Below are 72,089 nucleotides of genomic sequence, written 5' to 3'. Positions count from 1 at the left end.
AGACAAATCTATGTCCAATCTTCTCCTGAAAACGTCCAGAGATGGAGTACTCACAACTTCAGGAAATAGGCTATTCCACTACTTCATAGTTCTTCCAGGCAAGAAATTCTTCCATACAGGAATAAAACTTGCATCTCTTGATTCTTGTCTTATACTCAGAATACTACAGAAAATAAATTCCATTGTCCTGTGTCACCTCTTCATGTATGGGTTAGTCTTCTCTTCTTTAGGCTAAGTTCCTTTAGTTATGCTTCATACTTTTCATAGGATTTAGCTTCCAAGGCTATCACCATCTTTCTTGCTCTTCACTGTACTCTTTCCAATTCCTCAGCATACTTTTTCTATATATTGTGTTAGCCAGAATAAGACACAGAATTCTAGATCTGCTCAGTGTAGCATACTGCACTACTATCATTTCCTGTGATCTTTAGCCTGTTGATATAGCACAAAACATCATGGCAGTCCTGCATATTACTGACTCACACTTCTATAATATTTAAAATAAATATACTTTTTAAAAAATCAAACATGAAAAGTCTTTGGTCTATGGGCCAGATGCTATCTATGGAGATCTCCATTTACCAATTGAATTTACTGTAGGGTATAGGTAAGATGTTTTTCCAGTTCAGAAAACCTTATACTGCTAATCAGGATTTGATCAAAGATATGTTGGCACTTTTTCTTCATTAGAAAAAGAGAGCAAACAGATAGAAGTAAGTTAGTCAGGATTGGCTAAGTGCTATTTCCTGTGGTGGAGGCTTTCCCTCTGACCAGCTTCAGCTGCATGCCTTCTCCACCCTGTGCTTCCAACAGGACCTCTGAGCTCTCCAGCTGCAGCTGTGTCTCACCTTTTTCTGTTCCAGGTAGTATTTGTCTGGTCACTCCTCCAGTGACCTTTCCAATGTACCTGGCCTCTCCACTCCTGGCTCAGAGCCCTCAACAACTTCCTGGAGCTCCTTCTCACCTCCACCTGAAGTCCCTGGAGCTGCGTTGGCTCTTCCTCATCATCCAAACTGTCATCCAGGGAAGCCATCACAATCGCTTCCCATATGAATGAATAAATACAGCAAAGTAAGAACCGTTTCAGAATTTCGCTAACCAAGCAAGTAGTAATGAACCTAATTAGGCAATTATCAACAAAAGAACTGGGTGAAATATCTTACTCAGCAGAAATGTGAATGAAATGTTTAGTTCCATTGCTGTAGTAGCACTACAAAACAGTTATTTTAGCCTTCTCCAAACTACTTTTATTTAGACTTAATTTCAAAAATCCCTAATGAAATCCAAATATTGGATATTGAATTAAAAACAAAGTCAGATATATATATATATATATATATATATATATATATATATATATATATATATATATATGTATGTATGTATGTATGTATGTATGTATGTATGTATGTAGCGTATATACTTGAGTATAAGCCGGATTTTTCAGCCCACTTTTTGGGCTGAAAAATTCCACTTCGCCTTATACTCCAGTCAACAAAAAAAACTTACCGAGGACTTGTGCGTGGCCGAGGCTTTGGTGCTTCCGGGATCGTGCGCACCTCTCCCAAGCCACCGCCGTCCGGAGACCTGCCGAAGTTTGGGGAGGTTTGGGGAGGTGCGCGCGCACCTCCCCAAACCTCCCCAAACGTCGGCAGGTCTCCGGACCTCCACGCCCTGCCTGCCTGCTTCTTTCCGCTGCGGAAAGAAGCAGGCAGGCAGGGCGCGGAGGTCCGGAGACCTGCCGACGTTTGGGGAGGTTTGGGCCGGCGGCGGAGGCTTGCAGAACGGCGGATCGGCTTATACTCGAGTCAATAACTTTTTCCAGTTTTTGGGGGTGAAATTGGGGGTCTCGGCTTACACTCGAGTTGGCTTATACTCAAGTATATACGGGTATGTATGTATATATGTATATATGTATATATACTGTGTGTGTATATATATATATATATATATATATATATATATATATATATATATATATATATATGTAGATCTAGAGTCTCGGGTTTCTTCCCGCGTTCCTTTCATCTTCAGAAAGTTGTGGCGACGTTTCGACGAAATCCCATCCGTCATCATCAGGCCGGAGTGTTCCTCCTGCTGCTTCCAGGAGCAATGCGTGGTCTGGCTGTTCCTTTCCTTCCAACTGCCGGTGGGGCTGTGTTCTGACTGGGTAGAGGCGTGGCTGCTTTCTGATTGGGTGGGGGTGTCCTCCGACTGGGTGGAGGCGTGGTTGTCTTCTGATTGCCTCCACCCAGTCGGAGGACACCCCCACCCAATCAGAAAGCAGCCACGCCTCTACCCAGTCAGAACACAGCCCCACCGGCAGTTGGAAGGAAAGGAACAGCCACACCACGCATTGCTCCTGGAAGCAGCAGGAGGAACACTCCGGCCTGATGATGACGGATGGGATTTCGTCAAAACGTCGCCACAACTTTCTGGAGATGAAAGGAACGCGGGAATAAACCCGAGACTCTAGATCTACACATACAGACACCCGCGAGAATCTACGAAAACATATATATATATATATATATATATATATATATATATATATATATATATATATATATATATACACTGTATATATATATATATATACACTGTATATATATATATATATACACTGTATATATATATATATATACACTGTATATATATATATATACACTGTATATATATATATATATACACTGTATATATATATATATACAATATATATATATATATATATATATATATATATATATATATATATATATATATATATATATATATGTTTCATGAAGCTACAGAAATAATACTCAAGGATCTATTTATTAATCTTTCTGCACTGCACAAATAACACATTTGTCATAAATTGTTTGATTCAGCCTACATGGACTTTTAGTGTCAAAAAAAAACAACAAATCAAGATGGAGGAAAGCTATATTTTATCATTCTTTAGGGTCCAATCAAATCCCAATAAAATTGCCTGATTTTCTGGTTCCCTATGCCATGGGAGCTTATGTTTAATGATTTTCAAGGCTTTATATCATGTTTCCAGGCAGACATAGAGCATGTTATTGGACTAACTCTGTCAACTGGCTCTTTACTGTATACTCTTAATTGGCTGTAAAAGTGACGAATATTAACCAATGTGATAGAACAAAGTTTTAAGGAACAGAAAGAACAAAAAAATCCCTGTTGCTATTTTTTAAGTATTAATAATTCAAAGTCTGGGATGTTTAGCTGCAGTTTTCTAATTTGAATAAGCTAGCTTTTATTGCATTGAAGTATTGCTTTAATGATTTATTTAATAACTATATTATCTAATCAGTACCTTCTGAATTAAGCTAAAATCCTACGCACAGTTATTTGAAGTATGATTCTATTATTAGGATTAGGATACTATTTTATATTCTAAGTATTCCATTAAATCTTGCATATTATAACAATTCCTTATATTATTTAAAACAAAAGTTCATATGGAAAGATTACTGGTAATTAAATAGATCTTAGAATAATACAAAGACATAATAGTTTTATATAGCTCGGAAGTAGCTTAAATAATTAAGGAAAAAAATAATGATATATTTAAACTAAATATCTACAGTGAAGATTAATGACATGGTCAGAGATGTAATGTCTGTTAAATATGATGATATGTACAAATGAAGCAAATGGGTAGAAATAAATGAATTTTACTTGAAAACAATTTCTTAAGTAATCTGTTAAAATGTAACATTGGACTATACTTTATTTCTAACACTTAACACAGAATATATTCATTCATATAGCATCTACTATACAAAATACAACATCTCCTAACTATCAAGGGTAATATATTTTGCATATTATTTCTGGGAATTCTTCCAATCCCAAACCATTTTTAGTGTGCAATTCTGTATAATTTATTAGACATGGTTGGGCAGAATTTGCTGTATAGCCAAAAATCTTCAATTTTGCATCTTCCATCCCCCATTATCTCTGCATATAAAAAGTCAAAAAGCTTGAGGCTAAAATTACTCAAGATTGGCTATTATATTTGTTAGAGCATTTAGGAGCAATCCCAGTTGACTCTGGAGTATATAATAATAAATAATTTCATCTAATTTATCTATCTCATTTTAAAAAAATAAACCTTTGCCTTAAGGATATTTTGAAGCTGATGATGAAATACTAACAATATTTAGTTTCTGAAGTAGCTAGCCACCCCTGATATCTATTCTACCTTGGGCAAAGTCATTTAAAGATAGAAAGTTTGCAAGTTAAATGCCTTTAAAATATAAGCATCAGTTTTTATAAATGCCCTCAAGAAACATATTTCCCTACTTTCCTTGGTTGATGAAGCTAGACTTAGCTGAAAGCCTTAAACTACTTCTCTTTGGCAGGAACCATTTATTTCAGTGCAAACACAATATAGGGAAGATTGTGCAAATCTTGCTCACACAAATAATGCTGCCTTTTAAATGTATGTTTTAGGACTATATCTTCATATAGTTAGATGAAAGGTTATGTCAAGTACATTTCATAGCTTACTGTTTTTCTTCACTATAAATATTAAATGAGACATATATTAAAGTTTGTATGCATAGAGAATGAAGGTAGTTTATAAAGAACATAAAAATAAACAACTTGTCTTCTGGTACATTTGTCTTGCCAACAACATTGTAAGCTCCTGCAGAAAATCAAGAAAGAATAATTGTTTTGGATATCATTTATTGTTTAAAATATTCTCATAGGATCCAAGACAAAAACCTTACCTATTTTTTTTTACCATTTCTAAAAAAGATTCTAGTAAGATTGTAGTAAGAAGTGTAAAAATATATATATATTTGCTTCCATGCCTGTTAAAAAGGAAAAATATTGATTTAGATCTCCTATGAGTTTCTGGTATACAATTCAGAAATATTTTTAATGTGTTTGTTTTGTTTCCACATATCTATCCCAGTATAAGATTGTCGGAGTCCCATGGCAAACATGAAAAAAGTAAAATGCCTCCAGCAGTTATTGTTATCAAGATGGACATGTATGACCAAAGTAAAATGCTTTTCCCATTTTTTCTACCACCGTCCTCTCCCAAAGTCCTGTGAATTGCATTATGTATTTTTTAAGGATACATTTATTGTTATTTGTCTTTCAGAATTTATCTCACATATAAAAGAATTGTGAATAAGGTTAATCCTTCAAAGCCCAAAGCAGACCTTGCATAATTACATCTTTTTGTTATATAACAACAAATTAGTATCTGGAAGGAAAGTTTAATCTCCCCTTCATCATACTTTCAAGGGAAACCTTCCCTTTGTTACCAGAGAATTAGCCTGCACTTTCAAACAATCCATGGTTCCAGAATGTTAAAAAAAAATCTCAATTCTTATCCTATATGTACAATAAAAAATATGCAAGTTAGTTACATTCAATTAACATTATGTAGAGTAATCAAGAGTCTACCAGGAGTTCAGGGACATGAAAACTGCACTTCTGGTTTTCCAAAATAACATGTTACGTTCAATCAACCAAAGTTTAACCTTTCCATTGACCAAAGAAAAAACTGTTAGGAGGTAACAAAAAAAATCATTACATTCCAACCTATCTCCAACTTATCTTTACCTGTCTCCTCCACAATTGATCAGGCTCATGCTGCAGTCTGATCATTAGAAGAGGGATCAAGAACTACTTAATTGTATGCAAAAAACACCATGTTGCCAATTGTTTTTATGTTGCTTTGTTTGTATTTATTTTCATCTTTGCTTCAAAGAAGAACTATTTCAAAGGGAAAAAACATTTAGTCATTAGCATACATTATCAGCATCACTATTATATCAAATGACTGGAAAACATTAAAAATATACGAACAATTTAAGACATAGGCATGTATAACTCCTCCATTCTATTATGGGGTGATAACAAATTGAACAAAGAAAAATGAAATAATTTAAAATCTGATTCCTCTGTCTTATAAAACTTACCCTATTCCCATTCCTTTTATAGTAAACATTAAACCTCCCTCTACACTCTAAATGGTAAAAGAAGAAGAAAAAGAAGAAACATTAAATCAGTTAGTAGCTGAATGCACCTCCACTGAATTAATTACATACTGCACTAATTGGCTGGCACAGAAAATTTAGCCTATAAACCATCAATCAGCTAAACACTGAGAATATATTTGGTATCATCTATCACAATTTAGCATATTTCAAATAACCAACTTGAGAAAAAATTGTATTCAGGATAAAATGGTCATTACAAACTTTTTAAATTCCCCTTTGCAACATAAGAGCAAGGCAATGCTCATATTAAGTTTTCAAGTATTTATCTATTAAAATTTCAATGGGATAGGTATTAAGAAGCCAAAATAAAAGTTTAACATTGTTTTAATTTGAACACATGGGACAAATAAATAAATACTATGAAGTTGTTCTTAACTCCAATCATTTTGCTTGCAACAACATTTTTTAGTTAAATTCTCTTGATCATTATAAGACCAAGAAGCCTAAAATATTAAGAATATTTGCAATGGTAATTTTCAGATGCAATGGATAATGAATAATAGACATGATTTTTTTTACTTAGACACTTAGTGCATTTTAATATGTTTCTTTACAGATCATGAGCCAAGAACAAAGTATGCCAGCAAACTTTGCAATGTTTTCATTGCCAAACCCTATTTGCCTCATTAATGAGACTGGCAACTGGTTCTCTCATTACAATTTAATATGGCACAAGCTAAGGAAAGGGGTTGTCACAATGAAGAGGGAGTCAAATCTATTCTCCAGATCCCCTGAAGGCAGGACAAGAAGCAATGGATGGAAACTAATCAAGGAAAGAAGCAACCTAGGATTAAGGAGAAATTTAGAACAGTTAGAACAATTAACCAGTGGAACAACCTGCCTCCAGAAACAGTGAATGCTCCAACACTGGAAGTTTTTAAGAAGAGACTGGACAACCATTTGCCTGAAATGGTATAGGGTTTCCTGCCTGAGCAGGGGGTTGTACCTTCCAACTCTGCTGCTGTTGTTGTTGTTGTTGTTGTTGTTATGCTGGATTTCTGGCCTTGCTTCCCTTCTCTCAAAGCATCTTGTGCCAGGCTTCACTCTTCTGCTTTATTGGGAAGCACCTCAGCATTAGTTTGCAGCTGACTTGCAGGATGGTGAAATCTTCCTAGAAAAGCAAGAGAGCTCTCACCAAACTAGAGGAGTGAGAGATGAAAAGTGGAGAGCACTCTGTACCTATGACCTGTGATTTTGAGGATTCCTGACCATTTGTCTAACACTCTTGGGGCCGTAAACCAATATACAAAATAATTTCAGTGAGATGAAAGCTCTCTACAAAGAGTCCAGGGATTCTCTTTCAGAAAATGCTAGATTCATGTTCAGAAATAGCACCAGTGATAGGTCACAGAAGTTAGCATGACGGCTTTGAAGAATGGTTTGGAGATATTTGGGGGATTTCTTTGCTGCTTTATCTCATACTCCTCCTCCCAAGGCCAGATGAGAGGCACAGGGTAAAAAAAAGGTAGTATTCAATAAACAGTGCAATTCTGAGGAAACAGGCTTCCTGAAGGTGTAAAGAAAATCAATTAATATGTAATGTTAATATGGAATATTAATAATTTTACATACTCATTTCAAGTTCAAGTTTCAAGTTTTATTTAATTTGTATACCGCCCTTCTCCTTGGTAAGGACTCAGGGCGGTTCACAAGGCATATATAAAAAAGACAATACAAAAATTAAAAAAGATTAAACCCATGCCCAGTTAAAACAGTAATACAAATCTAAAACGATGAATTAAAACCCATAATCCCCTATCAGGCCAGACCAGCCATTTCAAATAGGTGGGTCTTCAGGCCCCGACGGAAAGTTCGGAGGTCTGATGCCGTCCGGAGCTCCACCGGCAGTTGGTTCCATAATGCCTTCAACCTTCAGGGCAGTTTACAAAGAGTTAAAACAAGGTAAAAACAACTAACAATATAGCAATGTACAGAATACAGGTAGTCCTCGACTTACAACCATAACTGAGCCCAAAGTTGCTAAGCAAGACATTTGTTAAGTGAATTTTACCTTATTTTATGACTTTTCTTGCCACAGTTGTTACGTGAATCACTGATTTTTTAAGTTAGTAACACGGTTGTTAAGTGAATCTGGCTTCCCCATTGACTTTACTTAATCAGAAGGTCACAGAAGGGGGTTACATGACCCTGGGACACTGCAACCATCATAAATATTACTCAACTGCCAAGCGTCTGAATTTTGAACATGTGACTGTGGGATGCCTCAATGGTTTTAAGTGTGAAAAACAGTCATAAGTCACTTTTTTCAGTGCTGTTGTAAATTTGAATGCTTACTAAATCAACTGATGCAATTTGAGGACTACCTGTAAAAGACAATACATAAAAATCATAATAAAAAACTCATAAAATCATAATAAACATCATTAAAAAACCCTCATAAAATTCCCAGCAAAGGTAGTCACACCTACTAATACTATTCAATAAAGCCATTGTGTCAACTCTGCCACATTCCCAAATATTTGTGCCTGTTGGCAGAAACCAGATGGGATAAATAGTTAAACAGTTTAAATTGTGTGAATCTGACTAGAATTTCTAAACATAGATGTGCTTCAGTAACTTTGTTCATTTTACACAGAGCATTCCTGAAGAGATGGCAAACATTTCCCGTCTCTATTTACAATACTGAGAATTTGCTATAATAATAGCATTGTGAATCTCTTATCAACTGGTCTGCCTTTTGAAGACACTTCATTCTAATTTTGCTAATGTGATTTACAAAGATCATTATTTTTCAGTGACCATTTGATATTTTTTTCTGTATGCTTGCCTGATATAAACCTACCAGGCAAGTGAATTCACCATAAGCCCTCATGACAACTTTGTAAAATAAAAATTGCAGGATTTAGTTAAAGGTAAAGGTAAAGGTTCCCCCGCACATGTGTGCTAGTTGTTTCCGACTCTAGGGGCCGGTGCTCATCTCCGTTTCAAAGCCGAAGAGCCAGTGCTTGTCCGAGGACGTCTCCGTGGTCATGTGGCCGGCATGACTAGACGCCAAAGGCGCACGGAACGCTGTTACCTTCCCACCGGAGTGGTCCCTATTTATCTACTTGCATTTTTATGTGCTTTCGAACTGCTAGGTTGGCAGAAGCTGGGACGAGTAACAGGCGCTCACTCTGTTACGCGGCACTCGGGATTCGACCCACCAAACTGCCGACCTTCTGATCGACAAGCTCAGCGTCCTAACCCACTGAGCCACCGCGTCCCTAGGATTTAGTTAGATTTGTGAGGATTTAGTTAGATTTTCACAAATTGCCACAAAAAACATATTTATGGTTTTCTCAAGCCACATTAAAAATATATATTTCAACGAGGTTTGAATTTCATTATACTTCTTAAGAGTTTCATTAAATAGGAAATGGTTATTATAAATCCTGTAATTTATACTATCACAAGTTCCATATTAGATTATTTTTAAAAAACTTATCAGAGAGGAAAAGAAGGGAAAAAACGTTAATGGAAATATATTTCACCTAAATGTTTTTCCTAATAGCTACATAATGTAATTCTAGTAATTTCAGCAAATATTGTGTGTTTTCTTCAAATAATAACTCTTAAACATCTTTGAATAAAAATATGCAGCTGCATGGAAACAAATCCATAAGGAGATTGATACCAAGATATAAAAAGAAAAGCAGTTTTGCAAAAGCAATTTTGCAGTAATGTTCATACTCTCACAAATTTGAACACTGAGTATGAAGAGTGTATACTTAAAAATCATGAGTTGATCACTATTAGAAATATACCTATTATCACTTATATTATGCTATAAAATAATTAACACAATAGGATTAGCTTCTTTATAAATATTCAAGCTTCTTAAAAGGATTACAGATATCTATATATCTGTACTAATCCATATTTATCAATTAGTAGTCCTAATGTATGCATACAATTACCCTATGAAATACATTTGTCACATGGCAAGTATTATAACCTAATAATTTCCAATATATTTTAAAATCAATTTGTATTACTGTATGTGGATTCAGAAACTTCAAATGTTTCTAGCCTGATACTATCTACTTGATTGCAAATTTGGAGTTTGCAGAGATACCTTATTTGCCAATTGCTGAGCAGAATGCCAACCAATCAATGCACTTCTTTTCTGTTTCAAGATAACTAACTGTTCTGTACATAGCTGCTCAGCCTCAGATTGGCTAATCCAACTGGCGGGAATCCCTGGACACCAGGTTGGGTGCCTGAGGCAAGGCGGGAGATTCCAGCCAGGGGTTTGGCTAGCGTCCAGCGGCTGCCGGACATATATAGTTTCCCAGGGCTTGCCAGCCCAGTCCTCTCCATGTGCAGTTAAATAAACAGTTCTAACCCGGATCCGTCTCCGTGTTATCTGTCGCTGGTCCGGACACAACATTAACTAGTAAGACGTACAGAACCACTCACATACAGAAACACATTTTAGTGCTCTATTGAATTAAGAAACAGATTTTTATGCTTTTTGACAAGAAAAGTAATACATTTCTAGCATTCCTGACCCTGTACACACAATATTCATGCATTATAATAATAGTTGCAATTTGTCCAGGTATATTTCTGCAGATTTGACTGGTAGTTTGCAAAATGACTCTACCAATAGGCCGGAAGGGGAATATCATTTTAAAAAGCAATTAAAAAAACATATTCAGAAGCCACAGAAACTTTTCATTCACCAGAGTGCCATTGTGCGGTAAAGCAACATTCTGACTAGTCCAGGGAACTACACACATATAGCAACCCATCAAGACTAACACAGCAGAAAAAAAAATCAGGACTTTTCGCCAGGACCAAAAGTCCCAGCAGGATACTAAAATGGGCTATGTAAAACATAATCTATTTGTTGAGAAGAAGAGACACAGCATTAAGTATCTTCCAACTGGAAAACAGATGCCTATAAACCCAGGTTGAAACTGCTGGATATCAAGTTTCATTCATCTCGGAAGCAAGTCAGAAAAAATCAAAATAGATTATCTGAGGATGTTGGGGAATTGGAAATTTGCATCACATCAAATCACCATCTGGAAATGTTCAGTACTTAGCCCAAGGGCTCCAATCAACTTCATAGCTAAGTACATTTGTACATAAGTTTCCGTGCTCCTAATAAAACACTACATTATTACAATATGCTAAGGAACAAAACAGCATAAAGCACTCTCTATATAAGTGTTAGCATTATCTTGTAAAGAGATATCATTTCATCCTTGAATGTGAATATTCTGACTTTAAAATGTTTCACAATGATTAAATTTCCAAAATTCCTTTTTTCACACTACAGTAGAAGTTTCAGGCAGAAGAAGAATTGTTTAGCAAGCACAGCTTAACTGCAAGAAAGTATGAATCTGTTGTAAGAACGCTGAAAACATAAGAATGCAGGTATAGGTTATCTAACAGAATAAATGGTAAAATGTGGATAAAATGTTGGCATGTTATCTTTAAGACTAGAGTAAAGATTTAAGGTGCTGGTACTTACCTTTAAAGCCCTACATGGCCTAGGCCCAGAATATTTGCAGGACTGTCTGCTGCCAGGAACGACCTCCCATCGCCCAGTACGCTCACACAGAGAGGGCCTCCACAGGGTGCCGTCGGCTAGACAATGTCGGCTGGCGACCCCCAGGGGGAGGGCCTTCTCTGTGGGAGCGCCAGTCCTATGGAACCAACTTCCCCTTGAGCTCTGGATGGCCCCGGATCTCCAGTCCTTTCGCCACAGCCTTAAAACATTCCTTTTCCATCAGGCTGACCTGGACTGAAGATAGGGATTTTAAAATGTTTTTTTAATTTTTAATTTCAATTTCAATTTATTTTATTGGGGCTGTTAATTTAATTCTTTTTAACTTTTGTATTGCTGTATTTTATTGTTGTTAGCCGCCCTGAGTCCTTCGGGAGATAGGGCGGCATATAAGTCCCAAAAATAAATAAATAAATAAATAAATAAATAAATAAATAAATAAATAAATAAATAAATAAATAATAAACAAATGAACTTGTGTCCCTTGATAAAATATTTGCTAACACTGGAGAAATTTTCAGATGCACAAACGCTAGTGGAAAAGTAGTGGGTAGTATATGGCATGTTGTGAGAGATTACTACTGGTCAGAAAAAAATAAACATGGTTGCATGTGAGGATGCTTCTGCCCACATTGTAGCTGGAATACTTGGGTACATCACACACAAAAAAGTCAAAGAAAATGCAATGTTTTTTTTTTGTAAAAACTTCTCATGGTGGAACAAAAAATCAAGGATCTTAATCCATGGATGCTTACTAAATGTAGTTTGAATATAAAAATATAAAAAAGTACATTACAGTGGCTTAGTCATATAAGAAAATGAGTGAAAATCAATCTCCAAAAATGAAAAAACAAAGTTGAGAGAAAAGAGAATAAAAAAGATGTGGTGAGAAAATTAATAAGGGCAATGTATTAGTATGTGTATGGGCATAGTGGAAATGGAAGTTTTCCAAGGATAGCGAGGTTCCATTGTGCTCAGGACTTGCCAGTTCTTTATAAGAGAACTGTAGAAACTACAGATTATAAAGATTGATTCAGCAAACACAACTTATTAAAGAGGATTTGACAAATGGAACACCAAAATGACACAAAAGCCTATGGTATTTCCTTTAAGTAAGAGCCTTGATTATCATGCATTAGCTCACTGTTGTTACGTAATAGCCTTTATTGTCACATGTGCAGCGTCACATCATGCAAAGCAATGGAGCTGAAATGAAGTAAGTATTAGCAACTCCTTTTTACAGTAGTTGAGTTGGCAGTTCACACATTTTGAAAATTCAGGAAGTTACAACAAGAAAAATGCAAGTATAATTTGCGAAGCTAAAGAGTACTTCAGTGGTTAATACTTTAACTATCTTGAAATGGTTCCATGAGGCTGAGACATAATAGGAACTGAAAAAATATGAAGACTTGTCCTGCATATCTATTGGAGTAGCTGTCTTGGTGAATGCACTTCAGCATGAGTGGAGTTGGCAATACAAATCTTCAGGCTTACACGAAAGATTCAAAAATAGGATGAATATCTATTAGATATGAATGTTCAGAATAAAGCTATCTACATAGCTACAACCTCAGTCAGATGCTTTCAGAGGATGCTGCAAAATAATACGAAGAGTTCAACTTCAGTTACAGACGAGAGCCAGAAATGTCATGAATTATCAAGAAAGCAGTCGGATATCGGAACAGGAAAAGACTACCTATTATTAAAGCTGACTTCAAACAATATATCTAATTCTAAGGTAATTGTGTTATTATTTGATTAAGAATAGAGTCTTGTACTCAAGGTATTTGAAAACACGGCTAAATGCTTATTTTAAAAGATGAAAATTTGCAATGATTTTTAATATATAGATTTAAAAGTATATTTTTAAAATAAAGTATGTTATATTTAAAAATTACTGCCTTTTTGGAATATGTCTGCATATCAGTGGATGTTACTCAAATGTGATTGTAATTATTGCAGAAAATATGTATTTACAGTGCAAATTATGATTCTCTTTAAGACTTTATATTTATTAGCTATATAATAATAATAATAATAATAATAATAATAATAATAATAAGAAGAAGAAGAAGAAGAAGAAGAAGAAGAAGAAGAAGAAGAAGAAGAAGAAGAAGAAGAAGAAGAAGAAGAAGAAGAAGAAGAAGAAGAAGAAGAAGTTGGAAGGGACCTTGGAGGTCATCTAGTCCAACCCCCTGCTAAGGCAGGAATCCCTATACCATTTCAGACAAATGGCTGTCCAGTCTCTTCTTAAAAACTTCCAGTGTTGGAGCATTCACCACTTCTGGAGCATTCACCACTTCTGGAGGCAGGAAATACAAAATATATTTATTTATTTGGAAATACAAAATATATCATTTATGAACATACTGTCATTTAAAAATAATTATTTTCTTTTCCTCAAAAATACTGTATGATAATTTATATTTGACAATAATTTATATTAGGTGATCTTATAAATTCATCACGGCATTCACTTCATGATTCTTCAGTAACATATCATCCCAAAGTGTAACGTTTTTCCTTGGTTATAATTGATCTATTTGGATGAATTAAGTGACTGTATCATCACTTTAAATCAATTGGTTTGTTGAATACTATATTGTTTGTATAGATTCATGGAAGTATTTACACAAATCATTGCCAAAAAAGGTGGCAAAAGATAAACAAGAATCTTAATGCCTCTAGCAATAAAGTTGGCAATTCCCAGCATCATATAAACTGTATTCCTATTTATAAGTATAACAGGAGGATTTTTTTTAAAAAAAAGTCCACCTAGCCATTTGTCAAATTCTTTTCTTTCAAGAATGTGTAGTCAATACAAGATTACCTAATGCACAAAATATTCATATCACCAGGCAGAATAGTTGCTTGGATTTTGCAGTCTGCATTACCATTATAATCAAGATGTGCATAACTGTTACCTTCAAGTATCTTCTAAGCCTATGCATAACCATGAATAACCACATTTAAACATCTGGAAAAAAATATATTATACAATCCTTCTCTTATGTAGCCAAAGCACCTGAGAGTACATTAAAAAAGAAAAGACAGTTTTGTATAGGTTAACTTCTAATTCCTGGTAAACATGGGAGCTGGAAAAGGCTATTTCTTGAAGCCATCATCTACCAGCTAACACTGCTATTTTTCTCAATCTTTTAAGGTGTTGCTTGTTTTCTATCTTCAAGCTATTGCTTCGGAAGAAATTGCAAACAAGCCTGGCTTTACAGGTTGTGTTACATTTTCTTCCCTTGTACAAAACGGTCAGGCGAACGTGCCTTTCGATCCTTATTTCCTCTACAGGACGGAGAGCGAAGTTAAAAGAGATGAGGGTGCTCGGGAGCTACCCAAATGCGGGTAGCCTTTCCCCACAGGCGCTGCGCTGGTACAAGAAGCGGGTTGCCGCCGCTTCCCCTTCAGAGGTGACAGTTCGGGGAGGGAACCAACAGCCGCCCGGCTGACGCTTCAGCGCGCTCTTATCACGCCAAACTGCGCGCAGCTGAAGCCGCAGCCCTGGGAAAGGCAGGCGAGAGGCGAAACGCCTCCCAGCCTAGCCCAACTCCAGCTCCACCTCCAGCGCTGCCGTTCGCTCGCTCGCTCCCAGTCGCTGCGGCCTTGGCGTTTTTCAGAGTAAGGGAGGCGGGAGGCGTGTTTTTTTTTTTCCCTCCTCGTTCCGTCTCTCTGCGCTGAAGCAGCTTCCTGGTCACCTGAGAACTAGGAAGGAGGCCGGTGGCTCGACTCGTTTCGGTGCTGGGACGCCGCCCGCCATGGCTTCGCTTTTCAAGAAGAAGACGGTGGACGGTGAGGCCGAAACCTGCTTTTTTATTATTATTATTATTGTTGTTGTTATTATTTTTTTTGGTTTGCCGCGCCTTTTGCAATAGAGGTTCCCTTCATTTCTCAAAGACGTACCCCTTCTTAGAGCTCTCCCTTCGGTTAGGTAGCCCACTTCTGATGTTAAAGAGACGCACAGGTCTCCAGGCTTTTCCTAGGAAATTCAGCTGCATTTTAACGAGTTGGATCTGCGAGTCCTGGCGAAACTGCCCGGTTTTTTATTTTTTATCGTCATTACTGTACGATTCTTGCGAAATTCTGTTTTGGTTCTCTCTCTCTCTCTCTCTCTCTCTCCCCCCCCCCAAAAAAAAAATGACTGTCCATTTTACCCCTCCCTCTCCCGCTCAGCCCCGTGATTGTCAAAATATTCTGGATGTTAAATAGTCATGATACTTTCTGGGTTGAGTTCCTTGCCCTTTGGTCTACATGTTTCTCACTTTCAGCTTGACCTTTAGTAAGATTTAAATAGGTAGGTGGCTTTGAGGGTTCATTTGCATAGTTTAAAAGGTAGAGTGGAAGTGGAATGACTCTTGTTATATATAGATATTGTTGAAATAGTTTTGTAGAATTAGTAGAAACAAAAATAATATACCAGGTTATTTCATTTTGGGGTTTGTTTTATGAGTGTGAACCCTGTTGAGCAAATGAAAGTGAAATATTTATTTATTTATTTATTTATTTATTTTAATCCCATTTATATCCCGCCCTTCTCCGAAGACTCAGGGCGGCTTACAATCTAAGCACAAATCAATGTACATTTGAAATATACATTTAGACTGGGGGGAAAAATTCTTATATGGAAGCTAATTTAAATCTAAAGGAATTTGAGGAAGCTGTAATACCTTTCAGATAAATGCTCTATGCACTTTAAAGTAAATTTGATAGAAAACTAAGCTGCTCAAATGGAAAAGAGATTATTTAAAGGGATGGTGAGATACTTAAAAGTTGCTTTTTACAGCAAATTGAAAACATTGCTAGAAATAGTCTAAATAGAAGTATTTTTTTAAAAAAAACTGAAAAATGTTTCAAAGTGTTTTTTTAAAAACAAAACAAAAACCCTTACTTTGGCATTTGATGGGCATAAAAAGTAGTTTTAGAAAAACTTTTTTCAAGACTCAAGAGAGATTAGTATCCCAAAAATAATGATTTGTATTAGCATTGCTATATATTTCTTGAAAAAAGAAAAAAGTATATCTTCATTTTCTTCCAGATATCTTTATACGAAGAGAACACACAGATGCACACACATACACAGTGACAAGCTATTTATAGTTATATCACAACTCAAACAATCACAGGATCAAAAGGCAGAAGTCTCTGCATTTCAAATGAGGTTTTTTTTTCTTTCTCTACAGAATAAGTAACTGCAGGAGAATGTTTTGAACTGCTTTGAAGCAGGAGATTTATTGTGGGCAAAAGGGAATTTTATTATGACTGAAGCAACTGTTGTTATAGTTATTGTGAACTGAGACTTAAATTATAATAGTGATGGAGCTTTGGAATGTGTTTACTGAATGCTCAATATTTTTTACATACCACGACTATTTAAATCTAAGTTTTCTACTTTCCCCAATTTTCATATTGAATTAATTTTAAAATATATTGTGGTGAAAGGCTAGCATCCGTTTAACAGTGTATGAATTCTTGTTAAAGATAACCTTTCAACTTGTACATTTAAGTCTACTGGAAAATACATTGACAGACAAATCCAAACTATCCCTGATAAACTCAAGTGGCTTCTGAAAGCTAGTGATTGTAAAAATAAAAGTAGGGGAAGCAATGTTTTTCAGATTCCATTTTTAATGTACTTGCTATCATTTCACTTTACAGATATTATAAATGGTTCACTGAACACTTAAATTTTCTACCCAAGTTCTCTAGGAAATATAAATTTCTGTGATTGCTTATTAAAATTTAGGCGAGTCAGGTCATAAAGCTGTCCTATATTATGCATCCTTCTGGCATGCAAAACAGTTATGATAACAAAACAAACCCTATATTAAAGGTAAAAGTAGGAATGGTATAACAGCAGTGCTTTTTTTGTAAAAGAAAAAGGTGCCGGAACTCACACATGTCATACAACCCGCCTTGCCAACCCTTACAAGGTTCCATCCAAAAAAGGTGCCAGAACTCCGTTCTGAGCATTCTATGAGAAAAAAAGCCCTGTATCAGAATGAATAAGCAGAAAATCTGAAGACCAAGTAAAATTGCTGTGTTCTCATGAGAACTAATTAAAAAGATACAATAGTTGTCAAGACAAGTTTCTTATTTTTAAATTTGTATTTAATTATACTTCACAACAATCAAACAGCTCTCAGAAATTTGCACAGGGGTATAATGTTACAAAATTAAAACATCAATACAGTTAAAATACAAATCATTACTCTTGCTCCCCAAAACCATATCAATAACAAATGAAAATAGTGAAAAGTAAAATAAGGTACAGAGTTTAAGTCAGTAATTACCGTATATAGGCCATTGCATTTTAGAAAGATTACAGTTTCCATTAAGACTTTAAAGATAGCTGTATGAAGTGTACTCAGTTGTATGATTGGGTGGCATGTTAAGTCATAAAATGCATCCATGAAAATTACACAAAGGTCCCACTAGTCATAGCATCTTCTTCCTGGTCAAGCATGATCCATACGTCCAGAAGGATCTCTAAATCACAATTTACCTTCTTCCTGGCATTGCTCGCCCATATAGAAATAGTGCTGGTGTTGACAGGTCTCAACATACAATGAGCAATTCTATCTTAGTTTCATGTTCAGTCTGTTCTCCAGGAGTTGAGATGTGATGTATCCCTCCTTCATCCAAAGATGGTAATATAAAGTTCTGTATCATAGTATTATAGGGTTATAAGGGACCTGTGAGGTCTTCTAGTCTTTGGTCATTTTTTTTCTCACTTGCAAATATATTACTTGCAGGACCACCTCCCATCCTATCAGATCAGTCAAGAAAAATATGCTCTGAGTCCCTTGGGTAAAGCATCTGTCTATCTAGGTCAGGGGTCTTCAAACTTGGCCCTTTTATGACTTGTGGACTACAGTTCCCAGAATTCCTCAAGCAGCGTGCCTGGCTGAGGAATTCTGGGAGTTGAAGTCCACAAGTCATAAAAGGGCCAAGTTTGAAGACCCCTGATCTAGGTAGACAGGGGAGAGATGCCCTCTCTATCACAGCTTTTAAACAGCTTTCATCCCAGATGGCCTTAAAGTTCCCCCAACCCCAGACCTTATGGCCAGATTATTAGTGTAACTTGACATGTGTGTTGTGACTTGGTTCATAAAGTGCCATAACTGTACAACATTCTTTTGTTTGTCTTATGTTTTTTATTTGTGGGCCATCCAGAGTCATTTGCTTAAAACATACATAATTTTCTAACTAAATTAAGAAAGAAGCAGTTTTGATGTATATTTGGCCAGAATATATAAGTTTACTTTTAGAATGTACATAGAACAGAATATAGATTCGTAGAGCAGGAAGGGACCTCAGAGGGACCTCAAGGCAGCAGACCTTACACCATCCTGGTCAAATGGTTGTCCAGTCTATTCTTGTGGAACAGCCACAATTCTGGCAAGAAAGCTATACCACTGATTCTTATGTCCAGTTTTGATATCCCTTTGATGAGCTTCTAGCCATTGCCTTTTGTCCTTCCCTCAAGTGCTCTGGAGAATAAATTGACCCCCTCTTGCCCATGATAGTCCTTCAAGTATTGCAAGACCTGTATCATGTCTCCCCTAACTTTTTCTTTGCTACACTAAACATATTTAGTTCCCTTAGTTGTTCATCAAAGAATTTAGCTTGGGGACCTCTTATTATCTTCATTGCTCTTCTCTGTTGTCTTTCTAGAGCTTCGGCATCATTTTGTATCATGGTAACCAGAACTGGGTGCAGTTTCCAAATGTGGCTTCACTAGTGCAATACAGAACAGTACTATCTCTTTCAGTGGTCTTAATGCTATCCTTCTGTTAATACAGCCTAGAACTGTGTTGGCATTTTAGCAGCTGCAGCACACTGCTTATGTGTCACCTAGATCCTCTCAAGGGGATTGTTGAGCCAGGTACTACGTATCCTGTACATGTGCATCTGGGTTTTTTTCTGAGTAAGTTCAGGACCTTATTTTTCTCACCACTGAAATGCATCTTGTTGGATATCATACTGGATAGCCAACAAAAGCATTCTGATGGTACCACATCCTGGACTTCCCAGTAGTTTCATATAAAAGTTGAAGAGTAGAGGAAGTAAGACCATTTATTGTGGCATCCCTGGTAAAAGGGGCAAGAAGCTAACCTCTCACTTTCTCCATCAAACTGAAACCATCCATTGAGAAATAGCACCTCCAACTCCTGTTCCTAATAGTTTTGGTATCAAAAGCTGCTGAGAAATCCAATAAGACCAGGAGAGGCATCCTTTTCCCCCATTGTCATGGTATATGTTTCTAATTAATTTTGTCTTATCAATCTGAATTTGTTTACAATGGTTTCTTTAATATATCAATATAATAAAATCTTGATTTCATCTCTCCTTCTTTTAATAGAATAGAAAAGACTTTGTGTCAGATTTAAGATCATGTCAAAAACAGGATACTTTTGTTCTAATGAATTCAAGGCTTCCTATGAAAACCTCATTTAAGAGCCAACCACCAGCATGATTTCCTAACCTAAACCTAGTCAGTTTTCAATAGGAGTTTAATTGATTTTATAGTTTGCAAAATCAGAAGTTAGCGTGGTAATACTTGTTTAACTTTGACTAATATAAATTAAATTGAACTGCAGGTTTTAAGATGATTGGTTTTAGGTTTGTCCATGTTTGTTTTCAATCTGGAATATGTTGCTTTTAAAACCCTTACTTTATTTTGTAGTACCTGTTTGTTCTCATTGTTTTATGACAGGCCACCTGTTTGTCTTTTAATTGTTTAAATGTTTTACTTCTTTTTATGAATTTTGTAAGACCTAGAATCTTCGGAGTTAGACGGCCATGCTAAATTGAATAAATGAAGTTACTGTATCTTGGAAAATAAGTTTCTTGGAGAGAAAGATGGATGCCATCACTCCTAAAACTAAGTCCAATCATTGCAAGCTAGAAATATTTATTTACACATTATTATTGAAATAATTTTATTCTGGACTATTTTAGAAATGTTACTGATGTGGAAAACCATATTTCAAGAAGGATTAATATAAGCCCTAAAATAAATCTGTGGCTACAATCCATACTTTATTCATTTTTCACAATCTAGCTTGGGGGAAGCAGGAGCACTTCCTATCATTATTGATTGTCCTTTTCCTTAGATTGTGAAACCAAGATGGAACTTACTTTGGAAGTATTTCATTTTCAAAAGAAATGGGATTTTTAATAGAAAAAGACTGCCCTTTTCTCTGTAGAAGAGGAAGAAATTGTCTGTCTCTTGAACAGCTGCAAATGAATTATTTTGGTTTTATTGTGTGTTACTTTGAAATAGCCTTAGGGATAAAAAGAAACCTCCACAAACTATTTTTTACAAAGAAATAGATAAATGTAATCATTGACTGGCAGCTGTATAATTTAAAAACTTGATTTTCTTTAGAAGCTGAACCTCTGCTTCTAATCTGTGAGACTGTCACTTGATTTTATTTTAGTCAAAGAAGATACAGTTTTCAGTCAAAGTGTAACAAGTGATAACACTGTAGGGTTTTTTTTAAAAAAATCTTTGTTTAAAAATAAATCATTGCCAGTATTCTTACCTATTCTATGTTTATAATTAATAAAATACCACCTCATCTAATTGACAGTTACAAATGCGTTTCCAGTAGCATCTCTAAATGAATATATATATTCTGACAAATGTTTTCATAAATATTAGGTTAATATTGCATTAATTTCAGAAAACAAATCTGTTTAGAAGTAACGAGTTATTTACATAGTAAAATTACTGTAATAGCATAAATTAATCCATGTAATTCATTAATTTGCAAATAAAAACAGGGAAGAAAGTTATATTTCTATGTTTAGTATATAGTATTTAATATACTAACGGGGCGCGGTGGCTCAGTGGGTTAGGACGCTGAGCTTGTCAATCAGAAGGTCGGCAGTTTGGCGGGTCGAATCCCGAGTGCCGCGTAACAGAGTGAGCGCCTGTTACTCGTCCCAGCTTCTGCCCACCTAGCAGTTCGAAAGCACATAAAAATGCAAGTAGAAAAATAGGGACCACTATGGTGGGAAGGTAACAGCGTTCCGTGCGCCTTTGGCGTCTAGTCATGCTGGCCACATGACCACGGAGACGTCCTCGGACAAACGCTGGCTCTTCGGCTATGAAACGGAGATGAGCACCGGCCCCTAGAGTCGGAAACGACTAGCACGCATGTGCAGGGGAACCTTTACCTTTTTACCTTTTTATTTAATATACCGCGATATTCCACATGGATTCATAATGATGTACGTGAAAACCTAAAGTATTTTTATTTATTTTTAAGATTTTATTTTATTTTTAAGTTTTATCAGCTGCCTCACTTCAGAGGCTCTAGACAAAATACAAAATCAAGCACAAAATAAAGCTTATTATAATGAAACAATGGAACTCTTATAATACAGGACAATAATAGTGTGTGTACCTTACCAGCTTAGTCACAAAAAGACAGGTTTTCATTGTTCTCCAGAATACCATAAGAATAGGGATAGACTATTCCAAAGACCTCAGGTCCATCTTTGTGACACCCCCCCCCCAATTATATATTGTGTTAAGAGGAAACTTCACCAGGTATTTCCTATTCATCTTAGTTAGTGGGCATAATAGACCACCAAGCCCCAAGTAATTGGCAATAACCAAAGAAGCAAGAATAATATGGATTCCATTAAAGTAATAGCCAATTTGTGACCAACTGAGTCATTGTTGCAGAGAGAAGAGATCTTTACTTATCTAAACAGAGAAACAGAATGACACACGCAAGCAAAAAAGCAGTGGAAGTAGGAACAACTTCCGGCTTCCCCATTGACTTTCCTTGTAGGAAGCAGGCAAAGAGGGTCATCGCAGGAGCCACAAATTTGTTAAATTTCAATCCCATACGATTCATGGTACCAAATTTTGGATGCATTATGTAAAAAAGAAGCAGAAGTGAGTGTTTTTTTCCATCTTAGCATTTGGACTGTTTCCTATTCTAAGACAAATATCTAGATGCTTCTTTTTCAGCTTTTCCATAATCTCTCACCTAGTCTTACAATGGGATACACTGATCCTAAGTCATATAGGATGATGATGGTGACAATAAGTTTAATTGTACTCCAGAGCCAAATAGTAAGCAATGTAGTTTTTGTAGCAGCAATGTTGCATGGCAACACATGGGCAGTTAAATTTTGCACCAGTTTAAATTTCTGTGTGGTTTGCAAGGGCAGGCCCATGTAATACAAATTGAAGTATTCCAGGTGACAACGACATCATCTTCAGCTCAGGTTTTCCCAGTGAAAAATGGTTTGGTCACAGATTTCACCTATTTTTCCAGTAGGAGCCATGGGTCCCAGAGGAGCCCCAGACCTTCTCTTTCAGGGAGATTACAACCCCATTAAAATTATCTACATACCAGAATTCGTAGGTTTTAGAATCAATAGGCATGCTATCTTGCCTGGGTTGAGCTTGAGCCTTCAGGTAGCCCAGTTACTAGATCCTGCTGGGACGCCTAAGAGCACCAGAAGTGACGTATTTGCTACCTTGAGAACCAGTTTCAAATCCACCAGTATGACCAGCGCTATTTCTACCCATGCCCAAGCCTGAACCTGATTAAAAATGATCCATGTACTTTAGGGTGCTTTATATGTGAAGATCACTATCCTTTCAACTGTCTTACTCATAACTAAAACTGTATGGCAATAGCGCTTAGATTTATATACTGCTTCATAGTGCTTTACAGCCCGCTCTAAGCAATTTACAGAATTTACATATTGCCCCCAACAATCTGGGTCCTCATTTTACCGACCCCAGAAGGATAGGTCAGAATCGAACTCCTGGAGTGAGAGTGAGTTAGCCTGTAGTACTGCATTCTAACCACTGTGCCACCCCAGCTATGATAGTTATTTTACATAGCTGGGTCTAGGAAAATCCTGTTCAAGAGAGCAGACACCACTGTGTCTTTCAAGTCAGATGGTATTACCCATTTCCAGATGCAGAGAGATGGATGTATATATGTTGTGACCTCGGTTATGATATATAAAAATTGTAAAAATTGAGAACCTCCTTCCCCCAAGCTTATGAAAAGGAAGATGGACTGTATCTATAATTCTAAAATTAGTCTTCCTGTTGCTGAAATACTATTCTTATCTAAATTATTATTTAATCTATTGCGACATAGTCTGACTATTCTAGTGAAAAAAATTATTTGTTTACAGACATTAGCCAATTATAGCAAATATAAATAGTTAATATTTCATTGGGGTTATTTATATACGTAATTATGTTGTACTTGAGCAACAACAGAATAAGGAGGCTGAAAAGATATCTGCTGACTCCTTACATCCTGGACATAAACACCTTCAACTCCTCCCCACAGGATGGCGCTACAGGGTATTGCAAACTAAACAAGTTGATATAGGAACCGGGCCATCACTCTGCTGAACACCTAATTTTCAACTCTGCTGTCTAATGTCTATGTGTATTTTCCCATGTAGTAATAGCTGTAGTATTATTACTTATCCTTATTATCTTTATTTTCCCTTCTTATTAGGATGATGATGATGATGATGATGATGATGATGATCATTATTCTGTAATTTTTCATGTATACATGAGAGCTGCTGCACTGGAGACAAATTCCTTGTGCGTCTAATTACATGGCCAAATAAATTATTCAATTCAATGTATCATTTTAAAAAGAAAAAAGAAAAAAAGCATCCTTGATTAGATAGACTGAGTGGAATCCTATTCCTTGCTTTGAATCCACTATATAATTTTAAATTTAATTTTAATGTTTACTTTGTTTTAAAGGATGTCTATAATTATATGAGTGTATGCCAAATATGTTTTTTTTAATTTCACCAATCTTAATGCAAGAGAAGTTGTGCTTGCCTGTTTTATGGTGAGTTGTCTTATTCTGATTAAGGTTTACTGTATGAAAATTTGTTATACTAATTTAAATTGTATCTTGTAAAACATTCTTGTAAATTTTGAATCTGAAGACATAAAAACATGATATGCATGCTAGTTGCTATTCACAACTTCAAACTTAAACAGATACACCCCACATATATATATATACAACTCCTGCATTAGAAAAATCACTACTTTTTTAAAAAATTAATTGGTTTGTTATTCAGTTGAATGTACTAAAAATTACTGGGAATAAATTGAATATTCAGTTTTAACTCTTTCATCAAAATACATTAGAACGTGTTTTCTGGCAACAGTCATACTTTGCTCAGCAGTCAGTTGGATTATTATAATACTCTATTTAGGGCTGTTATTGGGGGTAACTAGAAACTGCAGCTGCTACAAAATCTGATAGCCAGATCTCCTGAGGGTAACCCTCCCAGGCTAGAAAAAAACTTACTTTGAAATCTGTTTTAAAATAACTTTGGTTACATTGGTTGCCATCAGGCTTCTGGACTCAAGTTAGAGTGCGAGTCATTACTTTTAAAGTCCTTTGGGGTACAATGCTACATATAACAAAGTAATGCTATGCCAAGTCAAATCTACCCATCCAATCTGACCATGAAAAGAGTCCATATAGTAATTTGTAAAGTACAGGAGGCATGGAATAGTCAATAGTTTTGACCCCTATTCTGTTGAATACCTTCCCTCCACAGAAATCTGCCTGGTCTTCATACTATTTCACAAACTAGTCATAGCAGTACTATTTCAGCAGTTGTTTAGCCTTTAAGGTAGTTTATGTTACTCGGTGCTTATGAGGGTTTTTTATGTTGTTGTTTCCTGGGGTTTTGAAAAATTGTATGTTGTATCTTTTTTTTGCTTTCCCTTTTTTCTCTATTCCACCCCGTCACCAATAATGTTATTATGTGCTGCCATTTAATATGAACATTGGACGAGAATTGTCATCTATCTGCTATGTAAAACCTATTTGGGTTACTGCTCCTATTTATCTGGGAGGCAGGGGAAGGTAGATAGCAGTTGATCAGATGACAAGTTTTCATAATGGTAACGACACGCAACAGAATTTTCTGTCGATGTATCAGAGTACAGGGCTATTTGAACCTTTAGACATTGGTGAGCATTAAATGTTGCCGCAAATTAAAATTTAAAAAAAAATGTAAAAGGAAGATTTATATTTGTGGTGAATGTCATGCCAGAGCAAATGGGACCAGAAGTTGGATAAGAAGTTGGTCTCTTTTCCTTTCTGGAAATCTAAGAAAAATTGTTGAGGTTCTGTAATGAGTAGGAAGAGCAACCCAGCTAAGAATACTCTCTCACTGTTAGAAAATCTATGTCTTATTCATGTCGTTAATGTCTGTGAATTAACTATAAATGCTTTGGTTTTAGATATAATTAAAGAACAAAATAAGGAATTAAGAGGTACACAGAGGGCTATAGGAAGAGATCGAGCAGCTTTGGAGAGACAAGAAAAGCAACTGGTAAGTGTATCGTATAAATTGTTCATTGTTCACAAAAGCCAATTTATAAAATGATATTTTCTACTTTCCTAAAGTTTTCAAATACAGTTACTAGTTAGGCGTCCGTGGCTATTTATTATAATAATTATATTGATAGTTGATAAAATATAAATGCAAACAAATTTTAAAATCAGCTTTGTTTTCAATCAATAGGAATTAGAAATAAAGAAAATGGCTAAAACAGGAAACAAGGAAGCTTGTAAGGTTCTAGCAAAACAGCTTGTGCAATTGAGAAAACAGAAAACTCGAACCTACGCTGTTAGCTCAAAAGTTACATCCATGTCAACTCAGACAAAACTGATGAATTCTCAGATGAAGATGGCAGGAGCAATGTCAACAACAGCAAAGGTAGGCAATTGATCCTAACTAACCCAAGTTCTGGGAGTCTGGTATTTAGGAAAAACCTCTGTCTGAAAATTTAGTGCAGTGTTTTTTTTTAATCTTTTTCATCTCAGAGCACACATGTTATAGTCAGGACTTTAGATTGGTTAGCAGAGGTCCAGTGACATCACAGGTTGTTGGGACCCAGAAATTAAAATGGAAGCAGTTTAGCCAAGTGATGTAATGGAAGTGGGATTCTGACTGTGCAGCTGCACAACAGCACAGCACTTCCTGTCATTTATTTTGCCTTGCTGACAGAGCATGGCAACTGACCTTTCACGGCATACAAATGTGCTGTGGCACAGAAGTTGAAAACTGTTGATCTTGAGTATTTTGGTTGATTAGAACAAAGTGGTACAGAAAACAATTGCCTAATAAGTTTAAAGGCATTTTTTTTCAGCTGGCAACTAATTAAAAAAAAATCTAAAACTTTTCTGGCTTTTTGCTATTCCGTTATTTTGTAAGACCTGTACATTAAAAATACTATGTGAAAGCTTCACTCATGCCACAATGTCTCTTAATGCTTATTAGTTTACTGTGGGCTGCCATTACATATCCTTAAACTTGCCATTTTCCAGCTCCTGAACAAACAATGGCTATTCTTATACAAACTTGAAACAAGCCAACCATCAGCCATTGTTTGAAGTTGGATCATTTCAGTAACCATAATCAAAATTAATGCAATTTTACAATCAAAGTGAAATTCTCTACCCCAGAAAGAATATATGAAGGAGATGGTTGATGAATCCAGTATTTGATCAGGTAATATTATGCTGTAGCATTGATTAGAGTACCCTGATTACTGTGTCCAAAACTTTAAAAATGACAAACTTCATCAGGCCAATAAAGATGTTCAGTGTCTGGAAACAAAATCATGTTTAAAAAAAAAGAAAAGGAAGGAAATATATATTTTTGCCATGAAAATGGTAATTTTATGACAATATGCTAAGATTCTCATATGCCTGAAGTGATGTCACAAGGAAAAAGGCCGTGACCTGTTCTCAAACATCCTAGTAGGATATGGAATGATAGTCCTCAATTCAGGGCAGCAGATTCCAGATGGATGCTCGGAAAACCTCTTGTCAATAAGAGCAGTAAAACCAATTCATTAAGGAGAAAGCAAGTTTTCCTTTGCTGAGTAAGAGGCATAAATGGACATTTGTCAGGTATATTTTAATCTGAATTTGTATACTGACTAAACATTGGACTTTGTATTCTGAGTAGTCTACTCCAAATTTGTGAATCTGTCATTCTAATTTATTGTTAGATCAAGCCAGATCAAAATTAGAAATAGGTATTGTTAAAATCTGGTTTGCAGATCTAACAACTCTTTATGATGCTGAAACTGGGATTACAAACAAGACAAGACTTTTTTAAAACGTATAAAATTGTAATGATGGGGTGATCTTTATATGATATTAGACCATAATATGTTTTAATATGAAATGGCCTTTTCTCTGTACTGGTAGACAATGCTGGCTGTCAATAAAAAGATGGATCCACAGAAGACTTTGCAAACTATGCAGAATTTCCAGAAAGAAAATATGAAAATGGAAATGACCGAAGAAATGAGTAAGCTGTTTTTTCATACTGGGCTAAACCTTTTTCTTAGTTCTAAGAAAAATCTATAATTGATTTCATAGATTTTAAACTGATTTTGATTGAAGTTATTAAACTCATCATCATCCATGCTTTGAGAGAGAATGATAACATTCTGGAAAAGATTTATGCAGCATGTTGAAATGAAAACTTTCACTGTCCTTTCAGGAGGATGAAATGGGAATAATTGAAACATTTAGTATATTCCTGACATTAGCTTTAAACATTCTGTGACATAAAAGTGAAAAGTTATGCTGAAGTTGTCTAGTTACTATGCTCAGTCTTGGCTTTGACTTCTCTTTCAAGTCAGCGATACCCTAGATGATATCTTCAATGATTCTGATGAAGAACAAGAAAGCCAGGATATTGTTAACCAAGTTCTTGATGAAATTGGAATTGAAATATCTGGAAAGGTATGAAGAAATCTCCTCCCCCTACCCATTTTAATTTACATTGTAACAGCAGTTTTTTATGGATGTATGCTTGCAGTTGATAAATGTTATCTCGGTTACATAAATTTAACTTTTCATATTATTTTTTTATTAGATGGCAAAGGCTCCTTCAGCTGCGATAGGCATGCCGTCTGCATCTACATCAAAAAATGCTACAATTTCAGATGAAGAGATTGAGCGGCAGCTTAAAGCCTTAGGAGTAGATTAGCTTTATGCTAATATGAAGCCTGACTTCTACAGCAGTTCCAACATTGGCATATGCACAAACCTCCAGTACAGGTTTCAATAAAAAACCAGATTTCATTGCAAATCTCGCCTAAGCCATTATTGGTAATGGTCATTTCTAAAGACAGCTGGAAGAACTAAACTTGAGAGAGAAAGAGAACAGAACAAATATATGTGATGAAGAATTTGTATATCTTTTATTAAATTGGGATGTTTTATTAACAGACCATTTATTACATATGGTTTAAATTTTGATTTCTTCAGTTTAGTTTTTGGACAAAAAGTATTTAGCTTGATAACTATTCCATTCATCTTTAGATTTCCACATTTTGTAAATTATTACAAGCAGCCTTTCTGAAAACATTTCAGCTCTGCTTCAATTGTAAACACTTCTTAAGAAATAACATGACTTAAAATGAAACCTTGTTTTTTTCTGAATGGGAAGAGACAGTTGTCATCTTCAGGAGAATGATTACAAAAATTTCAGTAAAAATTTAGTGAATCTTTCGATAAATACTTTTTAACAATTTAGTTCAGTTTAATGTTAAAATGATACATGTGTTCCCATTATAGATTCTGGAATAGTATTGATATCCAACTAGTGAAACTTCTGGAGACAGGGCTATGGTCTAAAATAATTTTCTGTTAGCAAAGATGTTGGAAAGGAAAATATTGAATAATTTCCATTGTACTGTAATATAGCTGACTTGAAGAGGAGTCTGTGCCTTTGTGTATATAATGCTTGGTTTCTTTTAATTAAGTTTTGAATTGTGAAAAAAGTAATGTAAGCCATTAACTTAAGTTAGCACTGAAATTATGTGAACTCCATGATTGGTGTGGAGTATATAACACCTGAAAAAGATAATCTTTTTCCTGCAATAGCATTTGTACATAAATACCATGCAGCATTTTTCATTAAACAAATGTTACTTTGCAAAATATGTTTTATTGTCCAATATAACATGCTCTATATCCATTTTTACACTTGAATGTTGTACACTGGCTTAACTGAAGTTAATGAATTTATTTGAATTTAAATTGAGCCTAACATGGTTAAGTAACACATGCTATATGTATTATAGCAAAGGTCCTCAACCGTTTGGGCACCAGGGACCGGTTAAGTGGAGAGAGGTTTTTCCGCGGACCAGAGGGTGCTGTCTGCATCCTGCAGATGGGGATTTGCTTGTTTGTGCAGCCCGGTTGCTGGCATGCCACGGCTTGGTACTGGTCCACGGCCCGGAGGTTGGGGACCCCTGTGTTATAGGACAGATAATTCACTTGAATTGTGTAGCAATAGAAAAGCAGGTTGTAAGAGTATTTTGTATTTTTTCAAACTGCATTGTAGATTTGGCAAAGGATGAGTCAATGAATAACATAACAAAATAATTGCTGAGGCTATATTATTTGACCAAGAATTATATGAAAATAGAAAGTTAACAGCAATGAGAATGTAGCATTCAATTTTAAAAGGAACCAATTATTTAATTATGCATTGTGTCAAAGCGTCACATCACTTAATTATCATGAAATTGGATTTTATAACTACAACAATGTTTAGTACAGTATATCCACTATGATAAGGTTGTGTAAGCTTTCATGGTGTAAAAAGAAAAGTCTTTAACTATTGCCAATTAAATCTGATAGATTTAATTTGTATTACTGCATAATAAGGATCTAAAATCTATCATTAAGTTACTTTGGCTGCAATTTACATACTAGTACCTAAAAGTAAGCTCCATTTAACTTAATGGAACTTCAGCGCAGGCATGAGCAGAATTGTGTTATACAACATGTGAAAACTAGATGTGACCTTTTTAAAAAAAATATATTGTTAATCTCATCTGTACTTCCCTATATTCAGATGCTTGATATTAGTTAAATTAATAATACATGAATTTTTTGAAAAACAAAGCAGTTTTTAAAAATCTGGTTTTTTGCTTTGAAAACATCTGTAATAATTTGAATAGAATAAACTTAGTTACTAGGAGAAATAATTCATCTGGTGAAAAAAATCTTAAAAATACTACCTCAGCTGAAATATTGAAAATTATGTTTAAAAATTAATTATTCTATAACTGCAGATTGCTGAAAGGGAACATCTGAAAGAAGTAGACAGGAAAAATGCACCCAATATGAGACAGAATTTAACTTGGCAACTTTTCAATTTCAGTTTGTTGTTTTCTCATCTCTCAGTTCCTGCTTTAGGAATTTCTGCAATTTTTTTTAGCCCTCCTTCAAAATCTCACTCTCATAGGAGAGCGAAATACTTAGTGTTACAATGTACTACACTAATTTATATTACTATAAATGGTGCTAATAAAGTATTGGATTAAACAGCTAAGGTATATAGATACCATCATTACATTCCCACTTTGTTTGTTTTGTTTTACCTGATTTGGGGTTGGGATCAGGGTGATGTAATTTTCTGATAGCCATTTTGTGAATGAGATAGAGACTCCCAGGTTAACCATCTGCTAATAACTGGATGTCCAAATTCCAAATGAGACCTGGCATAATGCTTCCTATTTAATCACCAATATGCCATTTTCAAAAAAATCTCTGCTTAATTAAATATAAAAACATATTATTTAATTTATTGGTATATTTAATTGATATTTTTAACAAATGTTTACCTTTTCAGCACCAAAAATTACTCCTTGCAAAAACTAAAAATGCAGGCAATAAAGCAACCAAGCAGTCTTCATAACAGGAAAAAAAATGCCTGTTTTTGAATTTTCCAAATATCTTGTCTTTCTGCACTAATATGGTGGGATTTCCAGAGCAATAGACCCTTCACCAATGATTTTGAAGAATGCCCTAGAAGTTGCACAAGCCCTGATAATTCAAAGTTGATACGACCTTTAAATAGCTAGACTTCTTTTTCCAGCTGGTGTAGAATCCTGAAGAGACAGGAGTTTCTTAATGAATAGCAGGGAGGTGTGAAGTGTTCCTGAAGTGTTTGAAGCATGCAGTTTTAATGCCTTCTATTAAGTAAAGGTACTTATGGAAATACATAAAGTTAAACTTTCATTATTAAATACATTTATAAAGGTAATATGGTACTTTCTTTGTTGGTATGGTGGGGCAAGAAGTTTTTCAAACAAAGCTAAGAAATCCATTTGTCTGAGGAACGAATTCTACTAGCACTCTTGATGGTCCTTAATAATGGAATTAAAGGTGTTCTGGTGTAAACTTGTCTTCACTCTCTTTTCTCTTTGTCTTCGATTGCAGAACCAAACTCTGACCACTTCCTTTTCCAGATTCAGCCCCTCTGCCATCCTCATGATCTCCTGAGATGAAGGCTTGCTTTGTTCTGTAAAATGGCTTTCCAAAGCTTCTTTCGCGGCAATACTGAAAAGAAAAATACCACATTACAATCATAGTCCTTTCTTCATGCTGTCTTCATGCTACGTGAAAACAGTGGGCAGCTTATCATGTATACTCATTATCTCAGTTTTCGAAAGGGCATGAAATCATGTAACTTTTATATGTCTAGGTACATAACAAATAAACTATAAAACGACTTCTGGGCGAGAACCCTTCCATGTTCATCCCAATCAATGCCTAAAGTAGCTTAAAAAGAAATTAGCAAGGAAGAACCACACCACCTACAAAAGAAAAGGACATGACCATCCTCAAAATGATACTGAAAAATGAGAACACTTCTGTTATGTACTGGGCTCATTAGTATCCACGTGGGTTGCTGGAGCAGCTAACAGCTCTCCAGCAACCCAGACTACAAGTCTCCAGTGCTATAATTGGCTATCCCTAGGCGGCAATGGTTGCTTCAAACCTATTGGCTGCCGCCTAGGGGGTAGACTATATATTGCGGCTAGTTGCAGCCATTTGCCAGTACAGATTCTGCACGAAATAAAATATGAGTTTCCCTGTACTCAGTTACCTCATCTTCATTCCTGCACCAAAGAACCTGCTATTTAACAACTTCAATAAAATCTCCCTTTTGATTTATGACACTCTTAAATGTGTACTTGGTAACATCAAAAGTACTATGGTTGCTGCATCAACTTAAGTTGGATCAGAAATCAATAATTATAAACAGCATTCTGAAATAACATGGACATGGCATACATGTCTAGTTGGGTAAGCCAGGTGGACATACATTGTGTGCATTATCTCAGTCACTGAAAACAATTGGTGGAAATCTAATACCCTATGTTGCCATTTGTCCCCTTACCAGATTGTATTCATTAGAGTGGCATTAGATTTAAAATTGTAATTCAGTAAAGTTGCAGGAGGGACGTGGTGGCTCAGTGGGTTAGGGTTAGGGTTAGAGCTTGTTGATCAGAAGGTCGGCAGTTTGCCAGGTCGAATCCCAAGTGCCATGTAACAGAGTGAGCGCCTGTTACTCATCCCAGCTTCTGCTAACCTAGCAGTTCAAAAGCATGTAAAAATGCAAGTAGAAAAATAGGGACCACTACGGTGGTAAGGTAACAGCGTTCCGTGTGCCTTTGGTGTCTAGTCATGCCAGCCACATGACCACGGAGACGTCCTTGGACAAACGCTGGCTCTTCGGCTTGGAAACACCGGCCCCTAGAATCGGAAATATAGGGCTTTTTTCTCATAGAATGCTCAGAATGGCGTTCCAGCACCTTTTTTTTTGCAAAAAAAACCCAAAAAAACCTCCGTCTGAAAGCCTATTGCAGGGCTAGGCAACCTTGGTCCTTTTTTATGACTCATGGACTTCAACTCCCAGAAATCCTGAGCCAGCCATGCTGAGGGGAAAGAGAGGTTTCCAAGCTGAGCCATGCTAGCTCAGGAATTCTGGGAGTTGAAGTCCTTGAGTCATAAAAGAACCAAGGTTGCCTACCCAGCCCTAGAGGAGGAGATTAAAATTATTTACAGGGTTACTTCTTTAGGAACTAAACTTTTAGAATCAAACAACTAATTCAAAAAAGTCAACAGGAAAGAACCTCACATTTTTCGTCTGCTTCTGTCTTTTGGAAGGTAAAATTAGATAACAAAATATTCTGTTTCCTATGTTAACATGTCTGCAATGAAATCAATTAAAGGTAACAGGAAAGAAATGAGAAACATTTTTCTCAATGTAATATGTTAGCTGATGCTAGAAAAAAAATAGTATCTTTTGTACATACTCTATTACAACTAAACCACTTTAAACATTTCTTAAGAATGAAATATTCTTAATTTGGACTTTACTTTTACTGTTTGGACTGTTGTGTGTTTTGAAAAATAGATTATTTAGAATCTAGTTATGTTGCACTTCAGTCTTTAAATAATTAACCTAGTATATACATAACAATATATGATGTTTTCCATGGTGAGCTTAACATCAATAACAACATTTATTAAAAAGGCTAAAATAATTTCTGGTGGTATTATCTGTACATTAAAATTTTGTTTAGTCACAATCTTTCATTTTTCACATTCTGGACAAGCAACCTAGCAAAAGATGTTACATATGTGCATAAATGTAGTCAGTAGAATATGCCTTTTTAATAATATCAAACATGCAAAAAACCAAAAATAAGTCCAAAATATCTGTATTACATCCAGAAATGCCAACTTTGCAACCAATATTTCTCATCCATAACTATGGCAGCCTAAGGATACCTGCATACATGCAAATGTTTCTCTGGTATCAGTAACACAGCAGGGATTTCTTTTTCCTTCCAGTAACAGATTGCTGGGAAATACCAAACATGGCCTTAAGAATTCCAATGTTTGTTACAAATTTTTCTGTATGTGGTTGGAAAGAGGCCTAGAAATGCCAGCACAAATACATCACACTTGTTGAACATGCACACACAACTAAGTATCAATTATATGTGATACAGTATATCTAAAATGAGATGTCTCAACTGCAACTTGCAAACTTCTGTTTTGCGGCAAAACAATCCAGGACAACCTGATCAGATGAGCTTAGGGAGGGCTCATTAATTTCATACAATTTCTGGGAAGGAAAGAAACAGAAGGACAGTTTAACATCTTCCAGTTGATGTTATGTTATGTAACATCTGGGAGTTGAAGTCCATGAGCCATAAAAGAGCCAAGGTTGCCTACGCCTGGCCTATTGGCTTGCTGCTGAGCATGCCAAAAGACCTGGCTGACAAACATTGCACAGGCAAGTTGTGTGCAGCGAAGGCAGGAACTTTGCTCCCCTTTCTGCTGCCCAACTACACCATCTTAACTAGGTAAGTAAGAGAGGACAAGGAGTGGGAAGTGGGTTCTGCTGAGTCCATGTGCACTCCTTCCTTGTGCTCACCCATGTCAGCCAGGCTGGTGGCCTACCCAGTGCTGGACCTGCACCACCATCGCCTTGGCCTGCGCACCTAAGTGGCTGCCCTGCATCGCCTGGTCCGCACTGCCTCCACCGCCCGCCGCATGCAGTCTTGCCATATAGAGTGGGCCCCGCTGCTCCCACAGCACTAGCCACGCTGGCTCTTGCCCCGGGGGGCAGCACGCCACCAACACCCCTCACACCCATGACCCCAGCAGCGCCGCCCCCACACCTCCTGTGCCCACCAAGATGAGAGTTCCGGAACCTTTTTTTTTTTTTTACAAAAAAAGCCCTGCGGAAACGACTAGCACACATGTGAGGGGGAACCTTTACCTTTACCTAAAGTTGCAGGCAGCTTTTCCATAAAGAACTAAAATTCTAGTACATAAGTTTGAATAGAAGATTAATTGGATATGATTTGGATAATGTGCTTATATTACTACTGCCCAAATTTTAAGAAGATTGCTAGTGCTAATGGCAATTGTAAGCATTATTGGACATAGTTGAGAGCTTTAGTACTAAGGCGCCCGCTGCTGCCCTGCTCTTGGCTGCTGCTTAACTTTGTCAGTTCTTGTTTAGCAAGCTTCAGTGACAACAGAAGTCTTCACATGCCATATGTTCCCCCTTATGCATAAAGAAAGAAAAAGTGACAAATTACAGGAACCAAAGAGAAGACCTTTCTGGGCAGTCTGAGGAGCCAAGACGTATGGTTATTTCAGTACTTCTAAATGGTGTACATTTAGATCATCATTCTTTGCTGCTGTTCCTTCCCTCTGCTTTTGCTTTCATATCATTACTGACCCATTTTCTTAGTTATCTTCCTGGGAATAATGACTATGAACAGTTCCGTTTATTCAAGGAATAGTAAGGACAAATAAGAATGAGGAAAATGTCTTAAATCCAATAAGCAAATACTTCTGCTTCCTATTGTGTCAGTTTGGGTCACAAGGATCCTTTTCAGCTTTAATTATAGTTGTCTTGATATTGGTTATAAATGCTATAAAATATTCTATACAGTAATACATTTTTATTTTTAGTTTCAACAATTTCAAAATGCAATATAGGTTTAATCAATAATTCTGATCACAAGAGGGCAGCACAGTACTTCAGTTTTGATATCAAAGCAGTATTCTGTTAAATATTAGTGACAATGATGTTGAAGTTTGGGGTGATCAGATAAACTGCGCCCATTTTGTGCAGTTTATAATCTGATAAAATTACATACTCCATTCAGATATTACAAAAATAAATATGGATATAATGTAAGCAACATTTGTGGCTTTTGTTTTGATTGTTGTAAAGATTTAGTTGTTTACGAGTCCCCTGATTAAAATATGTCTTTCAATGTATCCTTCAGAGAACACTTGATATAATCTCAGTAAGGTACAAAATAAACAAGACACTTTTCTAAGAACATGAACAAATATTTAAGTGTAGTTGTTTAGAAACTCGAAATTTGAAAAATATGGTAAGTAGAGAAGTTTGGACATTCTCCAGTCAGTATCAAGTAACTTTTTTTGTAATTATGAACGAAATAAATATTTTTCAACCATCCGTAACCATCTAAGTCTTTCCATTCTTGCTTTGCTATTTTTCCCACCCTGCCTTGCAGAAATTTTGTAGATCCGAAATATTCTCAGGTGCCCTCAGCATATTTGAGATCTCCTAACATATTTTTAATAATATCCAGAGTTAGGAAATAGTTACAAACCTTCTGCCTGCCTAGCTGCCTGCTGAGCACTTCATAGTTTATTTATTTTATTTATTTATTTAATTGGATTTGTATACCGCCCTTTCCCGAAGGACTCAGGGCGGTTAACAGGGTAATTAAAACAAGAAATACAAAAATTAAAAACAATTAAAAAGATTATAACAGTCCCTGAAAAAGTAAAAAACCCCAATTAAAATTAGAATTAAAATTCTCAGCCTGGGCCAGAGAGCTCGAAGAGCCAGGTCTTCAGGTCCCGGTGGAATGAACGGAGGTCAATGAATTGAAAGAACACGCATGTCACACTGCTGGCCATGGGCCAGAGGCGTCACGCTGAAACTGTGCCCACCCCATTGCCGGCAATGGGGAAAAAGTCCCGATAAATCACACAACGTCACATGATGTCGCAGGTTTGACATGCCTGATTTAGAAATACATTGAAACCTACAGTTTAATCAGACGTGCTAAAATAGTTGCATATAAGTTGTAAATCATTATGAGGAGATACAGTTGAGAAGTCTAATAGAATCCCTATCACTCATGAGGACCATACATGTGAAAAAGGTGCATTACTTATTACCTAATGGTGGTTCTGCGTTTTCTTTTCCGTTCATTCATGCCAACTTTTTCATTGTATAGAGCTATAGAGTGGGGAAAAAATAATTAAAAAATAATTTCTGGTAGTTAATGATAATGTTGCAAAACATCTCATGTCACGTATTGTATTTAATATTTGTGTTTTGGTTTGTATTTGGTATTTTATAAAATGTATGCTTGTATGTGATAGTGAGAGAGAAGTGCAATAAAGTTTGTTAAAATTCAAGCTAAACTATTTTCTTATGACAGATATTATACATTAGTTGGCAAGCTGCTATGCTCTTGTACAATAAAAGCTAAATTGCTTAGAATTATTTTGTGCATTATGACTGTAAGAGGAGAACCCATGTGAATCCATCAGGAGCATATAACACGTCCGGTTTGTATATATTGTGATAATGATAAGTTGGCATTTGGTCTCTGTACACTACCACATTGAATTTGATATAAAACAGTCAAAATGTGAGTGAAATGAGGACTTTTAGCTTTAATTCAAGGGGCTTAACAAAAGTGTAGTCAACCATTAACCACTGAGGAATTACAGCCATTTTAATAAACCCAACCCTTATTTCTGGTGGCTCATAAATGATGGGACAAACTAAAATAATTATAAATATAAGGATTATTTTTAGTACTTAGACAAAAAAAAATGTAGTCAGTGAAGTCTGGAACCCATGGATATGACCAAATGCAGAGTTTCCTCCTTTGCCACACCTGTATTGCAGCCTTCAACTGTTGCTTGTTTGTGAGTCTTTCTGCCTTCAGTAAATAAACAGCATGCTCTATTAGACTGAGATCAGTGACTGACTTGGCCAATGAAGAATATTCCATTTCTTTGTCTTGATTTCTTTGCCTTTTATCAGCATTCAAGTCATCAATAAACACCAGTGACTCAGTTTCATTGATAGCCATACATGCTGATGCCATGACATTGCCTCCTCCATGTTTGACAGATGATTTGGTATGCTTTGATCATGAGCTATGCCTTCCCTTTTCCATACTTTTTCCATCATTATAGTATAGGTTGATCTTGGTTTCATCAGTCCAAAGAATATTATTTCAGAATTGGGCAGGCTGTTATAGGTGCTTTATGGAAAAGCCTAATCTGATCTTTCTGTTAGGGAGTGTTACCAATTCTTTGAACCTTGTTGTGAAGCCTCTGTATTTACATTCATGAAGCTGTCTCTTCACTGTAGGCTTTTATAATGGCATGCCTACCTCCTCAAGAGTGTTCTAGACTTGGCCAGAATTGTGAGAGGTTTTTTTGTTTTCACCAATGAGAAAATTCCATGGTCTTCCAGGCCTTTTGGTGTTGCTGAGCTGCTAGTTAATTCCTTCTTTTAAGAATGTTCCAAGTTGTTCTTTTGGCTACTTACAGTGTTTTTGCTATCTGTCTGATGGGTTTATTTTTTCTTTCTTTCAGTCCAATGGTGGCCTCTTTCACTTGCATAGATACCTCTTTGGACCTCATGTTGAGTGTTCCAATGAACAGCTATCAAGTGCAAATGTTAACATCAAAACCAAATCCAGATCTTTATCTGCTTGATTTGCCATGAACTAATCAGGGAACAAGGAACACCTGTAACTGTCAGCCATTTGTGCCATTATTTATGAGTCACCAAAAATATAGGTGGGTGTAATAAAATGCTGTAATTTCTCAATGTGTAATGCCACACTTTTGTTAAACTCCTTGAGTTAAAGCTATTATTTGATTGTGTTTATATGCACTTTTCCTGTACATTCAGTGAACATGTATAGTGCGAGAGGAATCACACTGCTTCCATAACATCAATGTATCTGGTTCCCATTTACAATGCACATTATAGATCAGTGTGAAGGGGCTGTTCATATATAGATACACATATACATACAAACAAACATAACATTTGTTATAATGTTAGCTTTCTACAGGTATGTAGCACTAGACTTGGACATGGATTGTGAGAATAATCCTGGTCTTTAAGAAATAAGGGAATTATTGTCTGAAAACAACCATGTTTCTTGTATATTTTCACTGCTCCATGTACAGTCTTAAACATGCAATGTAGCTGTGTAGTGCTTCAGTTTTGAAAGGAAAGAAGTTCTTTGGAGCACAAAGAATACTACATTCTTGCCCTGTTAAAATAGCTGCATCTCTTCCTTAAATTCTATGGCTGTACTCCACAATTACAGCACAACCCTGGGAAAATGTTCATTCGGTTTAGCAAGTTGCTGACGAGTGCTACTTGTGTATCCATGTGTGTTCAAAACTTTTCAGGTTCAGAATGCTGCACAGTCTTAACTTGCACATAAACACAAATAGCTTTGACATTTTTTTTTAAAAAAAAGTCTGTGATACCTCCTACTTGTTCTGCTTCCTCCAGCCACTTGGTTAATATGGATTTCAGTTTGCAGGCATTCTTGAAACTCAGTTGCAAGTTTTCAAACCGGCAAATAGTAGTCTGGCTGAATTCAGAGCCATGCACTGCAGCTAGAGCTTCTCCAACATTTGTTTGTGTATAACCTGACAAAAGGAAATAGGCCTACCAAATCAAACTAAAAATCCAAGGTCAAAGAAGAGACAAAGAGAGTGGTGATGTAATTATTTCCAAACACTATATATGATACTTTAGAATAAAACAAAATATATTTAAGTTATCTAGTTGCATGAATCACATACCTAGCTTAATTCTTCTCAACTTGAACTCATTTGCAAATTTCTCCAACTCTCTAATTTCTGGAGAATCCATATCTATTGGTTCATCAAGTGACTTGGCCTTCTTCCGAAATTCCTGCTTAAAATCAGCGGTAGGATCAGCTCCAAGTAGAGATGGGTGCATGGAAGTAAAGCTGTGGCCTAGAGCACATGAACTGGCACTTAGAGCATGTTCAGGGAATTTATACAGGCAAGGAGTGAGACCACCTATCCAGAAACAAAACACATACAGCTCTCTGTTTAGAAACCAATTTTAAGGAGATAAAATAATTTATTTTGTTAAATGTATATCAATCATTGGTAAAGAATGGGTAATGATCGCTTAAATTGTTTGTTATTTGAATTCAGTCTCAATTGTTGTTAGAGAATATGTGCCTGAATATTGATATCTGTAATAACACTGAAGATGGAAACAGAAAAGAAGGAAAGTCATTCAAAAGATCTCTGAACTCAGAAGGCTGTTGTTATCTCAGTATGGGAAGCCAGCAGTGGACAAATAGTAACTGACTGGGGGAAAAAATCCATCTTTATTGTATAGTGAAATACTATATAGTAGATATGTTGACATCAAAGAAATCATAGCAGATATTCCATAATTACAAGAACTCTTAGTAATAGAACATTAGGGTAGCTCAGCACTCCAGGTAGAATTTGAAAGACTGCAAGTATTAATGGATTATTCACAAAAAATATGGTAAGGAACAGAAGAAGAGTAAATGTTCCAACCAAGTTATTATAGTAGATCTGGAGAACAACATGGCAGTCAACAGAAAGGAGATTTAAAAAGGGTACAAATTATACCATACCCTTAATTTCACAAGCTGGCAAAACAATACTTAGGATCATTTGATTCAGATTATAACTTTATGTAAAGGGGAAATATCAGGTGTTCAAGCAGGTTTCAGAATAGACATAATTGCTAATTCACATTGGATAATTGAGAGATCCAGAAAATACAAAAATAAATCAATATGGGCTTCATTGATTGTAGAAAAATGCTTGGTTGGATAAACAAAGTCAAATTATGGAATGTGTTTAGGAGAATGGCATTCACAATGCAGGTCATTGTCATCATGAAAATTTATATATAGGACAAACAAAAACCACATTCCAAAAAAGAATAGGGTGAAATGCACTAGCTCTAAGTTGGAAAAGTTAAACAAGGTTTTTAATATTTATTCAATTTGTAAGCTGAATATATATTAAGGGAAGCTGGACTAAAAGAAGATGAGTAGTGCTGGGCTTCAAGGTTTAGTGACCATGGCCTGGACCAGGGGTGTCAAACTCAATTTCATTGAGGGCCACATCAGCATTGCGGTTACCCTCAGGGGGCTGGGTGGGTATGGCCAGGGTGGGCATGGCCTACTGGGTGGGCATGGCTAGAGTGCGTATGGCCTACTGGGTGAGCATGGCCAGCTCTACATCATTGGCATCAAGGGTGCCTATGGGGGGCCTGGGCAGGAGTGGGACAGATCTGAGGGTCTCTGGTGGAAGGAGGGTCTCTGGGCCAGGGCCAAGGCAGTGGTGGCCATTCCCTCACTGTTTCCAGGATGGCTTCGCGGGCCACATGAAACCACTTCGCGGGCCGGATCTGGCCCCCGGGCCTTGTGTTTGACATGTCTGGCCTGGACAGAAGATTTCCTGATGTTTTTCCAGAAGTTGTAGCTGGCATCTTCAGACACAGGTGGTTTTGCTATGCACATCACAAGCAACTGACCAGGGATTGATTAGAGTCTTGTCTTTATAGCCTAATATCCTAACTTCTCATTGGTCTTTAGCAAAGTCAAATCTGTAGATATGAACAGTCCACTAAACACTGAAGCCCAACACTGCCCAACGGATAATGGCCATGAAGGCAATATCAGTATAAGGATCAGCATGGTTTTAAAATTGGAGAAAGAAACATCAGTAACCTGCACTATGTCTATAATAATATTCTGTTAATGCAAATTATATGGAAGCCTTACTAATAAAAATCTAAGAACATAGTGAAACAATGGGACTAAGATTAAATATTTAAAAAAACATATTTACGGTGAAAACATTTAATTGCAACTGTACATTTTAGCAATATAAAACAAATATTTTAAATATAAAATATAACAAATATCAAATTAATGGCAATCAGATTAGTGACAATTAGCCTTAGAATTGACAGTGAAGATTATGAAATACTAGACAGCTTCTGCCTATCTACAGTATTAAAAAGGATGAACCACTAACTGTAAAAATGCAAGCAGACAGTCAAAAAATATGCTATAGACTAGCACTTGATAAGATAGCAATAAAGCCTTGGAAGGATATTTGGATGCATTTATTTATTTAGAACATTTATATAGTTGCCAACTCACTTTAAATAACTCTAGGTGGCTTATTAAAAAGCCCAATATTAAAAGAGTAAAAACAATAAACCCACACCCCACTGGAATGAAACAAGGCACTTAATGGACTCTATTCTACTCTGGGTTCCCCCTATCCCATTCTTCATGATGAGTTTACCCATAGAAATATCACTATCATTCAGGCAATGATTTTCTCTGTGATATTGTAGGGAAGTGAAGGTGAAACACCTTTGAAGAAACTGGACAAAAAGAATATTTTTGAAAGTCAGTATTAGAGAACTCCATTGAAAATACTTTAGATAACCTCAAACAACAGTCTGAATCACAGAACAAATTGATCAAAAGTTCTTATTTGAGGCACAAATGAACAGACTGAAAATATAACGTTTTCAGCACTTTATGAAAAGCACCTACCTTTATTAAGAAGTTTATAATGCTGGAAAAAGTAGAAGGAAATAGAAAAAGAGTGCAAGAAGCAGAAAGGTTGATGGACAGGATTAAGTATCAAGAAGGAAACTACAAACTGCACAGAAAACTGTAGACCAATAAAAAATCAATATCTGGGAAAATCCCAGAATCAGCAAGCAATGAGTTTGCAAGCACTTAGAAAGAATCATGGAGAAGATACAAAATATGTAAACCTCAGTAAGGCATTTGAAAAAGTTGGCTATACCCATATATACTGTTTTAGACAAAACACCGGAGGATGGATAATTCACCAGCCATATAGATTCATAGTAGATTGAACAACCATGCCCAGTGTATCATCCTTAATGGATCTATGACTACACGGAAGGAGGTATGAATGGGGGTACCTGAAATTACTGTCCTTGGCACAGAGCTCCTCAGTATTTTTGTAAATGACTTAAGGTTCTAAAAATACATTCAGAAAATTTGCAAATGATACAAAAGTGAGAGATATTATAACACATCAGAATGCAGGCTCAAGGTTCAAAAAATATTGATAGGTTGTATGTATCTAACAAAATTCTGTTCAATAGTGATAAACGTAAGGTCTCATTTTGTAGGAAAACCAGGTGCTCAAGTACAAGATAGTTAGAATCTGACTTTGTAGAGCAAAGTCAGATTAAACATGAGGCAGCAGTGGCTGTAGCTGCAAAAGAGACAATGAGACCCTATCAAGAGCACAGGAAGAGAATATGTAGTTTAAATAACAGATAGTTAAGAGGAACTTCACTAGAGTGGAGAGACTTGCCTTGTAAAGTGCCAACTCCATTCACAACATTGGGATGAGACATACTGCAGGTCTGCAAAATACGGCTTTGAGAGAGGCTTGCTGCCAGCACATCAGGAGCTGTAGGCTTGATACCTATTAGAGATGGGCGGGAGGGAGAGGAGACTGCAAGAATAGCAATTGAGAGATGAAGAATTCCACCTTAGTTTTAGCCCATAATAGCATTAATAAATGAGAACCATTCCTGCAAATCTTTATTTTTTTTTTTAAAAAAAAAGCCTTATATCATATCCACCTAGTACAGCCTTTGTCAGTCTGGAGCCCCCTAGATATTTCATCTAATATTTAAGAAATATTTCAGTTTAAAATACTGTTGCTTATTCTGTAGGTAAATTTAAGAAAAAAAAGGAAGCAAATGAAAGACAGGGAATTAGATGCTTGTATGGACAAATGCTTGCTATCTTGACTTATCTGCAGCAATATCTTGTGCTCCTTCAAGAACCATCTTGTAGTTTCTTTCATCCCCTCTAGATGAACTGGGTTTCTCCTCCTTTTTCTCTCCACTTCTCTTGACATGAGCAGCAGGAAAAATGAGGAGAGAGAAAAGCACCAGAAAATGGATAACTGATAGCAAGAAACCAAATGGTCTTCTGCTCACAGTAATTGTCAACTAAGAAGGGATTTCAGATCACACCTATTAAGAGCCACACCCTGTGGCTCTTAATATGGACATCTTTGAGCCAGCATATTTTGTGGCACCTAGTCCACTTGACAACCTTACTTTGTGCTGTGGTGAGGAAGAACCTGTACTTTTTAAAACTTTATTAATATGTCCTATGTAATTGATATCAATAAGTCATGATCTTTTTTTTGTAATCTGCATTGGGAAACATCTCTACTAACTTGATATCTCCACAGGTAAGATTTGCATTCCTGTTGCTTGAAGTAGATGTTGAAAATACCCTCATCCAAATCTTTCTGTAATTTCCAGTTCCTACCTTTCTACAGATTTTACATTCTCATCACCTGTCCCAAAGGTGCTTTTTCAAAGGCCACTGGACTTTCTTTGTTTTCCTTGAAGATGTTTTGCTTCTTAGTCAAGAGGTTTTTTCAGTCCTGACTAAATGGTGGGAAATGGAAGGATTTTCATTGCATGCAGTCATCTGGTTGTTAGCACTCTCATGACCAGATGACTGCAAGCAATATAAATCCTTTTATTCTCCGCCATTCAGTCAGAACTGAAGAAGCTTCTTGGATGAGAAGCGAAAAATATCCTCAAGGAAAAACAAAGCAAGTCCAGTTTCCTTTTTAAAAAGCACCTTTGGGACAATCATGACCTGGATGACTGAGAATCTCCATAGACATTCCAATCACCTGTTAATAATACTATGTGTTTTTTTCTTGTTTATTTAGAACCTCTTGCAGTTTTCTGCAGAATACATTTTCTTTTTAATGGATGCCAAGATTATTTTTAGGAAGTTTAATTATTTCACATAGAGAATAGCCATGATAGATAAAGCAGGTGAATTATGAGAAGTACTATAAACTGTTCTACAAAGAGCCTTGGTGGAGCCGTGGGCTAATGCCTCCTTAAGTAACACCAGCTGCCTGCAATTAGTGCAGGTTCGAGTCCCACCAGGCTCAAGGTTGACTCAGCCTTCCAGCCTTCCGAGGTAGGTAAAATAAGGACCCAGATTGTTGGGGGCAATTAAGCTGACTTTGTAATAATGCCGCTTGGGGTGTGTGTGAAAGCCCTAATAAGCAGGCATATACATAGAATGAAGGCTGCTGCTAAGCTTGTAAGCCGCCCTGAGTCTTCGGAGAAGGGCGGGATATAAATGGAATTTAAAAAAAAATAATAACAGCTCATTCTACAAAATACTGTTTTACTTCAGTATTTTTCAACTCTGGCAAATTTCAAGGTGCGTGGAATTCAGTACTGGCCAGGGAAATCCATTCATCTTAAAGTTGCCAAGGTTGAAAAACACTTGTCTACAAAGTGTTCTATATGCAACATAAAAAGTCTAGGGAAATTGAATGTATACTTCTCAACCTTCCTATAGCTCCCTTTTCTTTTGTTGCTCCTATTTTTTTTGTAAAAATAAATCAATTAATTATAATAAAGCAAAGTATTTTTTTTACTGAAGTGTGCAATACGTCTTGGAACAAATCTAAGGAAGTAGCAGTAACTGTGCTGGAAAGTTAAACCAAGCCAAGCCTAGTTAGTATCTGGATGAGAATTCTCTAAAGAAAAGCAGATCTATAAACTAGTATGCGAAATTGAAGAAAAAAGAAAACCACTCCTGAAGTGAAGCCATTTCTGGCACATTGTCAAGAAAGGTACATAAATAAATTATGAAGTTATTTGGATTTCAGCTTCAACTTAAAGGGGAATTTATTTCTATAATAATGGCACAAGAGCAAAGAAAGGCCTTTATCAAGATACTTCTCATGGATCAGACCTCTTCATGTAAGCATTTCCAAATCTTTAATGGAGAGACAATCCAGATGATCATTCTTACATTTGTTATATTTAGTACCCATGCTTTCTATATATGCTAACACTTTGCAATAACACTTAGCACATGACAATATTAGCTAGAGGACCAAAAAATAATTCCAAGTAGCTATGATTATGAGATTTTTTCAGGTTTTTAGACTGGCACTCAGTTTGGTAGTAGGTTTTGGCAATGCCACAGGTAAGTTATAGATTAAATGAACAATCGCTTGGAATTATCTTTAGTCAAAATGCAATAGATTCTGTTTCAGAAAGTATTTCTTACCTGCCATCATCCCATATGCAGTTTGTTGGTTTCCATAATGACAAGAAGGAACAGAATAATGCAGACCTGATGGCATATTTTCCATAGTAGCCATGGAAAAGCATATATGGGCATATTTAAGAGTTGGGTTCAAAGACAAACAGATGAGACCAGTAAGAATATATACACTGATTCATAAAATATTATGTCTATCAAAATATATGAAAATTATCTTTTGGATTTGTCATGAGCTGAACTCTACACACTGAATATCTTAAGAATACGATATTGTTTGATTGTTACATGTAGCAATTCATTCATCCAATTTAATGACTACTGACCCATTTACTCTGCCTAGTAAGTTATAGGTTGAAACCTAGAATAAACTGGGCAGATGGTGAAACATTTAATGCATGTTGAATTATCTATGTTTCCATTCATGTCGTATATTTAAGTATCAATTTAGTAAACTCATTTCAACCTGATTTTTATAAAAAAGGTTATTAAATAATAACAGCAGTATTATTATTACAGAGTTTTTGAATAAGCCAGAATATAATTTTACTAAAGTATTATAAGTATTACTATTGTTATTCAGTATATTGTAACTATTTTTTTAAAAAAACAATCCCTTAGTTTTCAAATATAACGTAAGTATTTTACTGCATTAGAAAGATCAATATCAGCTGCATTTAGTTTTCTGTGATTAACATTTGAAGTCTGCTGAAAATTCTGTACTCATACTCTGAAATACAGCACAATATGAAATAAAATCTTTGAAAGTATTCATATCATATAGAAAGAAGAAAGAGATCAGCCAAATAATTGCCCATCACCTCTTTGACTTAAAGATCATTTTTTGTAAATAGGATAAGTAAACCCGCATGGAACCCTCTGAACAATTTGTATCCTACAAAATGATGTTTCAGTGTTAATATATTGTTTTCTGTATAAATGGCATCTTGAATGGCTAAAGATTAGGAATGGTCATGATAAGTATGTATAAGAATGAAAAATAAATAAATAAATAAATAAATAAATAAATAAATAAATAAATAAATAAATAAATAAATAAATAAACAAACAAACAAACCCTTCTTCCGGTGAATGTGTGCTGACAAGCACCATTCAAAAAGGCTAAAATATCTTGCTGTCAATTGATGTACAAAGCAAGAAAATTATATATAGTTTACTTTTCAGTGGCAAGATTAAAATACTACTACAGAAAACAAGGCTATGGTCTATATATGCTTACTTGGAATTTAGTCTCTTTGAATACATTGGGATTTATTAAGTAAACAAGTACTCAGAAATAAAGCTATTGATTAATAAAATAAAACACAAGTTCAATTAAAATCTTCCGGCAAGAAAATATGTATATTATGTATATTATTGTATGTATGTATGTATGTGTATATGTATATGTATATGTATATGTATATATATATATATATATATATATATATATATATATATATATATATATATATATATATATATATATATATATATATATACATAGCTTTATTTATGAGTGCTTGTTTACTTAATAAATCCCAATGTATTCAAAGAGACAAATGTATGAATCAATATGAAAATATTTCACTAACGAACACTACATTGAGGTAGGATCTCCCGTTTAGTACCATATGAAATATTGGATAACAATTCCTATTTTTTGAAGTGAAATGCAATTTCAAAGTTTGTAGTTCCATTCAGTTAGAAGTAAAAGACTTCATTCAAGTACAACCATTAGCTGCCAGATTAAATTGATGTGAAATATTATATAAAACATATTAAAATAACATATCATCCTTTCTCATTCCTTTTGAAGAATCAGTAGAAGATAGAAACCAAAAGCATTTCCCTGAATACATGTATAGAATACAAAGCCATAATTTTTTTTTACATACTTTAATAATGTTTAATAATTTAAAGGTTGTTTTAGAGGTAATTACAAGCACTGATATTATTACTTTACTTCCTCAAGTTTTATTTTCTATCATGCTTGTTATTAAGGTGGACACTGATAGAGGATCAGCAATGGAAAAAAATATTTTTTTAAAAAAATCATAAGACAGAATGGGAAGAGGTAAAAAGTGATTTTTTTTCAATGCATTGGAATTAAATTACAGTCTTTCATAAAAAGATTCATGTTTTTATATGAACAGCAAGACAGTTTGCTTTCTTTACAAATGATTTTTTACAATATTAATAGTGTTCCATATTTTGTGGATTTAATTTCAACTATTTGAGAAAGGAGTATAATGAAAATCAGATGAAAGTCGTTTCATATAACCTGAAATAAACTAATTTTGCATAATTAGCATCAAAATAGATTACTTCAGGATTGGAGCAGTGACAGATACCCACCACTCATTTAAGTCATTACCTGTCATTTCATAAAATGTAAAGTTTCCATTCTTTCCATTCTGTGCCAGAAATTTTTAGAAGGAAAATAAAGCAAAAAGGTTGTATTCTTTTCAATTTAATGAATTCAAATCGTTAAATATTGAGTAGAATGGCATCAGTTTGATGGTCGAATATTGATTACAAGATCAGCCTCAAAAAGCAATGTGAAATCAACATAATTAAAAGATATTATAAGCTAATTAAATACAAATTTTGCTTGAAGAATTTCTTGAAGTATTTGTATAGCATAGCAAAGATGCTAAACTGAAGCCAGTAAAATGGCACACTGATAAAAGTAGCAATTTTATAATAAGAGAAACAATACCTGTAGAAACCACATTAGTGGCATGATTGGAGACGGGTAAACACTCTGCAGCACTATGATGCATTATCAGAGGCAGAGTGGGAGACGAGTCAGAAGTCAAGGGGATGAAGGTGTCAGCTGAAGAAAAGACTTGACAACTCATTCCCACCAAAAAAGAAGGAAACCCACACACAAAAAACCCCAAAGAAAATAGAATGAGAGTGGAAGAGAGGAATGAAGATATGCTGTGCCTTGCTTTTCTCCCAAGACTATCCTATACAGTTCACAGCAACTCAAATTCAGTTGGCCAACATCATTACTTGCATATATACATAATGTGGGTTATGGTGCACTATGAGTTGTGTGCAGGTATTTATACCACCAGGAAATCCTTTTATCCATGTTAATGGGCTTTGCTAGGCTGTGTTGCTTAATCACTCTGGAAACTCCTTCTTTCCCGCCCAAAGGCAACAGATACCCAATTAATGAGGGGAAACAAGAGAGCGAGTTTTTCAAATTCTTTCAAGCTGGCTTTTGTGAAGGAAACAATATTGGATAAAGCTATATGAGGGAGTCATTTTACTCCAGTTTCTGCTCATGAGGAGGAGGAAAGCTCCTCAGCATTATTCATTCTTATGAACACCTGTCTGGGCTTTCCCTGTCCCAGTAAATATTGAGAAATTAAAATGTTATACGTGATATTAAATCACAGGCTGCAGTTATCTGATTTATTTGTTTATATCTGGAAAATATAAATATGAATTATTAATTGAAAGAATCTTAAATGTATTTTAGAGTCTGGGGAAAACCAGGTGGGATATATTGTTTTATGTATCAGTGTTTATTATTTTAGGACACAAGAAAACATTGATTTCCTCAGTTCACTGTTTTAGAAATCCCAAAATCTCAACCTCAGGAAATCTCAAAAGAAGCATGATGAGAACAGGCCAGGACAAAGAGATGAGAAAGGATGATAATTTAGATCCAAATTCATCCGATCCTAAAATAACAGTCCAATCCATGGTCCAAGATTAGACTATCTAGTTTGCTGGAACACATTTTTTTATTTAACTTGCCCATGGGATATCCAGATGATGGAGTGTTTAGATTACAACACCAGAGATGGAGTGATTTGGATATGAATTTACTTCAGTGATGAAAACTCAGTGAATTGTTTAGGACCAATCTCTCTATCTTTATAACTACCTTGTTGATGAAGTTGTTTGCAATTATGCTCATCCAAGGCATGAGCTTTTAACTCTGCTGCCTTTATTCCTTATTTCACAGCCTCATCATTGTCATTGCCATCATCATCATCATCATCACACTTATGGGAGGAACAGAATTGGAAGAATAGTACTGTGAATGATACTAGGCAAAAAACATGGATTATGAATCTAACAACCAAGCAAGCAGTCAGAAGGATTTTGTTTATTTTTAAATAAACATTGCTCCTTGCTCCCTCTCTCTCTGGTGTCAAGAGTTGAGGCTTTTCAAATCACTTTACATTGGAATGCTCCAACTGAAGAACAAAATTACTGCATTAAGATCTTAGTGGAACAATATCAATTGTTCTCTTGATCTATTTTTTATGTGCATTTAATTTTATTTAATAACATTATGCCTTGGGCATGGCATTATCACAGACCAAAAGTTCTGCCAGTAAAAGGACTATGCTTGCAAACAAAGGGAGGAAATATATTTATATAACTCGTGATGGTGCAAATAAAATTGCTGATGATTCCCACATCTTGTCAGCTTCATCTCCAGTCATGGAAGAAGAGACATAAATAATCCTACACTCTCTAGGATACTTTTCAAGAGACCATAAGATCTTTATGTTCCCTCCCACACCTTTTCAAGAAAAAAAAAGAGATTCGTACACAATAGGCCTCGTGAAATGTTCAAAGACTTCTGAGAAAGATATACTTTAATGCTGGTTTAAAGTATATGGGCTGGTAAAAAAAACCTAGAGCATTATTTATAGATGGATGGATGGATGGATGGTCTTCTTTTATTAGGAGCTCTGGATCTTTGCATTCTTTCTCCAAGGAAGGTTAGGCTGAGAGCATAGAAATATGAAGTATCAAGTTAGAAATGGACAAAAACAGGTCTGAAGATGGGGCATTAGATATAAATGCAAACAAATTATTATTGGGGGGAGGGATGTGAAGGGATAAAAGCAGAATTCTGGAAGCCTGTTATGGAGCCAAGGATCATAGCCATCTAGAAAATGAATAGTGTATTAAGGTTTCATTGGTAACCTTGATTAAGCAATAGTAAAACAATATTCATGAACCACCAGAATAAAATCAAGACAAGACAAGATAATCTTTACTGTCATTTTTCTCTATACACAATGAAATTCCGATGCCTGCTCTTGAAAGAAAAAATGCCACTCAGCAAACAATGTCACTATCCCAAGGATAACAATAATAATATAAATAATATATTATAATAATATAAATAATATAAGTAATATAATAATAATATAAATAATTTAGATTTATTAAATTAATCCCAAAATAAAAGGCTGATAGTTTATTATACACATTCAGACTACTGTACTTAACAATGTTCATTATTGGGACAAAAAAATAAAAGATTTTCTCAACAAATCATATCAAAGGCAGGTACCTTCAGTGTAGCCTAGAAAACTGATAAAGAGATAGGATTAAGAGACTTTATGGGAAAACACTTTCCCATCTATGAAAAGCAGTGTAGATAGCTTTTAAAGACATATAGAAGGCATATTAATTCCTGTTGCCAAGCCTTGGTTCATTTGGTTTGGACTATAACCAGGATAATTGTATTATAGTTGACAATAGTTTTAAAGCCTGATTGAGATAAGCTGTGGCCTACTTGCTGAAGGATCAAAATGTAAGATAATTTGTTTTCCCAAGACACCTGTTTCACACAAGATTGATGAAAAACAATCTTTGAATGTATGTCGCAGCTTCAATATTAGTCAAGAAAAGGGTGTTCCCACGCTTCTCACACCACAAATGAATTGGGAACAAGTATATAATTTTGGCAATGGCACATACCATTTTTTTCAGATATGCTGCTATTTAGATAACCAAGCAGCCCAATTAATTTTTTAATTCAGATTGTTAGAAACTATTGACCTTGCTTATTCAAATACCTGCTTTGCAGAATCCCTAGAAAGCTAATATTGTATCTTTATAATGTATCTGCCACTCTTTTGTTTATTGCAGGGAAAAAATCAAATTACACATAATTAATATGAAAGTTATTGTAGTTTGAATACAAATACAAAATCTACAGTGGATACAAGGTAATATACTTAATTTTATGGAAATTCATGGTAAAACTTGTCAGTATCATTTGTGGCATTTCTTATCTTGCAATTAATATGTTTTCCTTTTCCATTACTTATTCAGAACAAATCATATAGCATAAAGAATAAAGAAAGCATAATCATTTGAAAATGTTAACAAACAACATTCAAAAAAATGCAAAATAAATGTCTATTGAATAAACTTTTTTTCTTGAAAAAATGTACATACAATTACAAACACATAGTAGTATATGCATCAGGCTTCATTGAATGATGTTTATCTGCTAACTAAATTGCTTTGGCCAGATGAACAGATGTTCTTCTGTCCTCTGAAGTCTATGAAAAATTAGACTACATGCAAGTGCAGAAGAATAAGAAGAAATAGAACTAACAGCAAATGTCTTTTGCAAAACATGGATCCCTTATTATCTAAATATCCTTATTAGCACTATTTGTTAATTTGTTAGTTTATATATTCATGTGTATCATTTATGGAAAAAAGCATCTTTCCTATTAGCTAGTCTACCTCATGTCCTCTATCTTCCTATGTATTCATCAAGGAAGTTGTATACCTTTTGTTTCAACTTATCATCAAATAGATCTGGCAGAATCTTTTTACCACAAGGAAAGAGAGATAGAACAAAATAATAACAAAACTCCATGCTTGCCTACAATGAATTCAATATATACAATAACATATCATAAAATATGTTTTGAGGTAAGGTAGCTAATTTATAATTATAAATATAATATAAATAATTATAAATTGGCAATAATCAAAAGAGAAAGAAAATGCTTCAATATTTTTCAGGGTAAGATACTGTTTTCTCTTTTCAAAAATCAGCGTAAAGTAAAGGTCATGCTGGTTTTAGAAATACACCAGCAATAGAAAGTTGAAGACCTAATGGAGAATGTCATACTAGCGCCCTGTAAATCCTATTGTTCATTTATATTCATACTTGAACTTTTGTTACAGCGTGTAATAATGAATATTCGGTTATAATGGAGAAAACATCATCTGCTCAGCATGGCTGGTCGTTTAGAGTTTCATTAGAAAACAAAACAACTTTCAACATAAGTGATTTCATCAGCATATTCAAGCTTCAGACCAGCTTAGTTTGAAGGTCACTGAAAGGACTTTAAAAAATAAAGTTTTTTTAATTATTTTGTATGAAAAACAACTCCTTTTTAAAAAAGGAAAAAGTCCTGTTAATAAGCTTTTGAAAAGTTGGCAATAAAATGAGGCCTTGCAATCACACTTTCTAGGGGTGAGGAGGGTTTTTCTGAATTTTTATTGCATGCTTTCTTTCTTCTTTTTCCTACAGGTGGAAATAGGCAGTAGAAACTAATAATCTTCAAATTTTTCAGGGCCAAGACTCATATTTAAAGCTACTATGAAAGTATGTACATACCTTCAATATCTTTCTACTTTTGTAATTAATATAATCAGAAATTAATGATATACTCCATTCTCAAAAACTAAACAGAATATGTTAAACAGATTTGCTTTGATACTAAGAATTAGAAAAAAAAACCTATGGATTTCCATAGTGCATGCCTACCATATTCCCGTCACAATTATTGTGGTCATCCATGAAAAGTTAAAAAAAATTTCCTGACATTTATGGCTTTGGAATAAGTTATAGCTGTAGAATGCTTCCGGAACAAAGCAAATGATTTACATGTAAAATATCTATGTTCAGAATTCGGAATTCCCATATACAATTAAAAATTAATGTCTGCCTGGAAAGCTTTAGTCAGTCAGCATCAAAAATACCAAGTTAAAGGCACCAATGTCTGATTTGATATCAAGCAACATTCTATATTTCCTATCTATAATTTTCTACAAATTAGAATCAATCAGTTACATATTATAATTGGGGTTTTTTTTTGAAGAATTTCATCTTAAAATATCTTTTTAAAAGTTGAATAACGCAAAAGGAGATATTCAGATGATGCAGAACCCCAAATATTTGTTAATCCAAGGCATTTCAGAAGGCAATGCCAATATTCACATGAAAGCACCAGGAATTATAGAACTAGGTTCATCAAGCCTCCAAAATCACAAATTTCTGAGGATTCAGAGCCAAAAAGCGAATGCTCACAAAATAGAACAAGAATTAGTGCTTCAACTACTTTTGGATGTCATACTTTTTACAAAGATTAAACATTAATTTGATTTATTATTTCTGTATGTGTGTCTCTATGTATGTTTGTGTCTGTATAAAATATAAATTTTAAATGAAATTTAACAGTGAAAACTGTGTGGTCATAAAGGGGATGAATTAAACAATATCCAAGCTGAATCTTGTCTGCAGTGATGCAACTCCATAAGAAAAAATAATTTATCAGAGTACTTTTTAAGCAATATGAAAATTTGATGAAAATTTCATCACAATAAAAGACAGTGATCACAAACAGTAAGGTGCCATCTAAATCCTAATTAGGAACACTTTAAATAAATGCATTTGGATGCACAGAGAAAAAAAAAGATCCTTCAATTCCTAATTCACTTATTGTTTTTAAAAAGTCAATGTGAAACCTTATCTAAACAAAAAAAAAAATTAATAATACCAGGAGCCAGTAATTAGTCTGTCTCTAACTAATAATTAATAGACAAAAATTCAAGGGTTCAGACTGAACTAACTGACCCAAATTATCTAGTGAATTGCAAGATATAGAGTCTCAGAAAGGGATATTTTTCCATCCATTCTATTAACAAAAATAAATCACATATATAATTCATCATAAATCTTGCAAGGCTTTTCACTCATATTAGCATTAGTTAACTAGTTACTCAACTTTATATACAATCAGCAACAATAAAATATCCACAGAATTATACAATTTAAAGGTTCCAAGTTAAGAAAGCAGTTATATAAATTGAATGACTAACTAAATAAAAACAAGTATACACAAATGTATACTTTTGTATGCTATGTATACTATGGAGGAATAATACCTATACTCAGGGCTTTTTTTCCTCATAGAACGCTTAGAACGGAGTTCCGGCACCTTTTTTGGATGGAACTTTGTAGGGTAGGCAAGGTGGGCTGTATGACATGTGTGAGTTCCGGCACCTTTTTCTTTTACAAAAAAAGCACTGCCTATACTTATCATCCCATGTTATCCCATAATGCTCTTTGGAATATTTCCTTCTTAACATTGTCCAGAACTGTAACCAAAAATATTCTAATCTAATATTAAGCAGAAAATAATTTCAAAGAGTACACCCATTCACTTAAAAACAGTGCTTCCAAGCCTCAGCCTTCATCTCATAAAACAGAAACTTCAATCAGATACATAGTGTGTATCAAATGGGTTGATTTCAATTGAAGAGCACAGTCTTGCCCAAGCTTAACACCTGATTGAGCAGACTCTGTATAATTCACTTTTCTTAGGGTGTTGCTCAGCTGTATCCCTATCATCACCCCACAACCTTACCTAAAAAGAGTAGTTTGGAGCCAGTATTATTGTGGGCAAGAATGACTAGATCCAGGAAAGTCTTCTTACAGAGGAAGAAGAGCACAGCTTTCTTCAAGTCTTCTGTCATCACTCTCTTCGACAGTGAGGCTCTAACTACCTTTTGAATTATGCCATCACTTGGACCACCAAGCAGGATCATGGTTCTAGCCCACAAATGGAACTGATAACACATTATCCACAGCCAGATAGTACAACAAACCACAGCAATCATATTTGGACCCTGGGCGTGAAGCGTTCAGATTTTGCAAAGTTGAAGTAAAATTCAGTCTCCCAAAGCTCCATGACATGTGGCTTACAAACTGCATGTATAATTTGCAAACTAAATTTCTAAAGATAACTTTGCAAAGTCCTTCTCTCTCTCTCTCTCTCTCTCTCTCTCTCTCTCTCTCTCTCTCTCTCTCTCTGTTTGTGTGTGTGTGTGTGTGTGTGTGTGTGTGTAGCAGGACTGCCTGAAAGGCTTTGCAGGAGCCTGACCACAGAGAGAAGTGGGAGGCTTGGACAGCTGCGGCGGCATGGATGCGGCGGGCATGGATCCGGAGAAAGGAAAGAAAGGGGAGAAGGAAAAGGGGGATGGGGTGGTTGTTGTTGTTGTTGGGGAGAGACCAGGTGAATCCAAATAGAAGTTTGGGGTTTTTAGGTGATTCCTTTCCTCTGAAGTAGAGGAAAAGAGAAAGAGAGAGTGAGAAAGTGGAGTTTTATTGCTTTCTTTCATAGGGGGGGTATTCTGAGTGAAGGGGAGAGTGAGAGTGAGAAGAGGGAAAGTTTGCTGGGGTTTTAAATCTAAGTTTTAACTAGAGAACAAGGGAAGGGGAGGGGGGATTTGGGATGGGGAGACCTGGGGCTACGAGCGCCGAAAGAAGAGGAGGAGAGGCTGGCTGCTACCATTTTGGACACCAGCAACCATCCAAACTTTGATTATTATCACCTGTGCAAGCTGAAGACCTTTTGGGGAGTTGCCCCCATGGGGTAAGCTGCTGCCATGGACCACTGACTATCTTCACTGGTGCTTTCTTCTGCTGCCTGGAGCCAGAGGGTCTCCCCCCACACTCCCGCTTGTTTTTCCAAGCGGCTGCTACAAGCCATTGACTGCCACGACTGCTAGGTGGTTGATGAACATTGTCATACACTGACTGCCGCAGTTAGGGGTTGGTCATCTTTGTTCCTGTAAACTCCATTGATGATGAGAGCCTGCAACCCCTTCACCCCGCGTGAGCTTCCACTTAAAAGGATATTCCACCAATGCCTTGAGAGCGTGGCTGCTGGGTGTAATGGGAAGGAGGGAGGGAGCTAGGAGGGCCCGGGCTTTGCCAGCCTCTGAGGAGGTAATGCTACATGTGGGGTCTTGTCCAGGATACCCTGCCTGCCCTCTCCTCTTTTAGCAAGGGGGGAGTTAGTCTCACATAGAGATATGAGTCAGGTGAACAAAATGGACCCTAACGCAGTTATTAGGTGGGGTGAAAAGAGAATACTGAAATAAGGACGAGTGTAGTAATTGATGTTCCTTGCCATGTTTGGTCAAAAGAGCGAATTTTACAGATACTGAGAGTCCTTGTTTCAGATCAGAGGGTGTATGTGATAGATACGAGGGTGGATCGAGATTCCCCCCATTTTTGCATATTTTTTTGTGGAAGCAGAAATGGTCATGCTTAAGGCCTGTATTATTTCTTCTCCTTCTCCTTCTTATTCTCATTCTCATTCTCATTCTCCTTTTTCTTCTTCTTTCTAGCCATTGACTATCCACTGCAGGATCAAGGTCTCTTCCACATGTTTCCAACCAATATGATCCTGAGCTTTCTTTTGCCAATTGGGCCAGCAATTATTTATTTTTATATTTCCGGTGTGTGTGTGTGTGTGTGTGTGTGTGTGTGTGTGTGTGTGTGTATAGGGCCTGTACATGTACATGTACACACACACACACACACACATATACAGGCTCTATACACACACATCACAAACACACAAACATACACACACATTGAGCCATTGAGAAAAATATATTTACAATAGCTTAATGTCTACGGTTCTGTACAACACATTTCATTTTATGCTATGGAAGTCTTTAGAGCAGGATTTCCAAAAAATGTTTCAACATTTTTAAAAAAATGTTAAGGATTAACAAACATTTTTAAAGTAAAACAAAGGATAATTGCAAACACACCTGAGCATAACATCTATATTTAAAAATATTTATGGAAAAGAAGGATTGCACTCCAGCCAGATAACTCTATAATTCTATACTAGAAAATATATATTTTTGCCACTGATCGTTTTGGAAGGATAGTTATCATACAGTTACCCACATCTATCTTAAATAATTGACATAGCTGTACATATCTCTTGCACTGCCCCTATACGGTCAAACCATGAAGATTCTGATGGTTTTGTTCCTGAACAAAGATTCACAAGAAGCTTGTAATAGTTTGCTGTCATGATGGAGTTGCTAAAATTCAGGCAAATCTGGTTTTTGAAACTGTTTTCATTCTTGTATGTTTGAATTGCCTAAAGGAAATATGTCCTCATGATATTTAATATGTTGACCTCTGACCACAGTTGCAAAGATTGTTTTTATTTGCATAGATACAAAAACTGAGGAGAAAAATAGTTTTTGTGTTAAATAATAACAACATATTAGAAACTACGTATGTAATAACTTTTCCTATACATAGTTGTTTTACTGTTTCACTGTTTATATGAACAGGCTTATGTCATTATACAAGCACTTAGCACATTATACAGTTCTCAGAAAAACTATGAAATAAAAACAAAATAATTCTGCTTTGTGAATTAGTTCCTCATACTTTTATTCTAATGGAGTGCTAGTAAATGTGAGACAATTAAATTCAGGAGGCATCTTAATAAGACGAGAAAGATAGGAAATGCACTAGCTGTTGGAAGTGCCTATCCCTTGCTCATACATGAAAAAATATATACCTGGACAGATGTGGTCTCAAAATCCAAGACTTGATCTTGTTCTTCACCCAGTATTTGGGAAGTTCCTCTCTGTATCTTCTAAATATCACCATTTTAAAATTTCTTCCCAGCCCAGATGAAAATTTTTGCACGGAGGACATGCAGGGTGTTAAAGCTATCATTAGGTATCCAGTTCTATGCATGTTATGGCTTTTGAGCAGTTAACAAACTCTAAATAGAAAATAAATAAATTTATTAAATGAATATTTTCATTTTTGAATGAAAGTCTACTTGGTATTACTTAGGGACACCACCTGTCAGAGAATTTTTTTAATGAAATGTTTAGTATTAAATAATGAACCTCAGATCATAACTTAAGAGATATAAGCCATCACATTACTAGTGTTCATGATGCTTTAAAAATATTCTGTTAGCTGAAACAGTGCTTTTAGGGAGAAGAATAATTTGTTGAATAAAGTTACAGAGCTTTTTAGTGTTAATTAACCACAAAGATATCAAACTCTAGCTCACAGCTATTACTATCTAATCTAAAAAAAATCTTAGGTACTTAGGTAACTTTTGTTTGTGTTGCAATAATTCATCCAACCTGGTGATATATTTATCCAGTGTTACAACTCTGGGGGAATTCAATCTGCCATCTTTGACAGTAGACTCAGAGATGGTGTGGTAATTCAGGGCAATCATGACAATCATGGACCTGACCCAGCTCATTGCACATACAATCCATGAGGATGGGGGAGGGCATACTTCAGCCTGTGTTTTGTTTAGGGACAGTCATGTGATTTGGAGTTGGCACCACTAATTGGTGACTCAAAGTTTATTATAGCAGACTCCCCCTCTCTTGTAGAAAAGTAAGATCTATTTGATTGGCCTAATGGATCTATTGAGTTTCATAGACATTTAAATAAGTTTCCCTCATAATTTTAATATTTAATACCCAAAAATCTTCAAATATAAGGTAAAAGGTAAAGGTAAAGGTTCCCCCGCACATGTGTGCTAGTCATTTCCAACTCTAGGGGCTCATCTCCGTTTCAAAGCTGAAGAGCCAGCGCTTGTCCGAGGACGTCTCCGTGGTCATGTGGCCGGCATGACTAGACGCCAAAGGTGCATGGAACACTGTTACCTTCCCACCGTAGTGGTCCCTATTTTTCTACTTGCATTTTTACGTGCTTTTGAACTGCTAGGTTGGCAGAAGCTGGGACGAGTAACAGGTGCTCACTCTGTTATGCAGCACTTGGGATTTGACCCGCCAAACTGCCGACCTTCTGATTGACAAGCTCAGTGTCCTAACCCACTGAGCCACCGCGTCCCTATATCAAATATAAACCCTTGTATAAATAGGTACATGCAATGTTCAGAAATACACGTGTATCTTTTATCACTGAAAACTTTCTATTCAAATATTAGATATCGCCATCTTGAACTGCAACATAAATACAAGTTGTCCTAATACAGAGAAAGATGGATTAGCAAATGTCAATATTGCGTGCATACTATTTCAGTCAATCTGAATCACATATAAAAATGTTTTGTCTTGTTTGGTTTGGTTCTTGTTTTACAAATTATAAAAGAACTAATAGAAACAAATTCAGAATTTATCTCTCTGGCATTATTTTTTTTACCCTGTTTTTTATTTAATATGTATGGGCATTGTAAAGAGATCTGTAGTTCTCCTAGGAGAAAAAAAATGCATCGGTGTGAACAGGTTGACTGTTCCAGATGCTGGCTTAAGTATTAAAGACTGGGAAAGAGATACAGTGTAAGGCTGATCATAGGTTTAAAATGTGTTTCTGAATATATTCAACCTGTATTCATCAGAGAATATTTAGATTTATTTGGGGGGGGGAACACCCTCCCTTTCATGACTTGAGAAAGTCTAAAACAAAGTAAAGCAAAAATAAGGAAAGGGCAAAATGAGAGAATGATGCTGTGGCTTTAATTTTACCGTAATCCAAAATGGGTCCAGAGTCTCTAACATTGTCACATTCTATGTTTAACATTAGAATTATACTGCCAGTGATTGAATGTTTAATGAGGCTTTCTTTTAAAGTGACAAAGTGTTTATAAAAATTCAAGTTGCAGCAATAATATTGCATTTAAAAGTATTAATAATTTTTATAAAGGCACAAAAATGAATTATTTCAATAGAAATAGGAAATATTATCATAAATAAAGAAGTCATTCAGTTCAGCATAAGAATAGTGGCATTTACTAAATGTAATTTGTCTTCTAGAATTGGTAACTCTAAAGTGTGTGGCAATTTATCTTTTTACCTGCAGATGGCATTATAACACGGTCTTTAGAAATAGATACATACTAGTGGGGGCAGAAAGAAACCGAATGCTGAGCTATACTGGAATGTAATTAATATTTATATGTGTAAAAGATTTTCTGTATGTTTTTTTAAAAAAAAACAACAATGTTCCTTTTGTGTAAATCAAGTTGCAAATATGTATGTATATAAAATTACGCAAAATTAATATTCTGTGTAGCCCCATTCATACCTATGAATCTTTTATTCTATATTTAACAGACTGGTGGATAAATATGCTTTTTTTGTACATGGGAGGATAGCAGTGGAATGGATCCATAAATAAATGTAAGGTAAAGGTAAAGGTAAAGGTTCCCCCGCACATGCGTGCTAGTCGTTTCCGACTCTAGGGGCCGGTGCTCATCTCCGTTTCAAAGCCGAAGAGCCAGCGCTTGTCCGATGACGTCTCTGTGGTCATGTGGCCGGCATGACTAGACGCCAAAGGCGCACGGAGCGCTGTTACCTTCCCACCGTAGTGGTCCCTATTTTTCTACTTGCATTTTTACGTGCTTTCGAACTGCTAGGTTGGCAGAAGCTGGGACGAGTAACAGGCGCTCACTCTGCTACGCGGCACTCGGGATTCAACCCGCCAAACTGCCGACCTTCTGATCGACAAGCTCAGCGTCCTAACCCACTGAGCCACCGCGTCCCTATAAATAAATGTATACTTCCATTAAATCCTAACCTAGAAACTCAAACCAATTCAGTACAGTAATAGCACACTTCTAGGACAAAAAGAGTGATAGCCTCCTTATATATACAATTTTAATATTAAAACTGACAGAAAAGATATAAAATGTGAAAATATGTTGGATTTAGTTGTTGTTCTGGCTGAACAGATCCAAACACTTTGAGCCTATTTATAAAAAAAATAATAAAGGTGGGATATAAATAAACAAAATAAACCCATGTTACCTCTTTGCTTTCATCTTTGAGCTTTGCCTCAAGACCTAATTAGCTTTTGTTCACTGTTTCTATATTTGGAAATGCCATCAAAACGAATGAATTATATTCTAATTTTGAAGGCTGAATTAAACTTTCCTCATGATAAGACTTTTTTAAGTCTGTTGAGCTCTTTGCTCAGAGATAAGACATTTCCAATAGGGCTATCTGACATTAATACAAATCTAAATGTCCTCTTTCAGGTGAGAATAACTTTCAATGACACCGAGTAAAGAAATCAACAAGATTATAACCTGTTGCCTGTCTGTCACATAGACCTGACTGCAGTATGTAGATACTACAACATCATTATTTGTGCCTGTGAAAAGTATTTGGTTATAAAATGGTCATATGGTTGCACATTCAGCCAGGGGTTTAGCTAGATTTGGAAATCTTCTCTACTTAACAAGTCCTTTCTAAGGACCTAGGATAGGCAGATATTGTTGTTTAGTAATATTAAAGGAATTTGGGTGTAAGCTGTTACAAGTAAAATTGCCTTTTGCAATTGCCTGATGTTCAAGTGGTGCTTCAGATGTTTTGAAATTGCATACAAGGCGCCTATTACTATCACTACTCTCTTTGCTTTTGCAAAAAGACTGCTATTTGCAAGCATTATATTTTGCTATTTTTTCCAGTTCTTTTTCTTCTCTCCTGCTGTCTAGGGGCAGGGGAGTGGCGGTTGTTATTAGGGAGACCTTATGTCCACGGGAGACCACCGTTCCTCAGATAGTCAGGTGTGAGTCTCTCTTTTTGAGGTTTGGTTCGGGGGCACAGTTGGGCTTGCTGCTGGTGTACGTTTCGCCTAGTCACACAGCGGCAGCCCTGCCCGTGCTACTCGATGTCCTCTCCGGTTTGGTGATTGAGTTCCCCAAACTTCTAGTTTTGGGTGACTTCAATCTACCATCCCTGGGAGGGTCATCTGAGTTAGCCCGGGAGTTCATGGCTTCCATGACGGCCATGGACCTGACGCAGGTAATTTCTGAACCAACTCATGAGGGAGGCCACACCCTTGACTTGGTTTTTTTATCTGGACAGTGGTTGGATGATCTTGGTGGGGGCTCTCCATTTATTATGCCCCTGTCATGGACCGATCATCACCTCCTGCGGCTGGTCTTCCGTCTTGCCACCCCCCACCGTGGGCATGCGGAACCAACTAGATGGTACCGCCCCAGACGCTTAATGGACCCTCTCGGGTTTCAGGCAGCGCTGGGATCCCCACCTGCCTCCGTCGCTCACAGCTCGGCGGATGCCTTAGTGGAAGCCTGGGAAAGGGCAGCCACTGAGGCACTGGACCGAGTTGTACCCCTGCGGCCCCTGACCCGGTGCAGATCCCATCGAGCTCCATGGTTCTCCGCGGAGCTCCGGGAGATGAAGCGTCGGAAACGGGGCCTAGAGAGCTGCTGGAGGTCCAGCCGATCCGAATCCGACCGGTTGCGGTTAAGAACCTATATTAGGTCTTAACTCGCAGCGATGAGGGCAGCGAGGTGCAATTACTTCTCTGCCCTCATCGCATCCGCAGGTAATCGCCCAGCTGCCCTGTTTAGGGTGACTCGCTCCCTCCTTAATCAGGAGGTGAGGGAGGATCCCTTGCAGGGTCGTGCCGAGGAGTTTGGTGAACATCTGTCGGATAAAATCGCTCGGATTCGGACCGGTTTGGACTCCAGCTGGGCAGAGTCTGACGATCAGGACACGGGCGGTCTTGTCAATGTTATCTGGGAGGAGTTTGATTCTGTGACCCCTGATGAAGTGGACAGGATTATGGGGAGGTTGAGCTCCACCACATGTTTATTGGATCCGTGCCCTTCCTGGCTGGTTTATGCAGCCAGGGAGAGGACACGAGGCTGGTTCCAGGTGGTGATATCTGCTTCTTTGAGTGAGGGTAATTTCCCCACCGTCTTGAAGGAGGCAGTGGTGAGACCTCTCCTCAAGAAGCCTGCCTTGGACCCAGCTGTCTTGAACAACTTTCGGCCAGTCTCCAACCTTCGCTTTCTTGCGAAGGTTGTTGAGAGTGTGGTGGCGCATCAGCTCCCTCTGGTCCTGGATGAAGCGGATTATCTGGACCCATACCAATCGGGTTTTAGGCCCGGGTACAGCACGGAGACGGCATTGGTCGCTCTGGTGAATGATCTCTGGAGGGCCTGGGATAGGGGATATTCCTCTGTCCTAGTCCTATTAGACCTCTCGGCGGCTTTCGATACCATCGACCATGGTATCCTGCTGCGGCATCTCAGGGGATTGGGAGTGGGAGGCACAGTTCTTCAGTGGTTCTCCTCCTATCTCCTGGGACGTTCGCAGTCGGTGTTGGCAGGGGGGGCAGAGATCGGCCCCTAGGTCTCTCGTTTGTGGAGTTCCTCAGGGTTCGGTTCTCTCGCCTCTCCTGTTCAACATCTACATGAAACCACTGGGTGAGATCATTCGTGGTTTTGGAGTTGGGTATCATCAATATGCTGATGATACCCAACTTTTCATTTCGACCCCAAACCACCCCAGTGATGCCCTCGCTGTGATGTCCCGTTGCCTGGAGGCGGTTCGGGTCTGGATGGGGAGGAACAGACTTCAACTCAACCATGACAAGACTGAGTGGCTGTACATTCCGGCATCCCAGGACATTCAAAATGTTCCATCCCTTTCTATGGGGGGTGAGTCTTTACCCCCCGTAGATAGGGCTCGCAACTTGGGAGTCCTCCTAGATGCACGGCTTACTTTAGAAGATCATGTAGTAGCCATGACTAGGGGGGCTTTCGCACAGGTTCGCCTGGTGTGGCAGTTGCGGCCCTATCTAGACCGGGATGCCCTGTGTACGGTCACTCATGCGCTCGTGACCTCTCGTCTTGACTATTGCAATGCTCTCTACATGGGGCTTCCCTTGAAGACCACTTGGAGGCTCCAACTGGTACAGAATGCGGCCGCGAGAGTTGTCTTGGGAGTTTCCCGGTACTCCCATGTTACACCTTTGCTCCGCGAGCTGCATTGGTTACCAGTTGTCTTCTGGGTGAGGTTCAAGGTCTTAGTGATGGTTTTTAAGTCCTTACATGGCATGGGTCCGGAATACCTCGGGGACCACCTGCTGCCGGCGTCGACTCCACTCCGCCCCGTGCGTTCCCACAAAGAGGGCCTCCTCAGGGTGCCTCCAGTCAGAGAATGTCGGCTGGTGGCCCCCAGGGGGAGGGCCTTCTCTGTGGGCGCTCCGGCTTTGTGGAATCAGCTGCCGGTTGAGCTCCGGATGGCACCGGATCTCCGCTCCTTCCAGCGCGGGTTAAAGACCCATTTATTTGAACAAGCTGGCCTGGCCTGATGGGGAATTACTTAGGGTTTTAATACTTATATATATATATTATTGTTTTTATTGTGGGCAATAATTTAATACTTTTTTAACTTTTGTAGTTTTGTAGTTTTAAGATATGCCCTGTTCACCGTCCTGAGTCCTTAGGGAGAAGGGCGGTATAAAAATTTAATTAAATAAATAAATAAATAAATTCAATTTCTATGAAAAGAAATATCAGTTAGGCTGAATTCTTATCTTGATACTATATACAGTATGTAGGATAGCACAGTTATAAATTTGCCACAAAGATAATAGGTTTCTCAACAATAAATCTGAATTTTAAATAATCAGGTTTTATTTGGGTTTTCCACTCAAAATTCAAATTTGGACTTTACATAAATAAAACACTTGTACGTTCTTACCTGTTATTAGTGGATCTATATGTATAAATACCACTGCATTATACAAATAGCTTAACTATTCACAATCAGAAAATGTGATGTTAATCAAAGAAAGACACATTGGGATACTGTGTTGTTGTTGTTTGTAGCTGCTGTTACTGGCAGAACAGGGAAAACACCCTTCAGAATGAGCCTGTCAGATTCTAGCAGATTATATCAATAGCCAACTATCAGTGTTGACAGGTAGGCTATATATATTTAGAAATATAGTCTTACCTCTTCCAAATGCCATAAGAAAGTCATCCAGAATGATAGCTACAGCTGTCTTGGTTTTATATCTGGCTTGTAGCCAGAATGAAGCAAGTCATAACCCAGATGCTACTGGGAACCCCTTCTCAGTCTTTACACTTTCAGTAATTTACACCTGTTTAGTTAATGTTTGCCAGGAAAATGTTCGTGATCCAGAAAACAATTTATATGTAAGAAAGTATGTGTCCATTTCTTTTAGAAGGGATTTTGCAAGGGCATGGTAATATAAACATATATAAATGCCATAGCTTTACCTATTATTTAACTGGGCTAAGTCTAAATTCCACTGAAGTTCCTAAGAGCCTTACATGTGTATTTGTGTAATCTCCCCAGTTTCTGCTGTGATGACTCATTATACTAGGATGTGTATGTATTAATGGAAGGGATGAATGAAGACCGCTAGAAGTTTATACCAAAATAATATAATCCCAGAAGGATCGCCCAAAGTGATCAGGCTCAAATTATCATACTTTGGAGATATTATACAAAGACCTGGCTGTATGGAGAAGTTTATAATATTGGAACAGGTGAAAAGAAAATGATGATCAACAAAAAGATTGCTGGACTCTGTTAGGCATATGGTGATAGCCTACATAGTTGGGTTGAAAATATATAAACTATGATGTTGTGGCTTTAAGATGTTAATTGGCCAATGGGTGTGTAAGTGTTCTCATGGCCGTAAGAGGGAGCTAGGAACATAGCTTCTTTCTCTCTGAATTCTCTGCTCTCTCTACTATTACTGTTTTGCTGTACTGTTGGTTTACTACTGTGATAAACCTGAACTGTGTTTTTGACCTCTGGACCAGTAAGAAGATTTTGTATTTGGAATACTCCTTGGACTGTTACTATTGTGTATGACCTGGACTGTTTATTTTTGACCGTGCATTTTTTGTTTTTTACACCACCTCAAAAGTAAAGTACTTTTTGCTTTCACAACTCAGTGTACTCTTGTGGTTACTGTGTGAGTCTTACTGTTCTCAGTACCCTTCCTTGTCTGTGCAACTCCTTGGTAGCACAAGGAGACCTCTGCACAACAATTCCTAACAGACTCAATTACAGCAGACATAGATATCACATCAGAAGATCTGAAAGACAAAATTGGTCACAGATCATCCTGGAAAGAATCTATCTGGCTAACAGCAGACACTAACTTTATGCGACATAAACATCATCAATCAAAATTACCTATTTAGCTGACCTGCATTTACTTGTTAATCTATGTTCCTAAGTGATAGTTCTAAAATGAAAGCCCATTTATTTCTGAGTCCAACTGTGTAGCTTTGAGTACATGTACCAAAAGCTCTCAAGGAAAAAAAAATGTATATTTTTTTTTAAATTCACAGTGATAACCCAGGGTCATTGATAGTGACTAAGATTTTACTTTTGATGTCATTTGAATATAATACTATTAATAAACTGGATGAAAAGTGCACCAATGTAACATAATTCTTTGAAAGGCAAAATGCAAAGTAATACTGAAGATAAAGTTAATGTCAGTATATTATTTCCATAAGTTTATCTGATGCTTTCCTACCATTTAAATTAGCTTAATATTCACCAGATTAATTGGTCTCTTTGTTTTCTTTTATTCAAAATTTTCACGCACACCCGATTTGAGATCGTAAAATATGAATAATAAAAAATGCAAGAGTTCAACTTAGTTTCATAATTAGTTTACTTTAAAGTGAGAGTATGCACAATCTAGATATTTGATAGCTTCCATCAATCCCAGTACTACAAAAACAACCCTTTTTAGAATTATATAGTATTGTATTATGGTTGAGTTCTTGATGAAATAGCCTCTCCAACAATAGAATTAATCTTATCATGCAAGGTGAAGCTCAATGGCACACAGAAGAGATCTTTGCATTGTGTGAAAGAACAGAAGATTGTCCATTATTTAGTTTTACTTAGAGATTATTATTATTTTGACTTTCTTGAAAATTAACTGTGATGTTTTTAATCAAGCATTCCCATTAAAGTAATGCAGATTGAGGATTATTTCAAACATTTGATAAAATGGTTTAAAATAGTAAATCTCTAACCCAAATCTCAGTTATTTCTTAAACACATCCCTGTGGCAACAGTGCGAAAATGATTTATCATTTGCTTCTTCTGAGATGCTTCTGTGATGCCCAATCTACCCTACAGCTTGATGTGGAATAGTTTCCCACCCAAGACTGATAAGCCTAGTTATTTTTTAGATATCAGCCAAGGTCAGATAGGTGCACCCTAAAGTCTCTGATCACTAAGTATCTGTAAATATAAGAATATAGAGCATGATATTTTGTATTTATAGGTCATGAATTAAAATAAATTGACCCAACTTGAAATATTCATTTATTTACTAAAATTATGTTTGGCCTAGATTCTTAGAATTATATATTGATTAAAACATATTTAGATTTAATGTAGATTAAAAATAGAAGTATAAAAGTTTAGATTTTCTCCATTTTTTAAATTGCATCATTACTCCTACATATTCATAAAAGTACACAATTTTAAAGCATTATTATTGCTACTATATGTTATCATAATGTTGTTCCTATGAATTTGTGAATTAAATAGATTTTAGGTTATAATTATCTTTTCAGCATCTCCATGTGTGCATTTAGCTTTCTGCTTTATGATATAATATTCTGAAGAATTGTTCCAGAATATTGAAAATATTAACAAAAATAATTAACATGAGCAATTTACAAACAATTGATAGAAAAAAATCATTCTCTCATTGAGTACATTAATAAAGTATGCATAGCATTAGAACAAGTGGGCATCTAATTCATACTACTTTTAATTTATTTCCTCTTTCAACTTTCAAAGAGTCAGGTCTTTTATTCTTCCAACAGCATTCTATATTCTTTGTTGTTGTTAGTTGCGAAGTCGTGTCCGACCCATCGTGACCCTATGGACAATGTTCCTCCAGGCTTTCCTGTCCTCTACCATCTTCTGGAGTCCATTTAAGCTCACGCCTACTGCTTCAGTGACTCCATCCAGCCACCTCATTCTCTGTCGTCCCCTTCTTCTATTGCCCTCAATCTTTCCCAGCATTAGGCTCTTCTCCAGTGAGTCCTTCCTTCTCTTTAGGTGGCCAAAGTATTTGAGTTTTAGCTTCAGGATCTGGCCTTCTAAAGAGCAGTCAGGGTTGATCTCCTCTAGGACTGACCGGTTTGATCGCCTTGCAGTCCAAGGAACTCGCAGGAGTCTTCTGCAGCACCATAGTTCAAAGGCTTCAATTCTTTGGCGCTCACCCTTTCTTATGGTCCAGCTTTCACTGCCATACATTGCAACTGGGAAGACCATAGCCTTGACTATACGCACTTTTGTTGACAGGGTGATGTCTCTGCTTTTTAGTGTGCTGTCTAGATTTGCCATGGCTTTCCTCCCAAGGAGCAAGCGTCTTTTAATTTCTTGGCTACAGTCCCCATCTGCAGTGATCTTGGATCCCAGGAAAATAAAATCTGTCACTACCTCCATTTCTTCCCCATCTATTTGCCAGGAATTTAGAGGGCTGGATGCCATAATCTTGGTTTTCTTAATGTTTAGTTTCAACCCAAGTTTTGCACTCTCCTTCTTCACTCGCAACAAGAGGCTCTTTAGTTCCTCTTCACTTTCTGCCATTAGAGTGGTATCATCTGCATATCTTAGGTTGTTGATGTTTCTTCCGGCAATCTTAATTCCAACTTTTGGAATTAATTCTATATTCTATAACAGCATAATTTCTTCCTTCACGGTACTGTCACCATCATTTAAAATTCTCACTTTCTCAGAAATGTTCCTTTGTTGTGTATGCAGGTAGAAAGCCTACATGGGGTTGCCCCTGAGGACCACCTGGAGGCTTCAGCTGGTGCAGAATGCAGCTGCGCGAGTTGTGATGGGAGTCTCCCAATACTCCCATGTAACACCTCTTCTCTGCGAGCTGCATTGGCTTCCAGTTGCCCTCCAGGTGAGATTCAAGGTGCTGGTGATGACCTATAAAGCCCTAAATGGCATGGGTCTGGATTACTTACAGGAGCACCTGCTGCCAGCATCAATTTCCCATCGTCCTGTGCGCCCCCACAGGGAGGGCCTCCTCAGGGTGCCGTCGGTAAAGGATTGCCAACGGGCGATCCCCTTGGGAAGGGCGTTCTCTGTGGGCGCGCCTGCCCTATGGAATCAACTGCCAACGGAACTCCGGACTGCCCCTGACCTTCGTTCATTTCGCCGGGACCTAAAAACCTGGCTCTTTGAGCTATCTGGTCTGGACTGAGGGGTTTAATGTTTTTAAATTGTGATTTTAATTTTTTGCGGCTAGACTTAATTTAATTTAATTTTAATTTTATATTGTATTGTTTTTAAATTTTGCCTTGTAAACCGCCCTGAGTCCTTTGGGAGTAGGGCGGTATATAAACCGAATTAATAAATAATAAATAAATAATAAATCAATTGCTGGTGTTAACTCAAAAAATTCTGTAAAACAGGATAGATTTTATAGAAACCCTTGCTTTCTTCTCAAGATTCAAAATGTCTTATCTTTAAAATAGGGTCTACTTTTAGATAGCTACTTTTAGATGTGTAGATAGCTCTAATTGTTCATCTTTTATGATAAAAATAAATACAAAAGTCCCATGTCAAAACAAGCCAGTTTCTTGACAGAATTAAATATCTAGAAGGCATGCACAAGAAAACTTTAGTAAGTCTGAAATGTCTTGATGGGTGGGGTATTGATAAAAAATGTACTGTTTGATTATAGTCTGAAAAGATACATTTGGAGAAAAAAGAGCAAAGATTTGAACAAAGGAATATTGTGCCATTCATTGAGCATGGTGGTGGCTTTATTATATTTTGCGTTTTGTGGCAGCAGGTGGCATAGAAAATACTATGAAAATGGAAGGAAGAATGTTAACATATCCTAGGAATTAATGAAGTATAATCAAGACAAAATGCAGCAAAATGAAAATAGCTTCACCAAAACAATAGTTTGAAACATACCTCCAAATTTAGTATGAAGTACTAATCAACAATTAAAAGACACTTAAGAAATGTTAGAAGCTTTTATTTCTGCCAAAAAATGTGTTACAAAGTACAGACAGGAAAATGTCAAAATGTCTGCACTTGCCATGTTCACTGTTTTCTTTATTTTGAATCTGTAAAGAACAGATTTAAATCTGTACATAGATGTCATCTAGCTTTGTTCCATACAGCAGTTGTGCTAAATTTTATTCATTTAGCATTCACTGAAGCACAGAATTTGATTACTGACATCTAAAGTTTGGCACGCAATGTCCTGAGAAAAATAACCCCAAATATATTCACGGAAGCTTATCAACATTGGGAAGTCCCTCAGAAATAGTTTGGATTAATATGTTTCTTGCTATCACGATTCCCTTTCAAATAACTATAGGAACATGAAAACCATCAACTTTTTCCACTACATCTAATTTATGTACTATATAACCAGGATGCAATATCTTTTGCAGTCCTGCATGACAGATGAAAGTGTTAAGCACCCAGTAATTGCTTTCTGACACATGTGTCTCCACTGCATTCCAGTCACCCTGCCAAAAAGTAGCAGATTTTCAAGACCTGAAAGGTCAGTTTTACAGCTGAAGAAAAACCTGTGATGCCGAATCTCTGCATAATTTACGTGTCATTTTAACGTTTTAATTACTCATGAGCCTCAGTCAGAAGTGACTGTAATCACCTGGTGGGGTTTTCTTCATTCTGTATTAGCAAATATTAGCTTGTGTGAAGAATTTTTATTAGAACGATCAGACCTATATACAGGTAATGCTCTACTTACAACTATTTGTTTAGTACTAAAAAAAAGTGACTTTGACCATTTTTCACACAGCCGTTGCACCATCACACGATCACATGATCAAAATTCAGACACTTGGGAACTGGAATGTATTTATGATGGTTGCAGTGTCCTGGGGTCATGTGATCATCTTTTGCAATCTTCTGACAAGCTAAGTCAATGCGGAAGCCAGATTCACTTAACCTCTGTGTTACTAACTTAATAACTGCAGTGATTCACTTAACAGCTGTGGCATGAATGCTCATAAAATGAGATAAAACTCACTTAACAACTGTATTGCTTAGCAATGGAAACTTCAGGCTTAAATGTGGTTGTAACTCAAGGCCTACCTGTACTCAGAGACTTAGCAAATATGTCTCCTGCAGTCAGCTTAGCAGAAAATTTTAGTATAGGACATATCTTCTGACTATCCTCAAAATAGATTAAGTAACAGACACAAAA

The 72,089-nt window shown here is 36.4% G+C and overlaps 2 protein-coding genes across 4 annotated transcripts; one reads left to right on the top strand and one right to left on the bottom strand.

Annotated features, from left to right (window-relative positions):
* The first annotated feature begins 14,819 nt into the window (after window positions 1–14,819).
* On the top strand, window positions 14,820–32,152 carry CHMP2B (charged multivesicular body protein 2B). The gene is made up of 7 exons (XM_083361552.1): window positions 14,820–15,348; window positions 25,841–25,932; window positions 26,125–26,319; window positions 27,822–27,924; window positions 28,258–28,364; window positions 28,498–31,625; window positions 31,860–32,152. Exons 1-6 carry the CDS (start codon window positions 15,315–15,317, stop codon window positions 28,609–28,611), a joined length of 645 nt encoding a protein of 214 aa, XP_083217678.1. The 5' UTR covers window positions 14,820–15,314; the 3' UTR covers window positions 28,612–31,625; window positions 31,860–32,152.
* Window positions 31,619–49,065, bottom strand: POU1F1 (POU class 1 homeobox 1; the record flags this gene model as incomplete). Of its 3 annotated transcripts, none has more annotated exons than XM_083361549.1 (7): window positions 31,619–31,979; window positions 37,176–37,236; window positions 39,531–39,695; window positions 39,852–40,094; window positions 43,446–43,559; window positions 46,208–46,357; window positions 48,924–49,065. In XM_083361549.1, the coding sequence occupies 7 exons, from the start codon at window positions 49,063–49,065 to the stop codon at window positions 31,769–31,771; spliced, it is 1,086 nt and encodes a 361-aa protein (XP_083217675.1). In that variant the 3' UTR covers window positions 31,619–31,768. The 3 variants fall into 3 exon arrangements, with proteins under 3 accessions (XP_083217675.1, XP_083217676.1, XP_083217677.1); XM_083361550.1 differs by having other exon boundaries at window positions 46,208–46,273; XM_083361551.1 differs by lacking the exon at window positions 43,446–43,559 and having other exon boundaries at window positions 46,208–46,273.
* Between the last annotated feature and the right edge of the window lie 23,024 nt (window positions 49,066–72,089).

Source organism: Vipera ursinii (assembly GCF_947247035.1).
Source record: "Vipera ursinii genome assembly, chromosome: 4".
Classification (NCBI taxonomy): Eukaryota; Metazoa; Chordata; class Lepidosauria; order Squamata; family Viperidae; genus Vipera; species Vipera ursinii.
The sequence above is the reverse complement of the archived record's forward strand: the minus strand, read 5'-3'. Positions and strand labels throughout refer to the sequence as shown.

Excerpts from the sequence above, each read along its gene's own strand:
- CHMP2B (XM_083361552.1), top strand. The coding sequence starts at position 15,315 with ATGGCTTCGCTTTTCAAGAAGAAGACGGTGGACG. Across the intron at positions 25,933-26,124 it reads AGAGACAAGAAAAGCAACTG|GAATTAGAAATAAAGAAAAT; the intron begins GTAAGTGTATCG and ends TTCAATCAATAG. Across the intron at positions 27,925-28,257 it reads GGAAATGACCGAAGAAATGA|TCAGCGATACCCTAGATGAT; the intron begins GTAAGCTGTTTT and ends TTCTCTTTCAAG.